The sequence below is a fragment of the Lagopus leucura genome, unplaced genomic scaffold, assembly GCF_019238085.1.
Source record: "Lagopus leucura isolate 7727_CA_CO unplaced genomic scaffold, USGS_WTPT01 Super-Scaffold_100008, whole genome shotgun sequence".
In the NCBI taxonomy this organism is placed as follows: Eukaryota; Metazoa; Chordata; class Aves; order Galliformes; family Phasianidae; genus Lagopus; species Lagopus leucura.
Genome location: NW_024962265.1, coordinates 27,033,009 through 27,105,097, shown reverse-complemented (window position 1 = coordinate 27,105,097; position 72,089 = coordinate 27,033,009). Strand labels below are relative to the sequence as shown.

Sequence of the window (72,089 nt, the reverse complement as noted above, 5' to 3'; positions counted from 1 at the left end):
GTCTGTGGCTACATTTAGTGAATAGTTATCTTGGACCACACATAAAATACATAATAAAGTTAATACATGTAATTAAGAAAGCTTATTTTTTAATGTATCTTTTATTAAAACATTAAAAAAAAAAAAACAAAAAAACAAATCAACAAAACATAATACTAATGGGATGTTTCTTTTTTTCAAACTGATGCATCAGGCTCAAGGGCAGTGGCCGTGATTCCTAGTGAGTTCTCAAGGTGTAGGTCAAATTTTTGATGAAATATTACTCTTTCTATACTTCACCCTTGGTAATAATTGTTCATAAATGTATATACTGCCAAAAAATGATGACATGAGCAAGACATGACTGTGAATTGAAGGATATTTTTCTCTGGTAAGAGAGACTCATGAAAGTCTGGTAGAGAGACATGACCAAATTTTTCTTTGAGTTGAATGTGATTGCAAATCTATACATTCCATGTGAAGATCTCTGGAAAATGTGTTTATGTTACGTTGAATGAAAATAGAATTCCAAATATACAAAAATTTTATGATTTTTTTTTAAATCTTGAAATGTATTCTCAAATTCCTGTATCAAAATGGAAAACATGGCTGCACATTTTTCACTGCCAGAGGACAGTGTTTTGCTAATGTATCAAAATGCATGAGATTATTTGCCATAACTTAAGTTTGCCATAATTTAAGTTTAATTTTAAATGCTATTGACTGAAACATATTACAGATATTGTGATTTTCACCTTGCAGATTCATGTTTAACTCATTTAAATGAATGACCAAATCCACCAAAAACACTATATCTGTAAACCAATTTAAATTTTACATTCTGGCACGAATTTTCTTCTTGATTTCCTAAAGGACTTGATTTCACTTTGTAAATCATAAAGTCTTTTTACCCTGTCTTAGCCACCCCCCTTCAGAAAAGGAAATGGTGTCCCCATACTTGGCATCCAAAGTTTTGAGGAAGTCCAGGAATTGGCAATAATTCATTTCAGTGATTTGGAGGGCAGGGGGCACATTTTGGGCTGTGCTGGGTGTCATGTGGCCTGCAGGATGCAGGTTGGACATGCCTGTAATAACCAGTGGATATCCAACAATTAAACTTCATGAGCGTATTCCAACCAGTGCTAACAGTGTTGCAGACTGAAACAAGTAACTGGTACTTGGAGCAAATCACAGTGGAATGTACTGAGGAGAAAAGCATGCTGATGTTGGCTTCTCTGCTATTGTTAATAGCTGTGCTGGTGAGAGCATTTAGATGAGGACTCTGTGGATGCTCTTCCTTTCTGGCTATATCTTGCCTCTCTCTTCCTCTCTATCACTGTCTTCCTCTTCCTCTCCCTCTCCTTTTTCCTATTCCTATTCCCCCTTTCTCTCTCTACCCCTCTCTTCCTCCCTTTCTTGTCCTTTTCTTCCAGCTCTGAGCCACTCTAATAAATCTCTGTGCATATGAAACTGTCTTGACATCATTTGTGCAACAGTGCCACTCAACAGTACAGTGCTCCAAAAACATGGATCTCCATGGTTTTAAAGCCTAGTTTGCTGTAAATTCTACTTTACAACAGTAGGAACTTGATTGAACATCTCTCCCTAACTCCAGCTATTTTTAACTGGGACATACCAGGAGAAAGTTTAACTGGGAGTGCTGCTCACTGCATGCACTGTTGAGTGCAGTTCATACCCTCCAAGTGATGTGACATGGCTGTATGGCTGTCAGACTTCACCTGCATCCAATGCTGCAGCTTTTGTCTCCAGGAATAGCTCATTTCACCTAAAAGTATTGCCCTACTAACCCAAGACTTTGACAAAGAGAACATGAACATATCTGATCTATTCCAATGATCTTAAGTCACTGTTGAAAGCAATTCAAACTAAATGTGCACATTTCAGCAAGTGTGCTGTGATGCAGATCCACGCTCTATCCCGGTGCTCTGCTGTAGGACTTTCAATCAGTAGAAAAGGGGCAGAACTGATAATATGGAGATATCCACTTCTCAGATAACTGTAATTTAATTGAAAGAGCTCTTGTGATCCCTCCCATAAATACCTACAAATTGTGGTATTTTCTATGTATTGGATGTTTGATCCAACTGAGTGTAGTATAAAGTCCACTAATACCAGGGCTTTTACACTGCACTGGAAGACTAACTGATTTGGGGAAGCAATTCAGAAAACCAAGCATTGATTTGGCAGCTGTTTCCAACATGCTAATAAAAGTTGGTAAGACACAAGGTGAAATGTGAAATATGTAAAATGCTGCAACTTCTGGGAACATTCTTTCCGCCTTCCAAAACTTGTTTAAACTGTCCAGTGAGAAACTCAGTGCTATTTGGAGTAGTATGTCTAAATAGTACTTCTTTTTCCCCTACAAGATCAGTCCCTTCAGATGACTTCTTTTTGGAAACTTATAGGATATGCACTGAGGGTATGTGCTTAGTTCTTTGACCAAGGCAGTTTTGGGCATTCACACAGGGCTGAACCTCAGACACAGCCATCAAGGGAATGTATAGGAAAGATCTCAGATTCCTGGTGGATAAAAAACGGAACATGAGCCAGCAATGTGTGCTTGCAGCTTGGAAGGCCAATGGTATCCCGGGCTCCACCAGAAGAGGGATGGCCAGCAAGAACAGGGTGATGATTGTCCCTTTTAACTCTGCCCTCATGAAGTATCCAAGTCCGGGGCCACCAGTACAGGAAAGATGCAGAGCTGTTGGAGAGGGTCTAGAGGAGGGCCACAAATATGTTCAGATGGCTGGACCACAGAAGACAGGGAGGACAGCTGAGGTAGCTGGGCTTGTCCAGCCTGGAGAAGAGGAGGTTGCAAGGAGACCTCATTGCAGCCTTCCACTACTTAAAAGGGGATTATGAAAAGGAGGGAAATCAGTTTTTATTCAGGTAGATAATGGTAGGACAAGGGGAAATGGTTTTAAGCTCAAGGTTGGGAGCTTCACAGAGGGAGCTGGAACAGGCTGTGCAGAGTGGCTGTGGATATTTCATCCCTAGAAGAGTTCAAGGACAAGTTGGATGGGACCCTGGGCCAGATCTGGAGGCTAGTGGCACTGCCTGTGGCAGGGGGGTGGGAACTTGGTAATATTTGGGGTCCCTTCCAACCCAAGCAATTCTGTAATTCTATGCTTCTGTGCTTCTGTGATCCTATGATCTTATGATAAAGAAATACGTAGATCAAGATGCCAATCATGAAGTGGGATAGTTAAGTACAATTTGAGGGGCACTGAAGAGGTCACTTCTTCAATTTTTTGGTGACTTTTCCATGAGAAGAACTGTCTTCTCTGAGCAGAAACCTCAGATAGTATTGAACCCTCTCTGTTGTTGATTCCATCCAGCCCCTAATTAAAATTAAAAAAAAGGCAATAAGTCACTTCAAATCGTTAGTCACCTGTGCAAATCCTCCAATACTTTTTTCTTTTGTGGTAATTTTTTGTTCTCTTTCAGATTTTCTAGTACTGCAAAATCTCTTTCTTTTTTCACTACCTTTTTAGGGTAGGACAGACTTTCTGCCTAGAGCGGGGTAGTGCCATTTTCTTGGTAGTTTGCTTTTTTCCCCTTAATATTTATTTTTAAAGCACCCAGTTTAACATTTTATGTGTTCTGAGGCAGTGATTGTCATTCTCATTTTGAAAATGTCGCATCATTTATTTGTGACATTTTCAAAATCAGATTATTATTTACTTTAGAGCAATAATTTTATTTAACATTGACCTAATTTTGGAGGCCTGCTTGGTCAGGGCATGTGAGCTGCATCTATCATGAAATAAATTCTAATTGACCAAATCTGAAAGGTTTGAGACTTACAGTTTTCTTGAAAGTCAGTAGCTTGACAAAGGAAGCAAATCCTTATGGTGGCCCAATGGGAAGGCAGTAGAATTTACACCTGTGATCACCCTTAAAATCTTAAAGGATCCAGGCTTCATTGATACCACTACGTGTATAATTCTGGCTTTATTTTCTAGTCTTTTCTGGTTCAGCAGCTAGACAAAATACTCACTATTTACTCAAAATACGTTAATCACAGTGACAGTGTTAGAAATGCCTCACCAGCACCCATCACTATCTTCCACATGCTGGGGCTTTGCACAGATCTTTTGAATTAGGCTCTTGGAGTGTTCCTCATCCTTGCTTCAGAGAAAAGCTGCTCTTGTACTCACACAGAACTGTAGGAATGCATCCACTATCTACTTCCATCTTGAGAGACTTGGCCTTCCAGCCCATGATAGTCCAGACATTGACTTTGTGAGGAATTCAGTGTATGCTCACTTGTGCTTAGGAGCAATTTGGGCAAGTGAGTACATAAGGCTGAATATGGCTTCCCAGTACAGCTGCTGAAATGACCTCCCTTGACACCCCATCATATTCATGTCAGATGTCTTATTAGTGCTTCTTTCCATCAGGAAGAAAAGAAGTCAGATACAGAATTCTGAATATATGGAAATTTATTAAAATATTTTCAGCATCTGCATTTATTTATTGGAAATAAACTTTTCTTTGTAGTCAGAAAAAGGCCAGGTACCTAATTTTGCTGCTGCTGACTGCTCTTTTTCAGTCTGTCTGGTTAGGCAACACCCATGAACTGTATTTTGTGAAAATAGTAATGAAATAGAAGTGCAGTAAAGAAGATTTAGGTCGGACATTGGGGAAATACTTTTAGTAGGGATATTTAGGCACGGTATTAGGTTGCCTGGGAAGGTCAAAGAATCTCCATCAGCAGAAACTTTCAAAATCTTTTTTGACAAATATCTTCCAGAAGTTATTTAGTTGTTCCTGCCTTAAAAAGGCTAATAAGTAAGATGACCTTTAAAGTCTGTTCCAGCTCTGCTTCTTACAGTTGCCAAGAAAGGAACAGAATACGTAAAATAAGAACACTTGTGCCCCATTGTAGGTTCTGTGGCAGTCTTAACAATGGGGCTGTGCAACAGGGAGTCAAACATTCATCTTTCTGAAGCTCCAAAGTGCTCTGCAATAATCACGTGTGCTTTAGAATACAGAGGAAGTATCATCATTAAATACAGAAGTTACATTTATTTTTAGATGTATAGAAGCGCATGTTTTTAGTAGCCTGGCAACAGACTCGTCATCCAACACTGTAGTGCATTTAGAGGCACACAGATGTGCGTGAATGAATACTTTAAAGATAGAAAATGTAAAAGTAAGCTGGATGCTCTCCTGCTTACTCATCATCAGCATCAGCATCAATTGCAATAAGTTTCTGTAGGATGTGTTCTCTTCACACCAGGGAGTCTTGCTAATTTCCAGCAGTGCACTTAGATGGGGCAGGATAATGTCGTCAGTGATGATACCACGAAGTAACTGAAAAACAGACATCTGGTAAATGCAATCCTGAAGTAAAACTCTCAAGGATTTATTTATCTCCTTAATTGAGTAGCTTAGTTTTCCCAAGCGGTCAGCACAAAGCAACCATCATTTTCTGCATTTCTGATAATCTGATTGTCGACTGCAAAAAAAAGAGAGGAAAAAGAAAAAAAGAAAGAAAAGTAATACCATCTTCTTTAGACACAGTGTTTTGTAATACTATAGAAATCCTCCAAACTCAAAAAATTACATTCTTTCTCTACATTAACCCCTAACTTAATAACTTTTCAAACATATGACTTATTTTCTGTGGTGGATGATATAAAAACTATACATCCCATCCTCATACCTGCTACAGATCTCTGATCAGAATCACCAATGTAGTCCTCTGCAGTAAAGCGTCCTTAGCAACAATATATCGTATAATGATCCCAAGTTGAGAAAACTCTGCATAATGCTGATTTTGAACATCTACTGAAGTTAGTGCTGGAACTGCTTTAATCCAGAGCAGAATTAATGCATTTTATGTCTGTCTTGCTCTTGTTTGGTATAGCTATCAGAGACAATTTAATTGCTGTCCTAAGTCCAATGGCATCAAAGAAGTTGATGCCAGAAATCTGGAAAGCCATTCCATGCATAACAGGTGGTTTAAAAGAACATATAAAATTGGAAAATTGTCCTTCATTTATTATACAGACTGACTAATCTTCGTAGTGAAAGGACAATTACTGGGACAACCATTTGCTGCTTCAATAGTAGTGCTTTTTGGAGGGAATTTGTGATTGTCTGTGTAAAGTTTCAGGGTGTTTTCATAGGGATGAGATGCATGCTTTTTATGGAGGTTGAGTTAATCATACTGGTTTAGGTACAGGCGTAGTCCAAATGGTATACAAAAAAATACAATCAAGGATGTATGTCTTTCAACGTAACTAAAGTTATACCAGGACAAAACTGCTCACACAAAAATAGTAAACCGTACTGCAGCTTGATTTTTCTTCCATCTACTTTTCTTCACAGTTTCTGCTGTATTTCTGTGTAAATGACATGACAGAAAAGCCATGTGACAATAAAGCTGTTACACTCCATATTTAATCTGTGTCAGGATTATTTATAAAAAATTGTTCATGAGTCCAAGAAGAAAATGCAGGATAGACTGACAACTCTTGCATGCCTTGAAGATAAGATATTGGCTTTCTTGTGGCTTTCCCACACAGGCCATTTGAGCAAAAGGAGAACAGCGGTTTGGCAGGTGCAGGTAACATGGAATTTTCAGTGATGCACATCAGTTTCATAAGGTGCGTGCTGTGGAAATGAGGAAGTGAACTGAAACAGTCTCACCTTTAATTCCTGAGCCATTTCAAACATGACACGTTTTATTTCTGAAGTGCATCTTTCTTTCATAATGCAGAACTAAACACAATCTCTGTCCATGCCATATATTTCACTAGAATAGAAATCCTTCTTGTCACCACTAGCATACATTTTGTTAGTTTATAGCATTGTTTACATGAAATCTAACCTGTATAAATCTTCTTTGCTGAAAAATCCCATTATAATCCTTGCAAAAATATTCAGCCCTTCTAGAAAGAATGCAGTGGTATCACTAGATGACACTTTTACGAAACTGGTGGCACGCAAAGATGTAAACTAGTATTTCCCATTGGGATTGTATGACTAGATTCATTAGGGACCGTCAGACTGCTCTTGAAGATAATGCATGCACTCAGCAGCAATCCTTCACAGATGACGTGTTTTCTTGTATTTCAGAAGACAGTGGCATCTGTACATACCATCCTGCAGGTGAGAATGAGAAGGCTCTGATCACTCTTTCACTGGCATAAAATAAGGTAAGAAGCAAGGCTGGACTTGGGCACAAACCCAAGCCAACTCTAGAAATGCAGTGGGGGACCTGTCCTATGCTGAAGTGCACCTGAGGAGCAATAATTTTTTTGAATTCATTTTTTTCTCCTGTTGCTCAGGATGAATAAAAAAGATGTGACTTCATTGACAGGTACCAGAAGAGCTGAACTGCGCAATGTACATCATTTTATTTTCACATTTTCTTCAACACTTTGTAAACTTTGGTGCCATTCTGACAACAACAGTCTCATAGTCAGATATTTTAGTGTCCATTAGATGGTAAATGCTCTTATCTAAAAAGGTTTTTGTCATCTAGACCAGATGGTATAATTCATTTCTGTAATGAATGCTTTTTCACATAGACAGTATAAAGCAAAGATATGACAAACACACAAAAGGGAGGCTCAAAAAGCTCATATATAACTAAATGGTTCCAGAATGATCAGATATGTCATTTCTGTACTTTAGGGAAGCAGAAATTACTGCAATATCATTGTCTGCTTGTCTTTTTATGGGTTTACAAATGCACAAGTGATAGAAAGCTGCATATAAAAAAAGGAGCACTTATTTTAGCAAGTGGAATTAGGAAGTAAGAGGAGGATCCACTGAGGAACCTCATGAACCTTAGTTTAAGTTAGGTGGCTGGAAGATTCATGGATCCTAGAGCATCAGTTTGAGGTGCTTGTTGTTACTAGTTACCAGTACTATTACCAATACTAGATTTGTTCAGGGAATGAATCGTGAATCATTTTGTTCAAAGCCACAGTAATTTCCCTTTGAGAAAAAAAAAAAGTAAAGAAGAAGGAATTATTATGAAATTAATGAGCAATTAACCCATTAATCTGTTCTAATCACTGTTGTAGGGCAAGAGGAATGAAGCAGCTAGAAGCTGATATGGAGTCTTTCAGATTTACTTTGGGCAAGAATGCCTCCACTCCTGCTGAAGAACTTTGTTCTTTGACATACATTTTGAATATTGTTCTCATTGGTTTCCTGCCTTATGCTTTTACTGAAATAACATGTTTAATGCAAATATTGATGACAGTATGGCTAAGCCCCAACTTAACCTATTCTAGGCCCAGACACTGTTGCTGTATACAGTGCCACAAGGAGTACTGTCAAACTACTGAAGTATAAAGGATTTGTTTCTTCTATCTGATTATATGAAGAACAGATAAACCCTTCATTTATTTCTCAGACATTTTTGCTGTCTCTTTTTTTACTTTATGAAAGCCTTGAAGCCTTCTTTAAATTTCTTCAGTGTACAATAAAGCTTCACTTTTACATAGGCTGTTACTATTCAAACCTTCTACTTGGGGAATGATTTTGGTTTTATTTCTGTAATGTCATATGCGTGACACTCCTCATCATGACAAAGATCGTGACAAAGGGCCAAAGTTCCAGAAGAAGTAAGCTTCATTTAATGCTTTAACTCACTGTAGTATCTTCTATAAGTCTTTGGAAGGTGCTGTAACTTTTTGAAGGTGTCATTTTCATTTAGCAATTTCCATTTAGTTGGCTTACGCAAGACTACTAATTTAGTAAGTCATCTTCCAAGTGAGACCAATTTTGTTTAGGATTAACGTACTTCTCATAGCTGCTGATGGCATTAAACAATCATTCATTTACTCAAGGCCAAGTTCTTAGCTTGGTAAATTTTAATTACTTCAAGAGAATGCAGTCAAGAGCAATTTTATTTAATTTAGTTTCATATTTGCTCAGACATATAAGAATTTCTTCTGTTGGTTTGACTGAAGATTTAATTGAGCAGACAGAGCACCTTAAAGGCTCTCAATTTATTGGAAAACTCCATCTACAAAATGAACTAAAACTTTTAACTCTTAAAGCAATAGCTTCCAGCCTGCACTTCAGTTTCTGTTCACCCCTGTTCAAAATCATAGTGGAAGGATTGCCTCTGATGATGTAAACAAATTAGTATGCATTTAGCCTACCTACTTTAAAGGAAAAAATGCTTCACAGATCTTGGGAAAGTTTCACTAAAAGATAAAAATGCCTGATGAAAGAATGAAATCAGACCTCCTGTCCAGTCAGCTTCCTCACTTCTTTCCTTCACCTATTCTCCATATCCTAACCACTGAGACCATTAAGCCTACTCTTGCTATTTTCACACACCCTAACCATGCCCTGACTGAAAATCTTCCAAGATTTTCTGGATAGGTAATGATGAATCAAACGTCAGCTTCAATGTTTCCTTCTGGCCCATAATGGGAGCCTGAGGAGGACACATGCTCTACTTGGGACTTGTAGCTGAGTACAACAGCGATGCACTGCTGAAGTGGGCTTCTTTAGTCTCCTCTTGCAAGTGATTTTTGTTGTAAGTTCCGCATGACAGGATCCAGCGGTCCTTCTAAAGTAATGAAGCAAGTTTTTAAGCCAAAATGTTGATGAACAAGTATATATTTGAGACTGCAGTTGTTGGGCTTTTTTTTTTTCTTTTTTTTTTTTTTTTTGATTTTTACTGCATGCTTGAGTTACCTTACCATGCTTTTTTGTAAAGCTCTGAGAGCTATAAATTCATGTAAGGCTCTCATGCAGTGATTTAAATACAGAAATGTGGTTCTTACGATGTTTTTTATCGTCAGACCTTCAGGAAAGTTGTAGAGACTTGAAGCAATATTTTTGCTGAGGTATTTATGGGAATGTATGCTAAATTTAGGGGGAAAAAAAAAGAATGTCAAAGGAAGGTTAGAAAATCTCACTTCATACACTGAAGTGCAGAGGCTGAAAACCCTGAAATGAATTTTTCAGGGTCAAATATTCTAGCATTCCTCATCTGCTTCCTCACCTCCTCCTCAAATTCTACCATTTCTAATTTGTTTATAAAGGAAACAGTATTCTCCTTGGGAGTATTCTCCCACATTTTTGGATAAGACTAAATAAATTTTTATTTTTCTGTGTTGGCAGTTTGAATAAAGATGAAGATTTCTTTCTGCCTTCCAAGTAAAATTTTAGTGACATCCATGTAAGTTACAGCTCTTCTTTTTTTTGAAGAGGTTTAAGTCATGCATGTCCAACCTGTGGCCCATGGATTCCATGTCTCCTGGTATAGCTCTCACTGTGGCCAGGCCTCTGCCCCACATCATCATGGTGGTGGCTCGGCCCTGATGAGTGGCCCAACCTGAATCCAGGTGTGCACCTATGACTCAGAACCATACAAACAGTGTGCTATTAACACATCTGGGCTGAAATCAGGGCATGCAGGGAGAGCAGTACAGCACTAACTCACATCATGGCAAATAAGTTTACGGATTTTGATACGCTGGCAAAATGCAGTCCTGTGATAACCAAAGAATATGCAGATGTGTTTTCCATTTTGATACAGGAATTTGAGAATAGGTTTTAAGATTTCAAAATATCAATGTTTAAGACTCCATTTTCAGTCAACTTAAACACATTACCTGAAAATTTTCAAATGGAGTATATGGAGATGCAATCACATATTCAACTTAAAGAAGAATTTGATCATGTCTCTCTACCAGACTTTCATAAGTCTCTTACCAGAGAAAAATATCCCTCATTTCACGTCTTTTCCCTCATTTCAGTCACATCTTGCTCATGTCATCACTTTTTGGCTATACGTACATTTGTGAACAATTATTATCAAGGAGGAAGAGTAATAGTTCATCAAAAATCTCTTATGAATGGCAGCCACTGCTCTTGAACCAGCTTGTTGCATTAGTTTCTCAAAAACAAGATAAAGAATCCCACTAGTTTTATGTTTTTGTGGATCGCTTTTGTTTGTCTTAACGAAAAATAAAAATTAAACTAATTTTTTTTACTTATATACATTAGCTATATAATACATTTTATATGAGTGCTGCTACAAAGGTCATGCCTCCCGTTTTACTCTGTTTGCCCGTTACATCAGAGGTGGATGTTGGTAGAGGCTATAGAGGATGAAACTTACCAGCAATATTCCGTTACATTTTGTTGTCGTGCAACAGATGGCAGCAGAGGGGCAGTCTGATACAATGGCATCTGACATAGAAGTGCATATGAAGCAAAGGTGTGTCATTGAATTTCTCTGTGCAGAAAAATGGCATCCACTGACACAGATTAACACTTACCGAGTGTTTCTGGGGACCAAACATTGGATGTGAGTGCAGAGAGGCAGAGAGTGGTGCATTTCAGCAGTGGCAACAGTGACAGTGAACCTCTACTGGTTCATGTTGTTACAAGTGTTACAAATGCAGGCAATTGTTCAGGGCTGGAAAAATGCACAGCTGATGGTGGTGACTGTTTAAAAATGGTGCTCTGTAACAGAGAGAATTTGCTCTATCAAATAATGTTACTGTGCTCTTTATATCATATATGTAGTTTATACAGAAATAAGTGAGGCATTACTTTTGGAGCAAACTTCGTAGATGCAGCCCTAGACAGCTCCTCTTTAGTCAATGTAGCCCAGGCAAGCCAAAAAGTTGGACACTCTTGTCTTAAAGCAAGAGGTTTTTGAAAGTAGCTTAATAATCACTATAGAAGATCCACAGACACCAACTAAAGTATCCTTTCCAAACCATAGGAGATCTTATTTAATTAAATGATAAGGGTAGCTTAATGAACTAATAAATTATTATTACTTTCTCTCTTATCTTTGTCAAAAAATTGCTCTCAGGATAAATACACATAACGGGGCCTGAACTTTCATAACAAGCAGTAACAGCTGGTAAGCTAATAGACTGAGTCAATGTTTTTGGTAAAGCTGTTCCTACATATGCATTAGGTATCTATAAATATTTATAACAGGAGTCCAAGTTTAACTAGCTGGGAGAAGTATCATGTAAAAATGAGGGGTGTTATTTCTAATCTATCATTTATATTTGGAAAAAAATATCCAGAGCAGCTTTAAAATAGTTGCCTGTGGCTGGAAAGGGATCCTTATCCAATTAAAACCAATTGATGAAATTTGGAGGATGATTTTGCTTTTTCTTTTGGGAGCTTCAAGAAACATGGCACTTCTGTGTCACCTATGGAGAAAGTGAATCATGCACTTTTAGAAAAAAAGTTATGTCTTTCTGCTTGCTTGCATCTGTATTCCTCCTTTCTAGAACACATTTCCCCACTTAGCAATGGCTAGATAATGTTCCTTTGTGCATTATCCATCAGTGATAACAAGGAAGGAGGTAGGTGATTTTGTTCTGTTATGCATGTGTTTGTTGAGTCACACCAGAAGGGCGAAGAAAAGACAATTTATATGGAAAAGTTATTCCTGTCTTCTTACGTAACTCTTGACCCAAATTTTACTAAAACCAATGGAAATGACTGCAGGATGTATATGCAAACATCTGTTGAATAGCTGAGAAAATTGGCCAGGAAGAGAATGGAGAAATCAATTCGCTTTCAGGAACAAGAGCTGGAGTATATTGAAAAGCACCACCACAAAAATATTAATTTTCTGTTATACATCTCTACAAAACTAGTAGGATATGGCAAAGAAATATGTGACACCAGAAGGAAGAAGGACGATAAAGCTTTTAAAAATCAGATTGTTTTAATACACTGTAATCAGAGCTATTCTGGGACAATAGTTTGTGTGTGTGTGTGTGAATTAATATTTTTTCTCCTTTTTAACTGTTTAGTATGAAATTTCTAGTTCATAGAAAGCTATTTACAATTATTGATTGGAGTTGTATGCCTAGATTGTGTCCAAATGAATTATGCCTGAGTAATAGCAATGGGAAAATATCTACAAATAGAGAATACGCTGCTAGATTGCACTTGCAAATGTTAATGCACATTAATTGAAGGAATAAGCAAGAAGATAAATTCCCAATGCTTGCAAGACATTTATACTTGATATTTTTCATTAGTTTATTTTAATATGTACTGAATGAGATTTGCTGTCAAGGAAGTTTGTTTTTATCAAAATTTCCTTTAAATTAGCATTTCTCAATATAAAACAATTTCCAGGGAAGCTTATAGTTCAAAGCACCTGAGCACAAGAGATAAAAAATAAAAGGCTGAAAATATGCAGCAGCACTACGGGGCTCCTCCTTGGTTATTTGGAAATCCTAATTATGTGAAAAATACATCCACTGGCTCCAGATAATAAGATCCTGATTTCAGGCTGCTGTCTGCCTGCTATGATGTTCCATGCATCTTCCCTTAAAGAAATCTGATCATGGCAAGTCCTCAAGGCAGGCTGTGGGTCTGAGTGGGCTGATGTGGTCTCCAGAGGTAAGGCAGTGGCTGTATTTAAAGCTCAGCCTCAGTTCAAGCATTCTTACTCCTGTTTTCGCTTGGCAAAAGGCATGACTTCCAGTACATGCCATGCCAGGGCCACAGACAGCCCAGCGGGTTGTATGGGATGACCTGCAGGAGCCTCCTCTCTGCCTCCCTTTCCAAACTCACACATCCAGGATGTTTCACCTCTGCTTGCCGCTGTGCTCTGAAAGCTGCACTAATCCAGAAACATTAAACTGCTGATCTGAATTTCATGAGGCATTTGTCCAAGGCTGAAGGCACTGTATGCTCTGTATGCATTAGGGTATTCACAAGGCTGGGGCTGCGCTATGGTGCATGCTCACGATCTGCTAAAATGTTTGTACAGATTTTGGCTCAGTTCTGGCCTCCATAATCCAGGGCTCTCCAAGCAGTCTTCAGGCTTGGTGTGATGAGCACAAGCTGGAGACCACTTCCAGACAGCCATCTACAAGAGCTACTCCAAAAGTAATGCCTCCTATGTTACTACGTTGGCCCACAACGTCAGAGGTGGATGTTGGTGGTATGGCAGCAAAGGCTGAACCTTCCTGATAATATTCCATTGCATTTTGTTGCTGTGTGACAGACAGCAGCGGAGGGGCAGCCTGACACAATAGTGTCTGACATGGAAGTGTGCATGAAGCAAAGGTGTGTCATTGAATTCCTCTGTGTGGAAAAAATTGCATCCGCTGACATTCATCAGCTTGTGAATGTTTCTGGAGACCACCCAGTGGATGTGAGCACAGTGAGACGGTGGATGATGCGTTCCAGCAGTGTGTGACAGTGACAGTGGGTCATCTCCACTGGCAGAGATATTCATGAGCACAGCATGTAGCTCTTGTTCATTGCTGCCAAAAATACACAGCTGATGGTGGTGACTGTGTTGAAAAAGAATGTTATGTAGCTGAGAATTTGTTCTGTAAAATAATGTTGCTGTGCTCTTTGTACCTATTGTAGTTTTTTTGGAAAAAATAGGATGCATTACTTTCAGCATGTCTGACATATTAATATCGTTATTATCAATATATAATATATAACAATATGCAAATATTAAATATTATATTATATAACTATATTTATATTTTATCTCAGTACTAATATGTACTATTCTAATACACTGTCTGGGGAGAGCCTGGGCTGTGCCATACTGCTGCTGTCAGGACCAGGCCATGGCTCCCTCTCTATTTCACTTATCCACAGGGATTTGATCAGAATGTAAAGAGCAGTGGCTTCTAAACATTAACCTCTAACAACATCTGTCACAAAACAGATTCTGTAACTAGAGATGGCTGCAGTCATTTCATGACAGAAATGTGAACTTTGCTGCTATTTTCCTGTTGCCACCAGCATGACTGGGAGTTACTAGACACCAGAAGATGGATTATTTTCTGTTGCAATGCTTTTTCAGATGGTTTATGTGTTGTTTTTATTTGCTTGTTTGCTTGCTTTTAATCACTAATATTATCACATATTCTTAAGAGTGCAAAGAATAGGCAGCATTTCCAACCACGTAACAGAAGTGTACAGTCACACCAGTAACCAGCGTGTGCAGTACTGCTGGGATAGCTCTGGGTCTGTCTCAGATTTGTAATCCAGAGGGAAAGCAAGGGCTGGCAACTGGTAAAACAATACTTGTTCTGTCAGCTGGCCTAAAACACGCTAAATCAGTTCTCTTTATCAGACCTATGCAGACCTCATTTGCTGAGAGAAATTAGCTGCAACTAATTTACAAGCGATGAGTAAGAAGCAACTTATCTAGAAGCTTACACCAGTTGCCTGGAAACAAATCTGTTCAAATGTGTTTATATATAAAACGCTTTTAAAATATTTGCAGCAATTTGCCTTGATGACAAATTGTCAAACAGAAAGCCAGGCTGCACAGCACAGTGCCTTCATCTCCTGAAGGACTCCAAGTGCCTTGTGTACGCCGCCACTGCCGAATGGGCACAAAGAGAAGCAGTCGGCTGTTGGGCACTGTGCTGAGAACTCGTGCAGACCCTGAATGCAGAGCTCAATTTGCCTGTGGGGCATCAGAGAGCTGAAAATGGAAAGAGCAGAATGTCGTTTGATCAGCTCACTATGCTTATGAGCTGCTATTACTTGGCAAGTCATATCGATGAAGAAAACAATTTAGAAAATAATTAAGACATTGAGATATACTGTTTTAATGAAGGGCACTTACGAGCTGAATGGTTAGCATTGATTGCAAGGATGTTAAAAACTTTTGAGTGGGAAATAAAATTTCACTGAGTGAAATGGATGAATGTATGATCTGGAGAGGTGTTTTGAACCAGCTTTTGTTCTCATTTTGTTGCATGTTTGCATTGCCAAAATCAGCTTCTGTGCAGATACTTACACATCAAACACTGGAATTCCTGAGGTGAATGCTGAGCTGCATCCACATGTCCAACAGCTGAGTTGTGTCCTAGAAAGCCAAGACTGTTGTGAGAAAAAAGGATCTGCTGTTTGCTCAGATTAGACTTACACTCTGATTTTGGTAGAATGTGTATTTTGTTATACTGTGACGTACCAGGTTATGAGCTAGAAGATTTGTTATATATAACAGAAAAAAATGAAAGCAAAATAGAAAATAACAGAGGAAAGTAGCACAGACACAGAGGAAAGTAGCACAGGGACAGCTGTGAAGCTTCTGCTGCATTTTCCCCCCTAATTTGTTCCCTATATTTTTGAACCTTGTTAAAGAAAGAACAGCAGAGTGTCCTTTAGGAGCCGTGGGACACAGGAGAGCTCTCTTCAGGCAATTTTTGGTATTTCTCAGGTTCCTTTTCCCTGGCAGCTTCTCACACAGAGAAGGGCAGGGTGGGTAGAGGAAGTGGCTCCCATGACCTGAAGTCTTCTGCACCTTGCTATGTGTAGAGATAATTTATGCCTGGAACAATGAGTTCTTTAATACATTTTTTTATAAGTTTCCAACAATCAAGACTTTCCCTACTAAAAACTTTTTCACAGACTTAAAACAAACAAGAAAAAAAAGCATAAGATAAAATAATTTCTACCCACTATATTACATTGCTTCTTTTCATCAATTTTGTCTTCTATTTCCGTGGTATACTTTCCCTAGTTTTAAAGGTCCAAATGGTCACAGTATCAAGAGAATCAGTATCAGCCACTTTGGCCACAGCTGTGCAAAAATAGAACTAACTAAAACGTAGCCTGAGCATATTTACTTCCAATCCTTTGAATTCTCACTTGAGTTTTTATACCTCAAATTCCTGTTGGTATTTGTGGATGTATGTATACTTTGTCCTGGAGAAAAACAGTGACATTTTTGGGTGTTTTTGAAACATTATCCAAGTGGTCTCCCTTCTGATAAATTGCAGTCATCTTTATATGACTGCTGAAAGCACTGCCACTTGGCTCAAGTACTTAGCCAGGCATTCAGGACCTTGCTAGAAAAGCTTTTCCTTGTAAGACAAGTTCTTGAAAGATTGAAGTGTCTCTTTGTCATAACCCTCTTTATCTGCAGAAACGTAGTCAACAGTGCGTTTCCTGCAACACAGAAGTGATGAGCAGCAGGAGGCAGTTTTCTCTTTCAGAAATCAAGGGCTTGTCCCTGCCAATCCTATTGCCTTTCCCTGGGGTGGCACCATGTGTCCTCCACTGGCTCTCTGCATCATTTTTTATGTTCCAAGAGTGAATGGATGCTCCACAACTCCTCTTTTTTTTTTTCCTCTGCAATTTTTCCCTTTGAAATATATTTACCTTCTTGACTCACTTTCTTTTTGACAGCTAAAGCTAGTTTGCTAATCGCTTGAATGGTAGCTGCTCCTATTTAGCTGCAGACCAAAGAGTAGCTTCCTATTTTAGTGTGAAGTGGCTGCTGAGCAACCCTTTCAAGGGTGGCAAATCAAAGGCAGCATTTGCTTAGTACCTACCACCACTTTATAAGATCAAGTAATTGTTCTCTGAATGTACAACCTTCCATCAAATACCTGTAAGGTACAATTTGGTATCCATAATTGAAACAAGTCATAGAATCATGGAATAGCTTGGGTTGGAGGTGATCTTAAAGATTATCTAGTTTTATTCTCCCCGATATGGGCAGGATTGCCAACTACTAAATCAGCCACTGGATCAGGCTGCCTGCAGCTATATCCAGACTGGCCTTCTGAATGGGGTGGACTATCCACAGCTTTTCTGGGCAGCCTGTTCCTGCACCTCATCACACTCTGAGTGATGTGTTTCTCAACATCTCCCTTCTTTTTAGTTTAAAACCGTTCCTCCTTATCCTTCACTATCTGTCCATGTAAAATGTCAGTTTCCCTCTTGATTATAAGCTCTTTTAAAATATTGGAAGGCCACAATGAGGTCTCCTCTGAGCCTTTTCTTCTCCAGAATGAACAAGTCCAATTCCCTCAGCCTGAATTTGTAGGAGAAGTGCTCCAGTCTTCTGATCATCTTTATGCTCTCCTCCGGACCAGCTCCCACAGCTCCACATCTTTCTTGTACTGGAGGCCCCAGGAGTGCACACAATACTCCAGATGATGTCTCATGAGGGCAGAGGAGAGAGTGACAATCACCCCCCTTTCCCTGATGGCCACTTCTCTTTTGATGCACCCCAGGATGCAATTGTCTTTATGGGCTGCAGGCTCGTGCTGGCTCATGTTAATTTTTCTCATCCACTATGACCCCTAAGTCCTTCTTGGCAAGGCTGCTGTCAATGAGTTCTGCTATGAACCTGTCTGGCTGTTTTTTAGGTAGAAGATGGCTATAGCATTCCTATGAGGATTAGTTCACTTTCATTATGTCTGTAACTCAAGTCTATTCTCAGTAAAAGATAAATCAGAAAAAGGAATAATCTAAAGCTGATTGTAGGGGCTGTCTTCTTCCCCAAGAATTATTAATTTGTTGAGTTTCTTAGCATTTTTGCAGGATTGGGAAGAAATACCGAGTTTTTGTCATGAGAACTTGAATTTTATAATAGAAATGGTTTTGATTAACTAACAGTCTTTAGTATCTTCCAGTCATGTGACAGAATGTATCATCAAAGTGAAGTAAAACACTACGTGGAATTTAGACGTGACTTTGGGAAACTTCAAATTACATTTTAGGTCACAGAGTTTGTTCCCAGTAAGCAAGATATAAAAGAGGGTACTCTATGTCAGCAAGAAAATCCTAATCCTAGTGCATGTCCTCTGGTTAAAATTACATAGGAAGTGCTGAAGCAGACTACACAGATATGAACCTATTAATGCTCTATTTCACGGTATCATTTTTTTTCCTTTGCCTCTAACTTGATTCAAGTTTCCAAAGATACCTGTTTTGTCAATTTCAAGAGACATAGACAATAAGATTGTGTCAATTCTGTGCACACCAACATGTTTTCCTATCTTCTAAAGCATACTAGATCTAGAGTGAATTTTGATTTCTATGGAAAATAAATGTATGCTTTATGGTTCCGGTTCCTTAGCAAAATGACTCTGGAATTATTGTTATTACATGACTCTGAGAAATAAGATTTTTTTTTTCTTATTAAAAAGCATGAAAGTCACAGTAACTGCTCAAAGTAGGAGTTTTATCTGCAAATATTTTTTCAGTAGTTGTATGTAGTATCACTAACAGTCCCACTGAAGTCATACTTAAAAGTCATTAATGAAGCATTAATATTTCGATGTATGTAAAGTTATTTCAAATGCATTACATTTGAATACCAATTAAAAGTTAACATAATAATTATCATAAATTAGTATCAGAGCATTGGTAAGTTTGGAGCAACTCAGGCCAAAGTTCCACTTAGTTTGGTATTCTGTCTCCAAGAATGGTTGAAAGTACAAGAACAGGGCAAATGTGTCTGACAATTCTTTCCTACTCTCCTGGATATAATTTGCTTACTTAGAGAGTCTAGATATAGAAACATGATCAGTGGGCATCTTTCCAATTCACTGTCAGGCTCCTCTTGACCTTGAGTAGACTATTTGCATCCACAGTGTCCTCTGGCTGAGCTTCATGAAACTCCCTGTTTTAAAATTATTCTTCCCACTGCACAAAGCTCTGCCTGCTGTTGGATACTTCAAATATTTGTGAGATATGAAAAAGAATGCCTGCTTTATAGAAAAAAAAAATTAATCTCCAATTTTCATCTTTAGTATGACGTATTTGTTATATGTGTAGTTAGTTGTTGTAGCACTGAAGGCATGGCATTTGTAAGATTGAAAACTACTGCATGCTGCAGATGTGATGAACAATCCAGCACATACCTCCATGACCAGAATAACACCTGAGCACCTCTTTCCTTTTAGAATGAGAAACAAGCAAGCCAGGTTAAACTCAAGAGCAAGGCTTGACCCAAGTGGAAGTAACCCATAATAGTTATTGAAGCACTTGTAGCAGGCCTCCATCAGTGTCTTTGCCCTTCCTCCTGCAGGTGACAAGAGCTGGATCCCTCTCTGGATTCCGCAGGTGGTGTGGACAGCTGTGACAGGCTCTTTATGGTTAAAAAAAAATACTGAGTGCTGAGATTAACAGACAAAAATTAAACAATCTCTTTCCAGGTGGATAGCACTGCAGATATACAAACTCTCATTTTAGAAACCAGAGAAACTGTTGTTATTTGTTGGCCGTGAGATTCAGACCCAAGAGAAAAAAACTTGGTAGCCTGCGGAGATGTACTGGGAAGTTGCAAAGAACCCAGCAGTCTTCTTGGCTCAACATCTTATTCTGAGGATGGCAGCTGCTGTGGTCTGATGAGCAGCTGGGAAACTGCCTAGGTGTAAGCCATGCTGATAAATAAAGTAACTCTTTCAATACCAAATCTACTTTTAGGTGTTAGAATGAAAATATAACATATTAACTGGCCCACTTTATTTTGTAGTCCTACGGTAAGTGTCTCACGTCAGACAAGAGTAAGACCCCATAAAGCTGAAACATGTCTGAATTTAACGGATATTTTTAAGACTTCTGAGAAAAATAAGTTAAGTAGTTCAAACTGTGGAATGAGATCAGAATGACCTCAGTCCAGTTAGTTAAAAGGGAATTTCACTCCCACTGATCTGAAAAACATTGCTGGTTGTCTGCAGTGTCCAAAACTGCATTAATTTTAGCCTTCCCAGATAAGCTGGGCAGTTGAACAACACGATTGATCCCCAGAGCAAAATTAACGTGATCCTAGCCACAGTGGTTAGCCAGGAGTATCTCGGTTGCCCATAGGAGCTGAGCATGCTGAAGAGAGGCCCCTCCAAGCTGTGACACACAAAGGATTTCATGAAGGGATAACACTGACTTCAAAGATAAGCGAGTTGCTATGAAAATTAAATCCCATTTGAGTATGACGACAGCTGGGGAAACCAAATAAGAAGATTAGTAAAAAAATGTAGTAGTCATAAGGTTTAGTAAGTCGGCAACTCCTGTTTGATCCTGGAAAGTATTTTTTTGATGCTGGAGAAAATAACATCCTCAGGGCATTTCCTAGGTGCCCTGCATTATGAAGTTGACTTACACTTAAATATTAATGGTAAAGAAAAGAAAAAATACACTTGAAAATAAGCGAAAGCTTCTTTTCAATTTAGGGGAAGAAGCGACTGCAAAGCAATTTGTTCTCAGTGTAAATTTAAGCCAAAATAGATCATACAATTTACATCCACTGAAACATCAATTCAGTGATCTTGCAGATTATCAAAAGCTGTAACCCCATTGCAGATCTCATGGTCTGATAGAGGTGGTCAGCTACTGCCTGCTCCCTCTGCATCCCTGTGCTACTGCGTCCTATCGATGAGCCTGGCACTGCTCACTTGGAAAACACGTTGTGCTGGTGGTAGTGGTGTCTGAGCAGATCTGCTCGAGTGAAAAGGCTCTTTGAGCAGAATATAAAATCTTCTTGCAGTCTACCAGACTTAGGAGGGGTAGCTCAGTATGTTAAACATCACAGCTTCACTATTATAACATCCATGCTGCTAAAATCATAGGTTTTCTTTAAAATCAACTACTCGGAGTTATTAATATTTGTGGATATAGGATCCAATGAAATAATTGGAAAGGCATCTGGGAAATAAGAGGGTTTATCTTTCTCTCTCTCTTTCTTTCCATCATTTAAGTTCTCTGGTATGTTTCAATTATTTCTGAGCAGTATTGTGCTAATTGGTTTCAGTTTCCCTGGGGAAAGGATCTGATGGTTTTTTTTTTTTCCTTCAAGAACATATTTTCACACTTTTAATAAGAATATGCTGAGACTGCCTCAAGCCAGAGGAGTCTGTCAAAACATACAATAGAGGCTGGAGAGTGGCAGTGGCAGGTTGGCTTTTCTTTTTATACTTCTAATTTTAATTTTTTTTTGAAACAAACTTCAAATCTGTTCATAAATATACATACACAGATATGTTTACAAATCATCTGTGGAGATTTTGGTGATTGACTTCCGAGGCTGAATTTGGAACAGATGAAGGCGGGGTTTTTAAGCATGTTGCAGCCCTGGAGGATGTTGTCAGAAGGAGGAGGTTATGGAGGTTGTCAGCCCTGCCTGCGGCAGCAGGGTTGGAGCTTGATGATCCTTGAGATCCCTTCCAACCCAAGCCATTCTATGATTCTATGAGAAGGAGAAATGGCACTGTTTATCCCACAGAACATCAGCTGATATTCAGGCCACTTTTACTCTCCCATTAATATTTCTCTTACAGGATCAGCAGTGCAACCTGAAAACAAAGTGGGGCTTAGTGTGGGAGGATTATGCTGTTTCACCACCGCTGATTCAAATGGGCAGTTTCTGATACTCTCTTAATCACACAGAGGTGTCCCTAATGCCACCATAGCCTCAGAGCCTGCATATTTTAAGCACTGGCAAACAAGAGGCTCTACTTTCCCCTTGTCATCTGTCCTTTGGTTCTGTTTTCATACTTTTTTTTTTTTTTTTTTTTTCCTAGCTAAATATAGCAAGGAGAAGATTTGCAAGAGAATCATAAAACAAACAAACAAAAAAACTATAAAGCAGTAAGTACATTTGTTATAGCAAAAATGAACTGCTATTGCTTAAGCATTTGTACTAATTCTGAGAGACTGTGTCAAAGAATAGAGGTAGTGTTTTTTTTCTTTGTGTTTTCCCCTAACTGGAGAAGTTACAAGACAGCATGTGGGCATCTTCCCATTGATACTGCTGTGCTTTGCATCATCGTGGTATTCTCTCCCAGCAAAGTCAGAGCTCTGTATGCCACATGCCATCCTAAAAACAAAATAACTTTTTTCAGCCTTAAAGTGCGATTGCCAGGACATGGCTAGAAGCTGTTGCTTTTTCTTCCATGTAATTTTCTTCTTCATTTATGGTGTGTCTTCACTAATAGCAAAATCAGCAGATATTCTGAAAAAGACAATTAAAAGTCTTCAGCCAAACAAAAACATTTCCTTGCTTTATGCACTTGTGAACACAAGCACGCCTGTGTGCCAATGCTGCGTTCAGGGGTGATAAACAGAAGGATGTGCCTTTTGTTTCTTGCAGTGCCTGCCCATAAAGCAAAGAATGTCTCCATGTGGGACTGCAGGGACTGGGCACTGGGCCTCTTCTCTCCCTGTGGCATAGCTGGGAGCTGCCCTGCTCAGAGCCCCGCAGGCTCAGGGCTCCAAATCCTGTGGGTGGATCTGCCTTAGGAGGAGATTGCATTATGTGCACTCCAGAGATGTGGTAGAATCAACATTTCTAGGATTCTTTGGTTCTGTGATTTGTGGCTAAGATACCAAAGTGGCATTTGGATGCTCTGAGGTCTTTTTCCATTGAAGGGAAGCTCTGTATGGCTCCAGCTCCACAAAATAGAAGTGGCAAAATAATCTTGCTGTTACCTGCTAGTTAATTCTTCTACTGCGTTCATCACTGGGGTATGTTTCCAGAGCCCCTCACCTCTGTGATACACATTCCCCTCATGGCAGTAATGCAAATTACTCCTAAAAGCCAGCGGGCTGTGGTGTTGTGGTTGTGATGGGTCATGGGAGATGGAATTTGGATAAAAGTTAGATATTTTATGTTGCCTTGGCCCTCACTCTCTCTTTAATCACTTTCAAGCTATTTTCATAGCATGTTTTATAGTCCCTTCAGGATCATGAGTTCATTCCTTTTTTTCTTTTGCATTTTTTGTATTAGATTTATGTTTTGTTTCAAGTTTAAAATAAATGTTTTCCATTACAATGCTTTCCAGCAGCTTTAAAAATATTGTTTCTCTTTGCATCAAACATTTAGAGCAGAATTGTGTTATATATATGAAATGAAATCATCTGAATATTTATTACTAATATTTACATTAGAAAGAAAATATTAATCATTTGGGAGTTCAATAAAAAAGATGAAAGACCACAAAAACGTTGAACCTGTGTTCTTGTGGAACTGCTCTAAGGAAGTGTTGGCTATAAATGAGTGATGTGGTTTGAAAATGGTGTGAAGCCGGCAGGTTGACTTCAACGGCATTCTTATTCTAATAGGCCCGTATTTTGCATGAGGTATTTCAGAAGTTACTGTTCTCATTTTTCAAATGAATAAAATGTTTTCACTGTGGACGGAAAGGTTTGCATTTCTTCCTGAGGGGCTACTTTCCTTCCAACAGATGTGACACCAAATTGAACAGAATGTATACATTTGTCCTCTGCTGGGGTTGCTCTGAAGCCCTTTGGGGCAAGCTCTGATGGCAGTTGAATGCAAAATCTTCATTATTTGCCGTGAGAAGAGGAATGAGCACCTTTAAGAGGAATCACAGAATCACAGAATAACAGAATGGCCAGGGTTGGAAGGGACCTCAAAGATCATGAATCTCCAACCCCCCTGCCACATGCAGGGCCACCAACCTCCACGTGTAATGCTAAACCAGGCTAAACCAGGAAGCACTGAATATGTTCACAGAATGTGAATTTTTCTGTTCTCTTATTTCAGATCTACATGAGGTCTTCAAGAAGAGTGCAGATGTGGCATTGGGTGACATGGTTAGTGGGCATGGTGGGGATGGACTGATACCTGAATAGATTATCTTAGGGCCTTTTCCAGTCTTAATGGTTCTATTATTCTGTACTGCTTCTACAATCTGTTGCTTTTCCTTTGGAGGGTAGGCTGCAGGGGGAGGCAGGTCTGGAATGCTAACAATGTGAAAAGCTATATGTTGAAAATTTGGCATTGGCTTCATCTTAGTCTTTGCAAAGGGGCTGAGGAAAGGACAGCATAAATTTGAAGTTCTTATTTTGCATTAAAATCCTTATTTTGCATTTGCAGTCATCGATTTCAGAAAGCCTCCAGTTTACCTCCCCACAGATTGTGGGGTCTAACACACAGTTGCCTTTCCAAGCTTTACTCATGGAATTTCTTTCATATGAGAAATATATGTTACTGAAAACAAACAAACATACAAACAGAAATGATCAGTGTAGTAAACAAAGAATAGTGAGGTTGATTTAAACTTGAAAAATCTGACTCTGCTTCGGCTTACTGTTTTCACTCAGACCCTTTGAAAATCACAGCTCTGGGAAGAAAAACAAAGTGAACAGTCACTTAATGCTGGCAATGTTTCTGCAGTTCTTAAATATTATTGGGTTCTGCTTCTTCTCTAGAGCACTGCAGAGTCCAGGGCTGTAGTGTATGTGCCAGTCTTAATGTTATTTTGGACATTCACAGCTAAAGGTATCTGAAAGGTAACTTGTTTCTGTGTCCAAAGCCATCAGTTCTGCTGATTAGAATGCAGTGAAGGGCATTTCCCAAAAGGCTGTTGATCCTCCCAAGTTCTGAGGTAACATGAAACAGAGATTGCCAATGCTTCACAGTATTAGAGACAGCTCTGCGAGAAAAGGCAGGACATGTCCTCCTGCCACGTGGTGCTACATTACTGCTTTGCCTTCCATTGTTAAAGTGGTTCAGAAAGGATAAAATGCAGGCTCAACATAGATGTTGAGAAATAGGAATACGTTGGTTTTTATGCTTAGAGAGTGATGTTAGTGCAGGATTTTATCTGGCAATGTCATTTCAAAACTTTTTTCTTTTTTTATTTAGGCAAAAACAGTACTTTGAGTCCTTTGTGGGTGTCCCTGTGAGAGAAGGAGAGGCAGGGCACTTTCACTCCATCACTTCACACTTGTTCTCCATTGCATCTACCATAAGTGCATGACACTCATTTCATCACTTCATTTGCAATGAAACTTACACTTTGCACTCATGTTTTTTAATTGCTCTTAAAGGTATTTATTTAAAACCTAAAGGAATTTTTTTATGGCTACCTTGGATATTATTTGGCAAGCTTAACATATTTCTTGACTGTTAGGCTGTTTTTGTTCCTGCAGTGTGAAACTAGAAAATTAATCAAAACTGCAGGTGTTTTCAGAACAGACAGTTCTTACAACAGCTTCCAAAATCCTTCCAGCTTTTATGTCCCCTGTGCTGGGAGGGAAACCAATGATTTCCACTGTTACGTTATTCCTACAGCTGTTAATGAAGAGAGGAAAGTATGTCAATTTTCAGTCTCTATTCATCAAATAAACAGATCAAATAAAACAAAAACATCTGTAGTTGCGTATTTTATTTTTTTATTTGCATTTTATTCTGCCATTCCTATGTATCTGTTGTCAACAGTGAGGGAGTTGCAGGTACAGCCCCCACAGTTGTGGATTTATTATCAGCAAAATCCTTTCAGACATGATGGGTAGACTCTTAAATGAAGTAGGTTATAAAGATGCCTTGTTCATTAGAAAGGAAAACATCCAACATATTTACACTAACTGATGGAAAATAATTCACTTTACCAGCCAAAGAGGAGTCAAAGGAAGCTGAGGATTTCAGCTTACTAAGCCTTGAGCATGTGCTTAACCTGATTTTACTGCGAGCTCAGGCTGTGACAAAGGGATGCAGCCTGAAAGCATTGCCTGCTCCAAGCTGCAGGCTCCCAGCCACTTGGCTGGGGATTTTGCGTAGGAAGCTGTGTTCCTGACGTCTTGAAATGAGATTAGTGCAAAAGGTGAACAAAAACAAGATCATGGCTCTGCCTTCTCATAGTAATTGTGCTTTGTAAGTGAAGGTCAGAAAAGGATGCCTGCAGTTCCCCAGTGTGGTCTCTCTGAATGAAGAGTTTGTCTAATTTGTGAGCCTGAAACTTTCTTGTACTGTTAGAAGCCAGGACAATGTTACTCATTAAAAACTGTGGGTAGTGTTGTAATTCTTTTCAGATGCTAAATGCAGAAAAAAGTATACCTGAAGCCTACTGTAGTCTCACAAAATGGATCCCTAAAGCAATAAGTTTGTGACTTCAATGTTAAAACTATAAAATACAATTTAATTTGGATTTATGACTGTGATCTCATTATGGTGAACTGTGTGCTTATAAGTTGTGAAATTAGTCAATTCAAGTGCAACTGTGGTTGAGCTCATGTTTCTGTGGTAACTCTTAGATAAGTGTCAGTTTCTAATATATTTTTTAATTAAAAATATAATTGGGATTTGTTACTGCTTCTAATTAATCCCCGTAAGTGAAACATACTTTTGTTCTCATTATCTGCCTGTTTTTCTCTGTGCAGCATTTTCTACCGCAGCAGTTCTCAGTAGATTGGCCTACCGGCCTCTCTATTTCTATATAAAGTAAACCAAAGGGATGGGGGAAGGAAGGATAGTTGCCAGCATCCATCTGTATTTTCCTTCTTCATAGAGTCTGTGCTGAAGGCTTGACACTGTTCAAAGCTTTGCCCCTAAAGCTAAACCTTGAGTATTTGTCCTTTTGCACCAGTGTGCGGGCAGAGCTCTGTTGGGGTGAGACCCAGCACACAGGGTCACAAAGCAGCATCCTGGTGTGGTCCTGAGCAGCAAACTGCACAGCACGTATTTGGTGCTGATAATTTCACAAGGCATCAGATATGCCCTCTGGCATCTGTTCTGCAGACATGGCTCTCACTCAACCCCTGGACTTTCAGAACACTAGAATCAAAGTAGGAATCATTTAATTTAATCTATTGTTGTTCTAGGTCAGTGAATTTCCCCTTTTCCAACCCAGTAGTGGAGATGGGCCACTGCTTTGCCAGTGAGATGTGCATGACTTTTTTTTTTGCAGGTACTGGCTGGGGTTCCAGGGAGGAGAACAAATGCCATGCTTCCCCTTACTGGGTGACAGTGGAGTGGCAGACATTTTCTGAGAGTTGGTGGTAAGTCTGTTGAGGCCCACCAGTGCAGTGCTGTCACAATGGCTGGTCACCAGGTGGTCAACAGGCAGGAAGGATATGCAGCTGGTGTTCTGTAAATGCCCTGCAGCCAAAGTCATTTCTACACAGTACAGGATTTCTTCTCACGTAAGACACTCAATAAAGGGTTTTGATGTACATTTAATAACATCTGCTGACTGGTATGATATCCAAAGGTTTTGATGCATTTCGTATGTTGTGAAACTACAGCTGTCATATTTTTATTATTTCCCATCTCCAAATGGTCACCATTCTGGTCATTGAGGGCTCCCGAGACCCATTCTTATGCAGCCTTATGGTCTATTGACTCAGAGTGAAGGTGAGACTAATGGTATCTATGATCTATAATGTGCTTACCTAAGCAGACGCTGCTGAAAAAGACCTTTTCATGGTGTTTGATGCTGCTTTGACTTGAGCCTACAGCAGGCACAAAGTCATTTTCCATCTCAAGGGGCTATACGATGTCTGATGACTTTCGATTCATGTTATTCATGAAGAAATGCAGAGCTTTTATGTCTGATATACACCTTGTGAGGACTCAGAACTATGCCTCAGATACACTCTGCCTGAACTAGCTGCCCGTTGAATCAGTTTTCTTACTGATCCAAATTTCCTACGTGGAAAGATTTCTTTCAAACTCACCAGGAAAAAAAAGAAAAAAAGAAAAAACGAAGATAGAAAAAAATCAACCTGGAACTACATACATAATGTATCTGAACAGAAGCCCTTCTAGAAACTTTTAAAGACCTTCCTCTAGTCACTGACACACAGGACATGAAGTCACAATTTGGAACAACTGCCTTGTCAAGATCCTTTAAACTAGGATTTACTTCTTCTAACTTACGGCTTTCTAACAACTATCTGATTTACTTCTCGAAACACAAGGTGGCTTTCATTTTAGCTAGCTCCAGTTATGAAATATTTTTGTCTAAAACATCCTATGGGCCATAATCAGTAGATAAATGTGCGTTTCTTCCATTCGTTCTTTTTTTTTTTTTAACAGAGAGATTAGATACTGCTTAATGGAGGAGCACCTCATGACAGAGATATCCAGAGTCAGGCGAGATGACTCCTTTCGAGAGGCTGTGGTGGAGGCCCATTACTCTGGTTTCGGTTTCTGGCTGCATTTGATCAGAGAACAATAGGCTGAACACTACGTTCTTTAAACCCAGAGTATCTGCAACTACCCTTGAGGCAAATTTATGCCTCTAAACATAGAGTATTCCTAGGCACAGCTTTCTTCACCATCTGTTTTTGCCATGGCTGACCTGTAGACCTGTTCCACTCATTCAGAAAATCACACAGCATCATGGCTTTTGTTGGCACTGTGTTAATGCTGCCTGGCAGTTTAACCACAGATAAACCACACAGATACTTCTGACCTGTACTGTAACACCATGTTGTCTTCTGTATTTTGAAACTAACAGAGGAATAAGCAGGAAAAAACTTTCTAGAGTATGCAGAACCATGTTTCCCCAATAGCAGTACTGTTCACAGCAGCTGAAATTGTGTGTTCTCAGCACAAAGTCTGTTCCACAAGATCTTCAGAGGGAATGGAGTCATGCATAAAACTACTGTGCATGCAGCTTCCCAGTTACAACAACATGGCCATAGTGCTTGTGTCGCAAAACAGACATTCTCGATGAAGGCTGTGATTAAACACTCACATAATTACCCTCATTAACATGCAAACAAGCAATGCTAAACTGTTTAAGGGAAGCAAACTTTAATCACTGACCCACTTCAACAAATGAGGAACGCAATCATGCTCCATGGTGACAATGAATAGATCTTTTACCACTCTCTTGAGCAGAAGGCTCTTGAATTTCATCTTTTTTTGCTCAGAATTCAAATGAGTTTCTTCTCTGAAGCTTTACTTCTGTAAAACTGAGGAAAACTAGTCATGCTGTTTTATTCAGATAATAACTTATTTTACTACAGATACATGTGAAGAATAAGGGGAAAAAAAATCCTTGCATAGTTAATCTGTTTGCATGGGTTTCTGGCAGTAGAATGAAAATGAAATGTTGAGGCGGATTTCTATAGCACAGACCAGTAGCACCACCTGCTGTTTATATAGAACACTGCTTTCTATATATGAGATCCATATAAATCAGAACAAATAATGTATACCAGAATAATCTATACAGCTTGACCTCTTAGAATGGAGGAGGCTTCTAAATTGGTTTTATGCTTTCAGAGATACTCTTCTAAATGACCTCTGCAGGAAGAGCATATATTAAAACAGTGCCAGACTTTCAGCAATATGTCCCATAATACTTAATTACTTACTGGAAAAAAAAATGTTTGCTTAGAATTCCGATTGTTAATGCTTTTTTTCTGGGAAAATATTCGGGGAGAAATTCATCTCTTCACAGCGGGAGTAAATGGCTTGGTAAATCTGACAATCATCACAACTCATTTCAGTAAAGGAGAAAATAGAGTGGTGATATTTTACATGATACAGTGTGAATAAAATTCTAAAAGTATCAGCGTGTGTTTGGTCATAAAGTCCCCTGTTAATTCAGCAAAGGAAAATATATTGTGTCCAAGTTTAAGTCTAATTTTAGTTCATAAAAGCATACAATCTCATTTTCTCTTTCCTTTCTCTCCTGCCTTGGTGCTAGTAGCCCATCCCACCCCCCAGGGCATTACTGAGTTTTCCCGGTAGCTTTGAGAAGTTCTTGGTGCGTGGGATCCTAAAAAAGAAACTTTTCCCAGGCAGGAACCCTAAATGCCAAAGCCCATTCTTTCCTTTTCATCTCCATGGAATGGCTCCAAGCATCTTTTGCAGAGTTCTGACGTGCAGATGCCACTTTCTCTCCAGCTTTCTGACAGATATGGTGCATGGCTTCTTGCTTTTGGAGTTCACACGGGGAAGTGGCCTGAGTCACTCAGCACAGCCTGCCCCTTGCACCTTCCCTTGAGATTGGATGTGAACTTCTAGTTCTGCCTGGGAAGACAGAGAATTGTCAAGCTGCTGTTCATAATGTCTTCTGGATTTCCTCTGAAAGCAGGTTGGGTCTTTCCCGGTATCTCTGGGTACTTTTTCCCACAGGAGCAGGCTCTGGATTTCTTTGCCATATTCTATTAGTAAAGTTTGAAACAACTGAGAGTAAAAGATCCGCTCAGAGTCTGGGAATAATGCATCTTGCTACATGAAATCCACTGCTGTCATTGACACAACTGAATAACTATGGCTGTAGGAATCCAAAAATTTCTGCCTGCATGAGTGCTCACCGAGCTATGTGATGGTGTTTGTCAGTGTTATACTACATCTCTGCAACATGGAAGGGCAGAGCCCAGCTGTGCCCACTGCTTTGCTAAGCATTGCAATTAAACAGCATTATCAAGTGAGAGGAAGCATCAAGTTGAACACAAGGCAGTTTGGATCAAAGCACAGCTAGGTAATCAGGCAATTGCAGAAGGAGGCAGGAGAAGGACAGAAGTGCAGTTTTTAAAAATGCCATATGTAGCTTCAAGTTTGCTGAAAAGACAGTATCTAGTGAGACAGCATCCAAGTTTTCTAAGATTGGAGCCAGAGTTCAGAGAAGGAGAGGATTTAATTGGGAAGGAAGAATAATTATAATCTCACCAAGGTAAAGGAGAGTAACTGAAGACATCTAATGAGAGGTCTAGACAGACTCCTAATGAATGCTCATGAAGCGTGGAAGAGTGCAGGCACTACTGATGCAAGAAATCCCAGATACTCATTAGCCTGCCAGAAAGAAAATAACCCCTGTAACTCTACTGCATTCAGATTGAGTTAAATAAAACTTCACAATCCATTTGTAAAGAAAATGAAAAACTAGGAAGAATGGGCATCGGTTGATTCCATATGGAGATACACTGCTCATCTGTTAGCTTAATAGGACTGGTGGAATTTAAATGAAGGTGTACGAGGAAGCCAAATGCCAAATTCCTGCAGTAGCCAGAAGAAAACAAATACAGCTTAAAAGTTCAAAAGAGATATTAAACAGTTGACATGCTAAAACTGGAAATGTCAAAGTAATTACATTAGTAAAAGCAAGTAGTCAAGATAAAAAACGTTGATGCAAATGTAAAGTTATCAAAAAGATAAGTAAGATGATTTTGATCAAAATAAGTTTGATACATTACAAAAGTTTTAATGATTCAATCTACTAATACAATACCAGTTAAGATCTCAAGGATTAATGTAGCTCCTTTGAGAGTACAAGAAGTTTAGTATAAAAATTTATACAGCTTTATGATTAGGAGACACTGAGAACAAGACATGCATGTAGCATTTAACTAGCGATGTGTGGCTGTTCAACATAGCACACGTGGCACATTTCTTTGTTTATAATGATTAGCTTGAGTTAGTAAGTGACAGCATACTGCTGAAGCCAAGCCCCTAACTATTTTTTCCAAACAAAGTCAGCTATAATACTAAATTTGTTTCAAAATATACAAAGTTCTTTGCCCAAAATAATTTGTCAGAATAAATTTGCAGCAGTGATTTCAGAACAGTCCTGATTCTGGTTTTCCTTCAAGCTGCACACTGTTTTGTGGTGGTTCAGGCTCTTCATCACCATAGGACTCGCCCTGAGAAATGCTGCATATAAAATGATCATTTTCAATCTCTGTCTTTATTTGTTTATTGTAAGTTAAATATGCAATGCTGGCTGCTGCTGCAGAAACCACAAACCTAGATGAGATGCACCATGATCTGACACAGAGAACAAGACAGAAAATTCAGGATTAAGAAAACTGGTAAATTTTAACCTAAATATGTAAAGTCTTGCTTGAAAACATAAGGTTAATAGAATGTTATGGTATTTAACATCTATTCTAATGTTAAATAACTTTCAAAAAAAGACCATTGAAAAATACAGCAAATAATATCCTGCTTTTTAAAAGAGCAGCAGTTACTTTGGGTAGCATTTAGGGTAACAGGTCATTAAGGCTTACATCTAGCTTTTCTCACCTGAACCTATCTGGCATAAAAAGTTGTATGCAGAGGGCCATTTATGTCCTCCCAGGTCCCATTGATTCAAACCACCCTACAAAGAAATTTGTAGGCTTGGTGAGTGCTTCCAAAAATACAGAACCTTTCTGCTATCCCCAATAAACTCCCTAAAAAAAGGAAAATATATTTTATTTTCCCCTAACTTTAAAGATATCTATGCCAAAAAAATAGCATTCTTAGTATTAATACTGGGAATTTTTGTGAAATTTGACTAGTTTTGTCAAGATTTGTAAATCATGCTGCTTGATCCTCACTTACTTAACAAAATTCTCCAGATGCAGAATGCAACTGACAGGGAACACAGCCAATTGACTGCAGAGGAACACATTAGATCCAATCCTACACTGAATTGATGTTGGGTGAGGACATCTGAATATAGGAAAGTACCTAGAAGTTCCTGAAGAACTCTAATCATTGCACATCAAAATTCTAAGTCTTAAGGGTTGGCATGCTGACAGAATAAGCAGTAAGTATTTTAAAAAATTCATTTCCCTCAAAATAGATTATCAGTACATTTCCAACACATTCATGTCCTGTGCACTAGGAACAGTTCATAGTATCAATAAAGCGGACCAAATTTTTAATCTCATAATTAATTTTTCAAAGAATAACTTACAGAAAAACAGTGCACTCCTACTTTTACAGCAATTTGCTCTGCAAAATGTTGCTTTCTTCAGTGTATTATTAAGGATCTATAAATTTATACATTAGGTTGCATGACCATCAAAGCTGAGTAGATAGCATCACTGAATATTTACAACTTTCCTCTTTAATCATAAAACAGTCACTATTTAAGATAATTCCTTCCATTTGAGTAGAATATTCCAACATTCCAAAAAGAGGAGAACGATCTGTTCATTCTAATAATGCTATCTTAGGAAAACAACAACAACAACAACAACAACAACAAAAAAACAACTAAACAAAACTAAATGAAATGAAAGGACACAGCATTTATTGAAGAAAAATTTAATAGGGTCAAAGTATACAAAAGCTATCAATGAACACTAGACAGAAAAAGACTAAAGAATAATGGTGGCTCCACTGGACAATGTGTAATACATACCTCTTTACTCATGTGAAAGAGAATCAGGACAATTTTTTCTTTTTTAAACAACTGCTTCATAATTGTCCATTCTACACAGTTATGAAAATCCATTCTAATGCTACTGTCCCAAATGCAAAACCTGCATGTCTCAGGAAAGCCTCACCCGGAAAAGCTTGACTCATTTTTACTGATTCACCTCATACACTTCAACAAGACAGGCTTTGTTTTTCTTTTAAAACTCACTTGCAAGTCACATTTTATGGGCAACTGTCTACCAGCTAAGATTTGCAGAGGTTGATGTAACATTTTAAAGAACATTTGCTGTTCACACAGTTTGCATTAAATACTTAAAATATCATGACTGAAACAAAAGTTAATTTGTACAAAAGGACAGTCAGAGAAGCTAAAAAGATACTTAAGAGCAACCATTCAAAGCCTTCACTGTATCATAGTCACTTCAAGTGTTGTGAAGCAGTTTTCTACGATCTTGAGCTTTTCTTCAGACAGCAGGTTTTCTTGCTTCAATTGTCCAATAAGAGCTTCCAAGGACCTGAGTCTCCCCAAAGTTTTTACCTCCTGCATTTCAAGTAGAGTTATCTTAGAGTGGAGCTTTGAAATTTTTTGCCAGAGATGCTCTCTGTCTACATCTTGTTTGCAGTATGAGTGCTCAGTTTGTAATATTTCAATTCCATTATATGCATTCATATGCAGAGAATTATCTGTTTCTGCTTCTTCTGTGTCAAGAAATTCTTGTTTAAGAGGCAAGAAAGATCTGTTTATTATTTCAGGTTCTTTTGGACTCTCAGCTGGTACAATGATAGCAATGACAGATTCCTCGCTTCCATTGAGTTGTTCAAAAGTTTGTGTGACTGTACTGACCAAAACTGCATTTTCAGTTGTTGGTTGCACTTCAACAGAACAGCCTACAACATGAGAGTTTGGATTTTCAAGTGAATAGTCAGTAACTGAACCCAAAGTATTTTTCAGTTTCACAGATGAATTCAAGTAGTCAGGGTCTGAAAACTGCAAGACTGTAGCTGTACAATTTACTGGAACTTCTACAGAAGCATGAACATCAGTAGCTTCCACATTCTGGTCTGCTGCTGCCATTAAAACAGGCTCAGGTTGAAGTATACACTGCTGAGATGAATTACCAAGAATGATACTGTCTGTTTCAAAGTCTTCTCTGTTTTCAAGTTGTAGTTTCTGTACTTGTAAAGATTTACTCAATACAGTTGAGCAAATCACTTCTTTTTTATCTGGGTCTTCTGCAGTTACAGAACTTTTCTTTGGTGTACAAAGTTCAAGTGATAAGGGAACTTTCTTAGACTCAACATTTTTAGTGGTTTCTTCCAGGACTTCTCTCTTTATCTCTTGTGGGCTGTTTTGAGAAGAGTCTTTTTCCTGAAGGAGAAAAAAAAAAAAAAAAAAAAAAATCACAAAAAATTATGCCATGTAACTAGAAAAACTGATTACCATTCCTTATTACAACTGAAACACTGTATTCAATACACACATATTAAAGATCCATAAAGGTGCAACAAAGTCGTTTCAGCAACTATTTTTTAGTCAGGCAGTCTACCTCAGGGAGAACTTATCAATAGCAGAAGAAAAGATAAAAACTCACAGAACAGTAAGCTATATCACCACATGATTAGATTTAAGATCAGTATCCAAACAAGCTTTTTAAGGGCAGTCACTGAAACAAAAATATTCAGTATATTTTTTCACAGCTCTGTCACAGGACAGATGGAACAGCCTTTGTAGCATATCTTCAGTAGCCTACAAGAGCTTGAGAGGCTATTAACAGGAATAAGAAACATGGAGTTTGAAAATAAAATATTCTGTAGTCAGTAAATATGTATAGTTTGTTAATAGAAGGCTTTAAAAGAACATTCGATTATAAGGAATAATTGCACAGTAAATATAATAGTCTCATAGGAAATTATTTTCTTCCTAAAGGAAATATTTCTTCAATTTCCAGTTATAAAACAATACTGAACCTCTAGTCAAAGCAGCTGTTTTTCCTTTACAGTATGGAATTACATGCTAGTTTTGTGTCAGTTTCATTAACAAAATATTTTGATGGAGAGACTTTTATTTAAAACAAACTATGATTATATTAAAGATAACTAGAACATATTATTGCATAAACAGTTGCTTAGATTTCTGCTATTGTAAAAAAGATAGGAAAACATTACCTCGTCATCCGGGGAAGAGAAAATTGTTGGTACAGCTGTGTGTTTTAAGTATCTTATACCCCATCGCACATCAAGGGAATCAGGGGTAAAATGATCACTGCACAGAAGCTGGTGCTTACTCGGAGTCCACGCATCGCGCTTCATGTTCCGCAACCATTTCTCAAGTCTCTCTTTATCATGAAGTGGAAATCTTTTTTAAAACAGTTGGGGGGGGAAGCAAAAACATGTTATTTTTTAGAAGTTTCTTTATGGCAAAAAGAAACCAAAGAGCATCTTATTATTTCTTACAAGACTGTCCATCCTTATCTGAATTCCGTTCAGAGAATTCAACTCCTTTCTTTTTCATTTTAATCCAGCTCCTCCCTCCCTCAGAAAATATTGTCACTTACATGTTAATCCACTATTCAACCAAATGATTTCTGGTGGATATCAGCTCAAGAGTCCAGCAGAATTTCTATTGTTTTCTTCTGGCCAAGGACTACAGACCTTTAGGCTAGCGTGTTCAAAACTCTCAAGTCTGTAATGCTTGCTCAAAAAGTTCTCCTGATGCCAGGAAATACTCATTTCATTAAGAAAATGTAAGATCTAGTCCTTACTCTAATAATACTATTTGTGGAGCTTTTATTTTTTTTAATCTTACTGTACAAGTTAAGCATAAAAAACTTTAGGTTTTTTTGTTTTGTTTTGTTTAACAAAGTACTGCTTAGTGTACATCATACTTACGACTGCTGAATCACTTAGAAGTGTGAATATTTCCACTGCAGGATTTAACTTTCGTTAAAGACATAAATACACACCAAAACAAAATATTCTCCATGATTTTTCAGAACTTCAGCTTTCTCACAGTGTTCAGAGTATCCAATGTTGTGTAATCCATAACTAGCTTTGCAACCATCTAACCTACTTGAAAATGGAGACTATACAGTGTTATTGAAATATGTATATAAAAAAATTGATTTTGAAAGTATATGCAAGCAGTCAAATTATGTGGGAAAGAGAACTAAATTAAAACAAAGTGAGCAAAGATGTGTAGTTTACTCAATGAATAACAATACACAAAAGTTAAAGAGAAACTAAATGCTTGTTATGATGTATGAAAAGCCAGGTTATTATGGTAATGGCAGTACAAACATCCAGAACACTATGAGCTCTTGTACCAATCCCCAGCCGTGGGCAGGATTGCTAGACACTAGACCAGGTGCCCAATGTTCCACCCAACCTGGCCTTGAACACCTCCAGAGATGGGGTATCCACAACCTCTCCAGGCAACCTGTTTCAGCATCTCACCATCCTCTGAATGAAAAATTTTCCCCTGACATCTAATCAAAATCACTCCTCTTCTAGTTCAAAGCCATTCCTCCTTGTACTTCCACTATCTACCAATGTAAAAAGTTGATTCCCTCTGTTTATAATTTCCCTTTAAATACTGGAAGACCACAAGGTCTCCCCAGAGCCTTCTCTTCTCCAGGCTGAACAAGACCAGCTCCCTCAGTCTGACTTCGTAGGAGTGGTGCTCCAGCCCTATGATAATCTTTGTGCCCTTCTCTGGATCCACTCCAAGAGCTCCACATCTTGTGCTGGGGCCCCAAGCCTGGACACAGTATTCCACATGGGGTTTCACAAGGGCAGAGTATAGAGGGACAATAACCTCCCTCTCCCTGCTCTTCTGATGCAGCCCAGGATTCAGTTGGCCTTCTAAGCTGTGAGTACAAACTGCTGGCAGATGTTAGATTTTTCATCTTTCCACAATCCCTAAGTCTTTCACAGCAGAGCTGTCATGAATAATAACAGTAAAAAACAAAATCAAAAAAAGAAAAACCTATGCTTTTGAATAAATTATATCATAAGTGACAAATTCATTGGGTCATCAAATCTGACCTGACCGTAACCATAGGACGTAAAGAGAATCAGATACTGGCAGTGTGAAGGACAACATCCACATGTTAACAAGTGCCTGTAGCTTCATTAAAACAGTTTTACTATCTAAATAGATGATTCGTCCTTTTAATTAGCAACCAATTCTTTTAGTAGTATTTATTACCATACATAAATACACCACAGTAACATTAACCCAAATTCAGTGTGCAAAAAAAATTGTTCATAAGTAAGGTGCTCACACAAAGCTGAAGAGAGAACATAGAGCGGCAAGAGGTTACGTGCCACACAAATTCTATGAAAGGTCAACTCTTGGCAAACCCTTGAACTTCTGAGCCTGTAGGTTTCCTCAATAGTCACACATGGCAATAACTCCCCTCTGCAGATCCACAAATGTCCTAAAACTCCAAACTTAGCTGATTTTGAGAGAAAGATATCTGAGATTTACGGGATAAATGTGCAGTTCTTCTTACCCCATCTCTTACCCCATCTTTCATATTTGTTGCCATTTAAAATTCCAAGTTACCAAGAACAGAGAGCAAACTGATGATCCGTTTGGCTCAGAGTATATGCAGGAATGCACAGAACAGTGCTAGCAAAACCTACATAACCTCTCAAGGACAGGTGAGAGGCTTGGTCTTTTCAAATTCTGTCTGCTTAGATTGTGTGCACCCAGTAGCAACACTACATACATTATACAGCATGTTTCATGAGTTTAGCCCAGGATGATTCTGCATAGTCCAAACAAGTTTCTCAGAAAGAGGATGATGTCTTTCAGCTGAAGGTGACGTCACCAAGCACAGCCTCTCAAGAAGGCCTTGAGAGTGTTTCATTCCTTTGCCAGAACCGTAGGAACATAGCACCCACTGCCTTCTGTACCATCAGGCAGCTTCAGATCGAGAAACAAACAAACAAAAAACCCACAGTGAGAGATGAGGTCTGACAGCAAAATTTGTTATTTTAGCCAAAGAGTAACTTTACCAGAACTTGCTCTTGCTCTCAATGCCCCCTTGCCCCATCATCAGAACCTGTTCTCTGTTGTGAATGAGTCTCAGCACCTCTTCTGCAGGACTGTGTTACTCATAACACAGCACAATTCAATGGCTGCATAAAACAGCTGTGTATTTGAAATCATCTTTGTATTGATGGCATACATTTGAATACAAATATGTACCATAACTCAAACTTGTTCTGATTATCCATGTGGCACTCACATTCCCTAAAGCAATATAAATAATTTATTTCCACTCATTTTCATGATCATTTCATGGTGATAACATGTACTGCTGTATCACGTGCTATATACATTCAAGGTTACCTAGTTTCCTTCAATTGAAACTAAAGCCCTTTTCAAAGCTGTCTTCCTGTGGGTATTCCTACATGGCCCTCCTCATCCTGGAATAACAATGACTGCAACAAACTTACAAGTCAGAATCATAGAATCCTTACAGTTGGAAGGGAGCTTTAAAGATCAACTAGTCCAGCTCCCCTGCAATGAACAGGGACACCACAGCTAGATCAGGTTGCCCAGGGCCTGATCCAGCCTTGCCTTGAAAGTCTCCAGGGATGGGGCATCTTCCATATCTCTGGGCAATCTGTTCCAGTGCCTCACCACCCTCACCGTAGAAGACTTTTTCCTTATATCTAACTTAAATTTACCTTCCTTAATCTTGAAACCATTTCTCCTTGCTCTATCACAGCAGACCCTGAATTAGTTTAAAGTAGCCCTGCTGAAAGAGATTGGGGGTCTTTGTTGACAGTAAGTTGAACATGAATCAACAGTGTGCTTAGGTTTCTTCAGCCTAGAGAAGAGCAGGCTGAGGGGAAGCCTAATGACAACCTACAGTTTCCTCAGGAAGGGAGCAGAGGGGCAGGGGCTGATCTCTGCTCTCTGTGACAGGGCTCAATGGAACAGCATGGTGCTGCATCAGAGGAGGCTCAATTTGGGGATTAGGAAAAAGTTCTTCACCACAGGGCACTGGGCATGGAACAGGCTGTGCCCAGGGCAGTAATCATGACACTGGGCTGCCAGAGTTCACAAAGTGTCTGGACAGCACTGTTAGATATATACTCTGATTTTTGGGTGGTCCTGTGAGGAGCCAACAGTCAGACTCAATCATTCCTATGGGTCTCTTCCAACTTGGGATATTCTAAAACTTAGAGAGTCATATCAAAACAAGCTTTTCCAGTTGACTGTGAAATCGATTCCTCAATCTATATTTTTTAAATGCTAGAAAATTCCCCGTACAAACAGCTGCTCACTGCGTTTTCCTTCAGCAGAAACGCACCAACATTTTGCTACACCCCTCCCCCCTTCCCCCCCCCCAGGGCTGACACCGGTGCGCTGAGCTCTGGGACCGACACCAGTACGGAGTTGTTTTGATAAGCAGGCTGGTGAGCCTGCAGGCAGCCCAGCGGCCTCCATCCGCCCACCAAGGCTCCTGACTGCAGCGCAGACCAGACAGCGATTGTAGCGGTGACGCTTCCCGCGAAGGACGGGACTCGCACGCAGCCAGGCTCGGGGCTGCACCCAGCCCACGCCTCCGGCATCGCGGCTCCCGTCGAAGCATCCCCAGAGCGAGGAGAGCCGAACCGCGCGGCGGCGGCGCAGATGGCACTTCGACACCTTCCCCTCATCCTTTCAGCCCCGGTCTGTAAGCACGAGCGTCGCCTCCCGCGGCCCCGCTCGGTTTCTCGCTCTCCCGAGGGTCGGGCCTCACCCAGCGATGCCCACCCGCAGTTCGCCACCTCCGGGGGCGGCTCGGCAATCCCCGTCCCCCTACGCGCTTACTCACGGGTAGAAGCTGAGTTTGCGTTGGTCCCTGGCGCTCTGCCCGCCGCGGTTCTTGCAGCAGGACGCGGCACAATACCGAGGCATGGCGTCGCGGCCGGACGAGGCCCGGAACCGTCCGGGCGGCGGCGGCGGCGGCGGCGGCGGTCACGGGGACGACGGCCACCGCTCCCGCCCCTCGTGCCGGGGAACGCCCCGCCCGGCAAGAGCCCCGCGTCACGTGGCGCCGGCGGACCAATGGCGGAGCGCTTCGTGTAGGAACGGCCGATGGGGCGCGGAGGGATGCACTGCGCGCGCGCTGGCGGCTGTTGGGCGGGAGTGGCGCGAGACGCTGCGGGACAGCGGCCTCAGTGCGGGCGGCGCTGAGGTGAGGCGAGGTGAGGTGAGGGGCGACGGGGCTGCAGCTGGAGGGCTGGGAGGAGGCGAAGTGGGTGGCGATGCGCGGAGGGAGCGGAAGGGTTACGAGGCGCTGAGGGGGCGGTGCGGGGTCGCCGGGCCTCCTGCGGTGGGTTTGTTCGCTCCTCTGGGCTGCGGCTCCTCGGTAGGGCCGCCCGCTGTAGCCCGGCTTGGGGCAGCGTCCCGCCGCACTCTGTTACCGTCAACTCAGGGTCTGCCTGCGGGCGGGGGGGAGAGAGGCTGGGAGAATCCGATTGCAGGGGGCTGTAGGAGGGCGGTGCTGGCCGCGGGGCGGGCTGAATCATCGCGTTACTCCTAATGGCAGCCACGGGGAAACTTGGGGAACTTTGTTGCCGGTAACAAATCGCTTGCGAAGGTAGTAACGCGAAATGAAACTCGCACTGTACGTAGTCAGAGCAGTGATGTGTGGGGTTTATGAGCGTGTGAGACTTGACGAGCGTTGAAATAAATGGGGAGCTGGCGTTGCGAGCTGGAAGGGGCTGCTCTATTTTCTGCGTGTGACAAACGCTGCCTGCCATGCCTCGATGAAACCCGCACTACTGATAAAGTGATAACCAATTGATCACTGTCATGTCTTCAGTGCTTCTGATAGACGTTACTGTGCTTTTTGCACCGAGCTGAATAGCAGTTGAGATCTGTAATTATTTATCTAATAGAGTGAAGTGCTTAATCCGTGTTCATAAAACCTCCCATTTTGTTGCTAGATGTACCCAAATAAAATCTGGCTCCTAATAGTGTTCTGCACCGTAGCTGTGGGGGGCTGTTCTGTTGAATAAGCTTAATGCCAGGCAGCTTGTAGAACTTATTTGAGAATTCATAATTACTGGAGAAAGCCTAGAAAGTGAAACATTTCCCTTTGCTGGGGAAGCTGAGGGAGAAGAAACATGCGGAGTAAGTATTTAAAGGAGACTTCATTATGAAAGCAGTTGTGAAAATAGTGGGAAGTCAAACCTGGCCTTTAGTTTTGTCTTAATTTGCAATAGCACCACTGAGATGCTGACTGCATATCAAACAGCTGTTCTCTGGGGGAAAAAAATCCAATGTCTTTGATTAATTCAAAATATGTTATCTAAATACAGGACTTAGGATAAAACGCTGTTTACGTTTGAGTTCCATTTATATTTGATTTTCATTTGTTGTATCGCTTCATTTGAGCCTCTCTTTCTTCTTTCTGGCTTAAAAGATTTGAGAGGTTTCCAGGAGCGTCTTCTTGAACGCAAAGAAATTTTTGATTGACTTCACAAATTAATGGGGAAAATGCCCATACAAATTAAGTAGAACTAGGAGCAATGGAGCATAGAATGGCATTGCCAAAATCCTAAAGTAAAACTGTAGTGAAAGAGAAACCTAAGTATAATTCTTATAAAGAGTAATATAAATGGAGAGCCTTGTGCAGAGCAAAAAACTAGTGAGTGACTTGGTGTTCTTGGACTGGAAATCATGGGTTCTGAGAGAGTTTGTCCTTAGTGAAGAAGGTAGACAACTCTTCAGCTCCATTTAGTGTTTAATAGTAGAAGCAGGGAGGTCAGCCACCTCCCTGCCATTCCAGGAGAATGGAGCAGCATGTCTTTGTTTCCTCATATTCCTCACATTGTGCATACATAATTGGTCTCTGCATACATAATTGGTCTCTGCATACATAATTGGTCTCTGGCACATTAAGAAGACAAATGTGCAAAGCAGAAGGAAAGCACAGAAGGTGGGGAGGGATGGATGTGTGTGTAGGTCTTGATGTCCAGGTGGGAAAGTTTCAGATGAGTGAACTGGTGGGAAAGAATATGTGGAAAAATGTGGGAAGCTTCTTGTGCTGAAAATCTGTCTGGTGTCATGCAAGAAGAGTAAGGCAAAGAACTGCCCATTTGGTGTCTAGATATACTGATGAAAATACAATTTGTTTCGACTGCTACTCCATAACACTTGATATCATGCAGGCTGCTAGCCAAATAAATGCTTAAGAGGGCATGGGTACGTTAATCTTCCATGAGCTTTTTGCTCTGACCTCACTACATTCATTTTAGCCCCTTGACCTATCTCTTGGAAACGTGTTTTTTTTTTTTTTAATGTTTTTTTGTGCTTCTATATGAATTTAGTTTAGAGGGACTTCCTATTTAAAGGCTCAGTTGTCTCATTTACCTGATACGCATTGTTTAAAAGACTTTGAAGAACAAATGTTTGAGTTGTGTACCAGCTAAAGTTAAAGCATGCTAGCTTTTGTGATGCTCAGACTGTAAGATTCGCTTATTAAACTTTCAGCAAATGACAGCATATTTTGCCTTGTGTAGAGAACTGCTTTTTGAGTTCAGTTAATGCATTGAGAATTGGGTGTGTAAACCTATTTATGCAGTGATATTTATCAGATGAATTCCTTTTATCAGAGATTTGATAGGTGTTTTTATTTCAAGCACATTCTATTAAGAAAGCAAATTAAGTCCAGCTTATTGTAAGCAGTGGAAGAAGTTTTTTATCTATTTGTCTGAACTCTGTACTCTAGATGAGTGTTCTGCTTTTATTGTGTTCGACGTAGGCCAGTTAAATGACCTGAAGTTGAGCATTAGTGTCTAACAATCTTGGTTTAAAGTTGATTTTTAGTCCTGCTGTGTTTTCAGATCTTACTGTTGCTCAAGCTCATCAGTGAATTGTTCTGCCAGTATATTCAGTATATTTTGAAAATTGCACTGTAATTCAGAGCCACTGCGTTTATGATCCTAGAACTCAAGATTTAAAGTTAGTCCAGGTATGTCAGCATAAACTGTTTGTTGTTGCAGTGAAAGGCATTGTGAATTTAATTCATAGTCCAGTTTCTAGCTGCTGAGGGAATGCATAGGTAATGTTTTAAAAACAAAAACAACAACAACCAAACAAGCAAAAAAACCCAGCAAAACATAGCAGTAATCTGTGATAGATGTGGAATATGAATTTGCAGGATTTCCATTCGTGTATTTTTTGATTATAAAGCTAAAGGATGGAGCTTTTTAATGTGTGTGGAAAAAACTTGTTTACATATCTGTCAGAGTGACTCATGAAAAATACACGTCATACTCTTTCAGCTTATAGTTGTACCTTTAAGTTGCTGTGGAACCTGAAATAACTTGTTTGGGTATGTTTATTTTTTCTTTCTAGAAACCACAGAAATGGCAACTATGCAATCTATCTTCACATTTGCTCTCTGCATTTTGATGATAACTGAGCTAATACTGGCTACAGAGAGCTATTACGATATCTTAGGAGTCCCGAAAAATGCATCTGACCGCCAGATCAAGAAGGCGTTTCACAAACTGGCGATGAAATACCACCCAGATAAAAATAAGAGTCCTGGTGCGGAAGCAAAATTTAGAGAAATTGCTGAAGGTAACGTATACTAATACCTTAATCTTAAAATAACTGGACACATGGCTTGTATATTGACTTTTTACGTGGGGAGATGGTGATAGGACAGAGGGAGAGTGGTTTTAAACTGTAAGAGAGGGAGATCTAGGTTAGATGGTATGGCAGTTTTTTGTTTTTTACTGAGAGAGTGGTAAGGCACTGGAGCAGGTTGCCCAGAAAACTATGGATGCCCCATCCCTGGAGGTGTTCAAGGCCAGGATGGATGGGGCTCTAAGCAGTCTGATCTGGTAGCAGCCCTACACATGACGAGGGGGTGGAACTGGGTGATCCTTGAGTTCCTTCTGACATAAGCTGTCCTGTTATTCTGTTCAATAATTATATCTATGAACAAATACATTAACTTAAGTATACTGCTTTAGTGTATAAGATAAGAAAAATGTATATATTTTTACTTTTTGTGGTGGCAAATGTCACGTGTCAGTATTTGACTCGTGTCTGTTTTTGTATGTAGGCAGGCCTCTTAAGCAGTTTATGCATTTCTGCCTACTGAACTTCTAGGCTGAAGTCTCTTTTCACAAAAGTATGTGGGAGTAGGACAACTTTAGCCCTAGGAGTATACTTCAGTGACTGTACCTTTGATCTGCCTGATAAGATCCAGCTCAGGATTACTAGGGCTTCAAGAAGAAACAAAAAAAAAAAAACCTTCAGAAAAGCTCTTTGGTGGCTTGTGGTGGAAATACAAGAGACATTAGGCGCAGGAGTTTCGTTGTGGCTACAAGGTGAAGCTTTCTTTGCCTAGGGGGTGGGCAGCGCTTGGAACAGGTTGCCCAGACAGTCTGTGCACATTCCATCCTTGCAGACTTTTCAGGAATGAGAAGATAAAGCTCTGAGGAACTAGGTTGATCTCATAACTGACTTAATTGAGCAGAGCAGTAAACAAGAGGTCGCTTCCAACCTGAACTATCCTAAGAATGCACCTTTCATGAGTGTTCTGTGATGAAAATACATTGGTGGAAGTGAAGAACATGACAAGGTTTGCTGAAGAATAAGATGTTCTCACTTATGCTCCCCGTAGGTTTTTATCACATCCATCCATCTTGTGTGTTTCTCTCAACTGTGAGCTTTATCTTGTTGTTTACAGAACAGTTACTTTGAGAGAGGGGTAATAATGTAGTTAAAAGAAAGGGTGGTCTTTTTAGAAACAGCAGCTGTTACAGTGCTAAAGGAGGAAGTGGGAGTTCTAAGTATGTGTTGAGCTGTATAGAAAAATTGGGAAACCCTTGACAGGTAAGAAAGTGGTAGTGCTCGAAATGCATATTCTAATTACAAGGAGTATTTTATATGTCAGTTTCTGCCTTGAAACAGCTGTAGCTGTAGTTTTGGACCAAGGAACAGATGGAAATCTAATTCCATTTTGGTTATACTCAATCAAAAAATGTAGTTCTATTGTTAAGCTTCTGAAATGTTGAGAGTTTAGACAAATAGGTAATTCATTTCCTTTGTTTTACTTTTGCCCTTAATGTTTAGCTTATCACTTAATTCTGAGTCCTGCATAGCTAGTGCTTCCTGTCTGCCTGCAAGTAGCTTTGCAGACACTGCACTGTTTCTGTGATAAGAATGCAGCAGGCAATTTACTTGTTCAGGGAGAGCTTCTAGCACATCCTCTTACCTTCAGTCTTTTGCATTGCCATTGCTGCTGTTTTCTTTCAAATATAAGCAATAATTTTTATTGCTAGCTAAACAGTGTTTTGTGAATTAAAAATTTTGAGGCTGTAATCTGCCTTCATAGTATAACTATTACTATAAGTAAATAGCTGTAATTAATTTGAAACAACTGATTTTGGATTGTAGGAAGTTAAATATTAATCTTGATTGGACTTGAGCATTCAATTAAAGTCTAGCTTGGAGGATATCTCATTGCAGGAGGGGGGAAAGGCCGTTCTGTGTGTTTGGTTGTAGTCTTCATGTGCATGCAATTGACATTTTAAAACGTTTTTTTCTTTTGAATTGGAAATAGCATATGAAACATTATCAGATGAGAATAAACGAAGAGAATATGATCAATTTGGCCGTCACGGAGGACAAGGAAGTAATGGAAGCCCATTTCATCAGTCATCATTTAACTTCAACTTTGATGATCTGTTCAAAGACTATGACCTGTTCAGTCAATACTCACGGTCGAAAAAGCACTTTGAAAATCACTTCCGAAGTCATCGGGAAGCTCACAATCGGCAAAGACGTTCTTTCCAGGAGTTCTCCTTTGGAGGTGGACTGTTTGATGATGTGTTTGAAAATATGGAAAAGATGTTTTCTTTTAGTGACTTTGAAAATGCACACCGACACGCAGTGCGAACTGACAACAGGTTCCATGGATCCAGCAAGCACTGCAGGACTGTCACTCAGAGACGAGGAAACATGGTTACTACATACACAGACTGTTCTGGACAATAATGTTTCCTTTCTTTTCATCTCTTCTTCTTTCGATGCCTCCATAATTCTCTTTGGTTATGTGCTAATATGGAAAGAGATCTTTGAACTGTGTATTCTTAAAAACACTTAACTGCTATAAAGAATTTATAGATGGAACTAATTCTCAGAATAGAAACAACATGCAATTAAGAGCTAAACGCCTCAGTAACTACTTAAAAGAGGAGAGAAATAATCTTGCAACAGAGGAAATTTTGTATTTCAATTTAGTAAGCGCTCAGTAAATTCATCATATGATATATTTTTTTTAATTTTAGAAATATAATATAATTCTTGTATGCCAATTCAGGAATGTTTGAGTTACTGGTGCATGAATTTCTAGCAGTGGTGATACTTTATTCTGAAGTGCTGCTTTTTTTATTATGCCTTTCAGATTTTCGGTAGTGGTTTTTACTGAATGTGGACTTAGTCCACAAGTTCAACAATTTGCACAAAATAGCAGCGGAAATAAAACTGTGTCTTTGCAACTTTGTCCAGCATTGCAAATCAAACAAAATAGAAACAAAGCATGTATATTCCAACTTAAAAATAAATGAAAAAGGAAATATACTAAGATTGTTCATCACCTAGGAGAGTGATGTAGGTTGAGGATATGAATAACCCTTCACTCGCTTAAGGGCTATTGATGTATGCAAGTTTGTGTATGCACATAGTATGTTTCTTACTCCACCTCTCCAAAACACAAATATCTCTTAAGATTCAGAAGAGCATATTGAATACAATCCTGCTTTATGCTTCTCATAATTATCATGTGTGCACTGTAGTTGCCATAGTTCCATTTGTTGAACTTAAGTTCTCCTTTGTGCTTTGGCAAACTTAAACATATAAGCTTACTTTCAGATTCCTAGTGTTTCTGGAACAGTCTAAATAAGAAATAGGTTGTGTTTGGATATATTTATTACCTGTCAGCAGAGATTATTCAGCTTTGTGATTTGAAAGGTAAACTCTTGGCATAAAGGAATAGTAAAACTGGAAGTTACAGTTCCCATATTCACCTAATAACTTTGTGATGCTGGTGTCTGATAACAGGCAGGGCTAATAGGTAACAACTTCAGTGCTATGGAAATCTGTAACCAGTATAAACTCCTTTAAACAAACAAACAAACAAAAAAAAAAAACCAAAAACACAACTCTTAATATACATTAACTGAAGTTAATATGTATCAACCCAAAAGTTCTTTAGTAAGGTTATCACACACACGTTGCTATCTGTTGAAAATTATGAGGAGAATTTACCTTTCAAATGGATTGCATGAGCAAAATAAGTTTTTGAACAGGAGTGTTATAAATAGGCTTTGAATTCTTAAGATCTTTAAAGAAAAGTTTAACTCTTTGCTTCTTGAACTGATACTGAAAGTGAACTGATACTGAAAGCTGACTATTTGCTAAGTAATGTTAACCTTTCCCGCAAGGGTGCGTATTATCACTTGTTCTGTTTTCACTCACTAAATACTTGGAATGGATTATTGCATTATATTAAGTGCTTTTCCATTTTTTTTATTTATTAATGGACTAATACCTCATACATGGTCTTTATAAAAAGCCAGTAATTTGTGCAACATTGTTGGAATGTGCAATATTATAGTTGGAAAAATGATGGGGCGTATGTGAATGTCTGTTATTTCCACTCTTTTTCTGTGCAAATAGATGTTTTAGTTTCCTCTGTGTAATTAATATGATTGAACTGAAAATTGTAATTCATGCAGATTTCTGACTCCATCAGTCCTACGCGAGTCAGTTTGTCTGATTTGTACTACACGGACATCCGACTGAACAAATTACTAACTTAGAGACCTGAATTACTTTCTCACAGATACCTGCGTTTTTGTTTGTTCTTTTTGGTCACATGAATAAAAGACAGACAAGTTCTCTTAATTATGTGTCATGGGAAAACAAGTAAATACATACTGTAATTCCTAGAGCTTCTAAAATTGACCTTTTTGCTTGCTTTGATCATCAAAGGTAACATCCAAAGGAGAACCTTACAGGTAGGACAGAAGCTCCCAGCGTTTATCTATCTCTATAGCTTTCTGCAGTGGATATGTTTTAAGTAGACTCTAACTTAAGAGATTCAGGCAGGCTTTCCTCAGGCAGCTGTCTTCAGTTTGTGGCTATCAGAACACAAGCTTGCAAAACATGTTGTGCATCTCACTCACTTGGAGCTCTTGCACATTCTTTTCCTATTTATAGTGTTTGCTTCATGGTAGGCTTGTTAACAGAAGTCCTCATATAACCTTGAGAAGTTTGAAATGATTGATTCTTGTCATCTTTGATATCTTGTGAGAAGACCCAGCTAAAGCTATTTTTTTAATGTAAGAGTGAAAAGTACAAATCATAATCCTTAAGAAGGCATTTATGCATATGCAACTCTGAATAGTTGAGTTCTTTAAACTTTCAGGATAACTAGTATTTTTTTTTCCCTTTTTTCCCATTATACTTTTGAAACACAGTATCTAGTGGAGACAAAAAGTACTGTAAACTTGATTAGGGTGCCGTTACATTAAATGTGTGAAAATTGCTTCTGTGTGAAAGCCTTTTTTTTTTTTTTTTTCCTCCCCCCCTCCCCTTCCTCTTACAGTCAATTAAAGCTGGATTAAAATGCATTATGTGGGGCATGTGTTGTATAGAACATCTTGACTGCTACATTTTCATTAAGAAATTGATGGGATGACTGGGAAAAGCAGCTGGAATTGAAGGAAATAGACAATTATAGACAATTCTCTCTGGTCTGTTTTTTTGTTTTTTTTTTTTAAGAGGTGTTTGGAGTTGGTTGGTGTTCAGGGATTATGTCTGTAAACCAAGCACACAGAAGAGCCTGTGCAAGAGGATCCTAATTTCTTTTGGGATGCCATAGATATATCAGTTGAAAACCTCTGCCTTCAACTGTGGGATCTTTCCCTGTTGTCTGTGCTGTCTACTCAGCTGAGCTATGTGAGATTAGTATGACAGGCATGGGTTGGTGCTGAAAAGCATAAATTCTGAAGGAGCACTGAAAATGCCGTCATGTTGATTCAGAAGCTGTCTGCATAACTGCTTGAAAGTTGTTGTGTTCTGGGCCTAATACTTAGAAGGTGGAGTTGAAAGTCTTACAAAGCAATGTGTCTCACTGGGCCGTATCTTGTTAGATCTGGCTTTCCTGGAATATAAACAAGTCTTCCATCTTGATATAGAACCAAATTGTTAGGACTGAATGTATTTTAAGACAAGAAAGTTTGTGTTGTTTTTATGCTAAAGGGTGGTTGATTGTGTTTAGCTCACATTGAAATTGTCTCTTCCTGGTATTTGAAGCAAAAGCTTCATGTAGAATGCTGTTCCACATGTGGAGCTCATTTCAGAAAAAGTGCTGTTCAGAGCTCCATGTGACTTTGTTTGCTGATGTGGTTGAGCCTGACTGGCCTGCCCTTTAGTAGTGATTCACACGGTCATGCTGTTAGCTTATGTAGTGTGGGTGCCTGTGTGAGTTTTTTTGCCTTAGAGACCAAACAGGGGCCAGGTATTTCTTGTGATGGCTACTTAACTTTGATATCAATTGTCAGCCATTTGTAGTGTGTCTGCATCAATTCTAAGCTAAGGCTATAACTCATCCTCGATTCCAGTTCAGTTTAAACAACTGCTTTTAAGTGATAAATTCTAAAGCTTTGGCACTGTGGAAAACAACTTCTTATATGGCGTGTGTTACCTTTTAAAATGCTGGCTTTTGAGTCAGCAGCTTTGAAGTAAAGGTTAGAAACAAATAAATGTTGCTGCGTTTATAGTTTCTAGTGTAATTGCACACCAAAGGATGCTGTTGAGGGGCTCAGATCACTAGGGTTGACTACAGAGTTCTGCTGACTTGGGATCCCTAACTGAAGGTTGTGGACCATCTTCTCCAACCAGTGTTTCTCAGACAATTGACCACAGAATGACTGCACACGCAGGATCAACATACATATTCATTGGTTTTTAAGGGATCTGCTGACAGTCTGAGGTGTGACTCTGCGTTGTGTCTTTGCGTTGGCAAGAACTGTTGCACTTCTCTAAGGTGTGATGAGAAAATGAGAAAACTGGTAAAACAGTGCTGAGTTCTGCGTAGAGGGCCTCTGTCAATAGTACATTTCATGAGTGTGGTATTTTTGGGACCATACTGCCCTCAGTGCTCAGCTGAGGAACTCTGCATTGTGTTACTTCTGAAAGTCAGAAGCAGAGACAGTTACAAGCTGAACTCAGAGGAACTGGAAGAAATATTCGTGATGATTATTCTGGTGTTACTGTTCACCCAGCTTTTTATGGATTGCTGCACTCACTGCATAAGCATGGCAACCTTTACCCTGGTACTTCTCCAGGAAGTAGTCGGGCTGAAAATGCATGTTTCTGTTTCAGTTGCTGGTGATGACCAGCAATAGGTACAAGAAAAACATATGAATAAGGACTTTCCTTTCTCCATACATGGCTGTCTGAATAGTGACTGTGGTGCCTCCTGTTGTGCATGCTGTTGAACTGATTCAAGGAGACTAATGTTCACTGGGGGATTGGGGGAATTGTCTTGACCCAGGGGAAGACTTACAACTGCATAAGACTCTAGTGACATGCAGTGGTGATGCAGCTTATCCTCCAAAATTTGAATTTCCTGCGATGCAAAATGGAATACTGTTAGAATAATTTTTACTGTGTAGGGGATGGCATATGGAGGTGAGACTTTGTGTCATTTCAGGGATACTCTGGATGTATTGCAGAGCATAGATGAGCTGCAGGATGTTACTCTCAGCCTGATCTAGTGTATGGAGGTACTTTTTTCAGTGCAGATCATCTACCATTCACACAGAGAATGTAACAACGTTGCTATTTTCTGAAGCTGTTAGTTTCACATCAAGAGGGACCTGTACAAGCTGGAGAAGTGGGCCCATGTGAACCTAATGAGGTTCAACAAGGCCAACTGTGAGGTGTTGCACTTGGGCTGGGCAATCCCAGGTATTTATATAAAATGGGGGAAGGACTCCTTGAGAGCAGCCCTGCTCTTGGGCGATCCTGGTGAACGAGAAGCTGGACATGAGCCAGCAGTGTGCACTTGCAGCCTGGATGGCCAACTGTTCTGGGCTGCATTAAAGAAGGGGTGGCCAGCGCAGGGAGGGAGGTGATTGTTCCCCTCTGCTCGGCTCTTGTGAGGCCCCATCTGCAGTGCTGCGTCCAGGCCTGGGGCTGCCAGAACAGCAAGGATGCGGAGCTCTTAGAGCGGGTCCACAGGAGGGCACTGAGATGATCACAGGGCTGGAGCACCTCTGCTATGAGGAAAGATTGAGGGAACTGGGCTTGTTTAGGTTGCAGAAGGCTCCAGGAAGACCTCATTGTGGCCTTCCAGTACTTGAAGGGAGCATATGAACAGGAGTGGGAATGGCTGTTTACAAGGGTGGATAGTGACAGGACAAGGGGAAGTGGTTCTAAACTAAGACAGGAGAGATTTAGGTTAGATATCAGGAAGGAGTTTTTCACACAGAGGGTGGTGATGCACTGGAACAGGTTGCCCAAGGAGGCTGTGGATGCCCCATCCCTGGAGGCATTCAAGGCCAGGCTGGATGTGGCTCTGGGCAGCCTGGTCTGGTGGTTGGCGACCTGCACATAGCAGGGGGGTTGAAAATAGATGATCTTAGAATGGTCTGGGTTGAAAAGGATCAAACTTTAGGCATTACTAGCAATTACTTATTACTAGCAATTACTTAGCAAAATTTTATCTAGATATAAGGAGAGAAAATACATTTTAGGTTGTTACTTGTTGATAATACTGCTATAATCTGTTCTTCATTTCCCTCTGGCACAGAGGTGAGTATGCTAACTGGGAAATAAGAAAGATGAAGTGAGTCTTGTCTGAAGGGTCCCGCTTGACTTCACACCATTTTGCTTCAACACCTGGCGCACACAAGTGTTTTACCTTTGAATATGCAGGTAATGATTTGAAGAAGTCCACAGGGCAGGAGTAACATACATTTTTCTTCTGTCATGCAACAATAGGCACTTCAGAAAACTCAATTAAATTATAAAGTGGATCCAAAATGCTTGTCCTGGGGCAGTATTCTCCTTACTCCACCTGTCTAATGAATGAGAACCCTTTGTAATGCCATGATCTTAATGCCGAGCATGCAGATTTCCAGCAGAGAGGGAAGATTCTCTATCCCTTAATTTCTTAATGAATCCAAACAGTGCCTTTGATTCAGTCATTCTGCTCTAGTATGTACGTTTGAAGTAACTTTAAAATAGACTGGGCCTTTGGCCTTTTAGGCAGTTAATGCAGCTGCCTGGGGGCTGATGGTTCTGCCATCTCTTGGTAGCTCAGATTTGGAGACAAAAGGAGAGGCAGTGTGGAGAGAGGAATGCTAATTGTGTTGCCAGGATCCGTTCAGCAAGCTGATGTTAGCACTTCCGTATAAAGAAATAAAGTAATTGCCTATGTAGGTGGAGCATATATAGAACTTGCTTCAGCTAGGAACTGAACGCAAATGTTGTGGTTTGTTGGTAGAAATGTTATTAAAATCAAGCAACACATTCTCTCTTCCTCATATAACCCCTCCCCACCCGATTTTCTTTTTCTTTCAGTGTCTTGGGCTTTGCTCTAGTACTACTTCTTTTCCTATTTGGCAATTGCTATAGTTACTATAGCAATTTCTATTTGCATTTTAGTCTGTACGACATATGAAAAATACATTGCAATCCGAAGAAATTTTATCAAGTGGTACAAACCATTTCAGTGCAACCTGATTTCCTTTTCCCCATCTTTCCCCATATCCTGCTGAGTTAGTAAAATAAACAGTATGGAGTTTCATACTGGTTTTCTGCTTTTATTCTGTCTGTGGTAGGACAAATGATACCCAGTTTTGCAGGAAGCCAGACAGGTGCTGACAGATGATCCCCCACATGAAATCTGCTGGTTTAAATTTAACCTATCCACATAAAAATAAATAAGTGACCTGGCAGAGCAAATTTACATTAAATCAACACTTTACATGATAACCTTGAAGTAAATAAAAACAAAAAGGAAATGTTGGTGAGTGCAGACTAATTTGAGAAGGGTATCTTTCCTCTTATTAATCCCTTTTGTGTTGAGGGAATAGGAAGTTACACCATTTGATAAATGAACAGGATTCTGTATGAGATAATGGAAGGAAGTGACTGTGACGTTCAGACCTCCATAGATACTTCTGTGCTATTTAAAACAATGATTAATTTCAACTTATGGGCACCTAACGAAAGCAACATATGGCACATCATTAAATTATCCCTGTCATCTGAATTTTAACTATTTCTAAGTGTTGTCTTGTGCCTTCTCAGTTTCAAGTCATGGAGATTAGCTTATGTGTCCTTTGCTGGCAATGCAAGTTGTTACCATGAGTTATCCCTGCTTAGACACATTCACTTATTAGATGCTCATAATTCAGTCGTGCATTTGAGCCCTGACCTGAGTAACCCGTGGTTTTGTAAATAATCTGAGACAGAGCTGCAAGGATTTCTTGGCTCCTGACTTCTCCTTATCATGAGTTAATTCTGGCTCTACTCAGTGTTTGCTTCAGTCAGCTGCTGTCTGAATCAGAGTTAAATTAACAGGCTGCATCAGATAATGACTTGTGGCTGCATTACAAAACATGTCCTGTGTGTGCAGTGCTTCTGTTGAAACATCTTTCTTCTGTTGTGATGAAGGTAAATGTGATGGTTTCAGGCTGATGAGCGGATAATTCTGCCACATTGTTCTCTCTGTCCCACTGTTTAAAAAAAAACTGTGAGAAAACACAATGGGGAAAAAAAGCCTGGGGTTGAGATGAGCACAGGGTGATCACTCAACAATTACTGTGATGGGCAAAAGTGACTCAGCATAGGAAGTTTAAAGTTGCCTATTACTATTATCATTGCCTATTACTAACATTTTAGAGCAGTGAGAAGTAAAAGCCAACTACAAACAACATCCCCCATCCACCCTCAGAGACATGTTTATTTTCACATCTTTAGATTTGCTGCTAATTCAGTTGGTCTGTGTTTTGAAAATGATTTGAGTGGGAAAACTGCAAATGTAACGGTACTCTTGAAAAAGGGTAGGCCCTGCCATAAAGAATGGCAAAGTGTGAAGAATGGGCAATTTGTCACGGAACATCACAGGTGCCCAGTGAGCAGTCTTGATGTGCCAAGGAGAGTGCTTCTGAAAAAGGGCATGTGACTGCATCATTGTGTTTACATGCTGCAGAAATCATGTGGATACACATTATTTATGCCTGTAGGTATCATTTCCAGTATGTGTCTGACTGTCACTTCACACTGACTTAAATACTATGAAATAACAGCTGTCACACCTCATGAGAACCACAGTCTATTCTAACAATCCCATAAATTTGTTTACTTGCGATCCGTGAAGGCTGAGGGCAACACAGATACTACATCTCACAGCAGTGCTTCCCTGTGAAACAAGCAACAAGCCATTTTTTACTGCATTTTTTGTAAGCCAAACAGTATATTTCAAGGCAAATAAATAAGAATAGATTCAGAAAGTATGTTATTTACCCATCACATTCCAGAAAGCATGAATACACTCAAAGGTTTTACTCCGTTTCAAATCTCAAAAAACAGCCAGCAGCCATATTCCCAACACAGTGTCTAGGAGATTTTTCTGCCTTGGAAAGCTTCTTGCTCTTCAAATTCACTGAAATCCACTGATGTACCAGTCCTTATGTGCAGATTGTGTTTATTCTTGCTGGAAACATTCTAATGACCAATTTTAAGACAAAAAAAAACCCCAAACGCTTCAAAATTCTGATTGAACTGAAAACATTAAAAAGAGCAGCTGTATTAGGAATCTCTTCATAGCTATTTCTTATATAAATAAATTAGCAATATTAGTTAATATTTTAACTCTGTGAAAAATTAACCTCTTGTGAATAGAGCAATTCCTAGGGAATAAAACCTGACATATTTTCTCAGTTAATCTATTGATCTCTATGAAGCAGTAGTACACAGAAACCAATAGTAAAATTTTGAAAGAGTAAAGTGCAAAATTTACCACTTGAGGCATGTGTAATTGTGGACAAATTTTATGAAAACTCTTTTTTTTCTTTCTTTTTTTTTCCACCTGGTGAGGATTCTCATTGATGTTTGCTGAATGTTTACGGGGACCAAACAGTGGATTTGAGCACAGTGAAGTGAGGGGTGGTGCATTTCAGCAGTGGTGACAGCGACAGTGGGTCACCTCTGGATGGTACAGGTTCTGACAAGCATGGCATGCAGGCTCTTGTTCATTGCTTGTGAAAATGCAGAGCTAATTGTGGTGCCTATGTTGAAAAATAGTGTTCTGTACCTGAGAATTTTCTCTATCAAATAGTTTTATTGTGTTCTTTGTATCAGTGATTGTTTCCATGGAAATAATTAGGAGGCATAACTTTCAGAGCAACCTATGTGTATAAGGGCAATTCCTCTTCAATTGGTGTGGCTCAGGCAAGCCAAAATGTTGAACACCCATGAGTTACAAGGACCAGCCAGTTTCAAGGAAATGAAGAAAGTTAGCAGTTCTTCATGGAAGATATTAGACACACAGAACTTGCAAGAAAAAAGAAATAACACGGAGAGAATATGAGACAAATTCAAGGTGAAACTGGGCAAATCTTGGAAGAAATTTCTGTCAGGAATTAATAAATAGATAAGCCTCTTTAACTCAGGAATTCCCTGAACAGACAATATTTGGATCTGCTGGAGCAGAAGAGAAAAACAAAATACGCTCTCACCTTGTGCTAACATTTCTAGGCATTTCCATGTTGGAATGGTTGTAGACAGAGGAAGGATCTTGGAAGATCCTAGGTTTGAGCTAGTACAACCATTCTGATCTTCTAAGACTTTAAAGCCCATATTATGATGAAGTTAATTAATGGTACTTTCATTTTCTGAAAAGAACTATGTATTTGTTAGCGTGGTTTCTAGTAAGAATAGACTTGCAGATGCATTCGTGCTCTGCTTGATAAGATGTTCTTTATGCAGGTACAATAATCTCTAATAGTCATTTCTTATAACCTCCTTGAGCAAATTCAGGTTTCAGTTCTGTCTTCTGTCACTCCTAATACTTTCAGTACTGCAGTTTTTGAGAGGAAATCATGACTCTGCACACCTAACGTTATTTTTCATTGGAATGAATAACTTCAGTTTAATTTTCTTTTTCACTCATGTTCATCATCTCTTATGATTTGGATTTCTAGGCCTGCTCTTCTGAGGGATAGATTATACAATAAATGACTACCATAAATAGTACAGTCTGAATTACACAGGTTTAAGACTGATATATCTAAAGGAATAATATAAAAAATTGAGTCTTATTTACATTCCTCATCTTTTCTTACAGTTTGCTGTGAAACTGTACAGGCAACACTGTAGAAAATCAGGAACAGACATGTACTGTGTGTCTATTTGACACCCAGTCCTGGCTTGTGGAGTTGAAAAGTGCCATTGAGCAGGTTTGGTCAATTAACTATTGCTGACCTAAAGTTACTTCAGCTAATTTGCAGAGACCAGTGGTTAAGATGAAGTGCAGCTTCCTCAGTTACTTGACATATCAGTAAGATTATGTCTAAAGTCTTCATCTTATGAATTCTCTTAGAATATGTATTTCACTCTCTCTGAGTCGCCAAGCAAATGGATAAGAAAGCTTCTCAGAAAAGATATGTGCCCAGGTTTGTTAGTTTATAAAGCCTACGGATTGTTCAAGAACATCTGAGATGATAGTCCTTTCTTTTGTACTCGCTCATACACACACATGCATATGCACTTACAGTACCTTGTGCTGCTGCATGGTGAGTTACTGAAAAAAGTTTTGGTTATGAGGGTAAAAAAGATAATTTATTAGTCACTGATTAAATAGAATTAATGATCAAATATAGATGGTAGCTAAGCACTCTATTATGGTTAACTCAAAACTACTTATGAGATTCCTAGTCATTAAGCTGGATTGATGTATAGAAAATATCACTTAAACTTGATATATATGGATGTTGCCTGCATATAACAGTGATTTTTTCTTGCTGGAAACATCAAATGCCAGATAAGGGATCCCTCAACCTCAAGGAGCAAACCTGAGATGAGTCCCTGCTCAAGGAGAGATCACTATGCAGCTCTCCGCTGTGCCCAACGGGCTGTGTTGGCTACAAATATTCATAGTGAAAAGTTATGGACTTGTAGTCAAACTTCTTCCTTTTACTGTCTCGCAATACAGGCTGTTAACCTGACCCTTTCTTAGTAGTTTCTCAATGACACTGGCTCTGCATAGGAATTCATGTCTTTAGACAAGCAGCTTAGTTCCTGACAAGGTATGACTGTACAATTTTACAATGTTTGTGTCCAATTAAGCCTGCCTATCAGCAGTGCCTGAGCCAGAGTGCTGCTAGCATGAAATAAAAGAGGAATACAACCATCACACATGGCTGTCAGGTCTTCTAGTTACTAGCTCTAGTTAGAACTGCACTCTGAGATTATACCTCTAGGATGCAGAGCCCATAAGTGCAGGCATAGCCATGTGTAACTGACATAACGGGGAGTGCTGTTCAGAGGGCTCTGTCATCCTTGCACTACCCCTCTCAGCCCCACATAAATCTGAGCATGTCCAGAATTGCTTTTTGTTTTGAGAGAAAAAAAGATCAGTGGTGAACTGAGTTCCCAAGAAAGAGATACGTCTTAATTTGGGAATGCTGAAATAGAGGAGGAGAAATTCCAGCTACCAATAATGCAGTAATGATATGTCAGAAAAATTTCAAATAAGTAATATTTTTTTCCTCAAGCACCAGTTTTTGTTTTTTTTTTTTTTTGTCACAGGCTGTAATTATAAGAATTCAGTTGGTTGGCTTGGCATAGGAAGGAAGTCAGTTTATCAGCTCCTGTAGCTAATGATATACTGTAAGGGCTCCAAGTATTCGTACTTAGCACAGAACAGCACTGTGATGTCAGAGCAGACATGGAAAGTGGGGAACAAGGTAACAAGGTTTGCTTTAGTGTTACAGCCAGCTGTGAGGAGGGGGGATGGACTCTCTGGAAGCTCGTTCAGGGTTGCTGTTGCCTGCTGTTTATTGTCTTTTTAAGTCAGTCGTTAATGCAGACTTATAAGCGAGTTTGGGCAGTTCAGAGCCTTTTCTCAAAGGCATTGCAAATTGGCCAGTTACTTCTGTGTAAAGTATGGAGAACTCTCAGATCACTGTAGGCTGCTGGTGGGGCCAGAAATTTGTGAGTTCCTGGGAGCAAGTTTGGGAACTGGTAAATCAGCTGAGTATCGCAGTCAACCTCTGTCTTATCTGCAGGAGTGCACAGTATACATTTATGGATACTGGAATAGGCTAGAAAAGTAGGTAGGTGATTGCAGGTACCTCCATATGGCAAATGGAATGCATCTGTTAAAAAAGATTTTAAAAAATGGAGAAAGGGAAAAGTAAATGAGATGAGAGGGGATTAGATCCTGAGATCACCCTCCATGCTGGGTACAAACCGTTCAGGAAGGAATTTGTGGTTTACCTGCACTTGCTGGTAGATCCAACATTAATTAATAACTGGACTGCCTCTTTGCCATTATACTTTTCTTCCTTGGATGATAAGGATGGCAGGGGTAAGAGCTTCTGCTTAAGTGCAACTTTGTTCCAATAGCACTGCTGATGAATTTCCAGAGCTTCTTTCCAGCAGAGGAGACTGCTCTCAGTCTCCTGTTGCAGGTGTGTAGATGTCCTTCAGACTCTCCTCTCTTCTTTAGAGCCAGCAAAACAAGCAAACTGTAGCCTGAATGCATTTCTTGAAAGTGAAGCCTGAAGATGGTAGGTGTATGTGAATATAGAGCTGGCCAGGAAGAGATACAAAAATGTCCTGGGGATTTGGAGAATTTTTTTTTAGGTTATATCTTTCTGAAGAATTGGATTATTTAAAATAAATATACCTGAAATAATAGAAAAAGGAAGGTTGCTTAATTCTTTGTTTTTCTGTAAACTAATACATTCCCTGACAAAGGTAGATTTCCTTGTACATAAATTTATAGCTTTCTTTAGTACTTCAACAACTAAAAGAGAAATATTCTCGGTGCTCTGGCACTAAGCCAAAGTGCTTAATGAGAGCTTTAAACTAGACTAGGAACATATTTTCACACATAACTTTACTTGCTCCTAGTGCCTTGCCAGCCGTGTTCAGTGCAGTAGGGCCATTTGAATGAATGAGGTTGTTTGCTAAGGTTATAAAGGAGGTGGTCCGAACAATCCTGAACTTTCTGGCTAGACTCATTTCAAAACTTTCTGGAATCAAGGGTACTGCCTGACAGATGATGGAAATAGCAACTGAGCATTCAGAGGCAAGCCCTTTGGTCAAATGTCTCAGGCTGAGCTATGTTGCTGGCTCTTTTGATCAACTTCAGAGCTATGATACCTTCAAAAGAGAAGAGACCATGCATGGATTTAAAATGCTGAAATGTGATGTTGGATAAATTGATTTATCCCCAATCCCTTTCTTCAGCTATGCGCATACACAGCAGGTAGAATGTGCCTGTACAGGCTTCAGTAGCATCCTCAGAATAGGAAGATCTCCACCCTGAGCTCTGCCAGCACTGCTGTGAGGGTTACCCAAGGAGATGGGTTACAAATAGAGTTGCATTGTCTCTTTGCTCTTGGTTTCTGGAGATCAGCCAGACATTGGCATACTTCAAAGCAATTAGGGAAAGCAAAACAAAACAAAAAGCAGGTCAGTGTAACATTGCTGAGAGTCTGGCACAGGCCATATATTGTCTGAATTAACCTTTCACACTGTTTTTTGATAAAGATCCTGTTGTCTTACACAGACAGCATCATTTTTTCTCTTCTCTGTGAGGAGAATCTGGGACCAAATATTTGCTGAGGCCGTGCCAAAAATGAAGAGAAGGGAAAACGAGAATGTATTCCTGGAGGGCAAGGTAAGAGTCAAGCTGAGGCATCTTGGCTCTGAAAGACAAAGCACCAGCTGCAGTAGTGAGGAATAAACTTGGCGTTTCTCAGGTACTGACAGCCGACTCTGCCTGCATTTTGTTCTTTTCTATCCATGGCATCTAAAATCAACATGGCATAAGAAAGGCAGTGAAGCTGGAGCTTAACTAATTACCGTGTCTCTGCTGGCGAAGTTGTGTTAGCTTGTCTAACCCAGCCCACTCCATAGTGGAGTTCTCTGTCTGAAAAATGTGAATTGACAGAAGCACTCTGTCTAACATTAGCAAGAGGAGGTTATTGATGTAGCTGCATGAAACTGGAGGAGGAACAAGACAGGGAGGTGGGCGAGTCCCTACTTTCTTGTATCCAGACACTGTTATGTTGTCAGAAGAGCATCAGCTTTCAAAGGGAATTTTGAGAACAGAAGGAGGATAAGAATTAAAACACACAGCTTTTAGCGTGGAGATTTTTTATAAAAACAAATACCACATTTTTTAATAGATTGAATGCATTTTTAGATCTCATATATTATGTTTCAATGTAGTTATCCAGTTAATAGTTGCACATTTTAAGATGAGCACTTAATGTATTTCTTGCTTAAAAATAAGTCTGACAAATTGAAATTCCAGAAAAGCTGCATTTTTTATGTTTCACCACTGGATGGAGGTAGCACTCCAAAACTTATAAGTAACTACTAATGGGACTAATGAAATCCCTCTCGATAAAGAGATTGAATAGATTAGCAGACACTGCAGCAACAAACAGTGGAACATCAGCTGGATTTATGGCAAAAAATGTATTGAAGGCACATCCTTTAGATTTGTGCTTGACCTATTTTTACAGTGAGAAAAGATTTCGTTCTCAAAAAAATTAATTCCACTTCTCTCTCTACGCACACAAAGCTGTGTTAACATAGACCAGCAAAAAAAGAAGGGAAGATAAAGTGAAGCTTTGTAGGGCACTCCTTATTTCTGCCAGGTCAAAGCATGTTTTTAGGTGACGTTCATTGGCAGTGGGATCCTGTGTGTCTGGCCTCCAGAGCCTGATTTTGGTGGTAGCAGCTGAGGTTGCTCCAGCAATTCTTGCCCTCAGTGGGGAGCTTCCCATGGGCAGGGCTATGGGGAGGTTGCAGGAGCAGTTCCCATCAATCTGCCTGTGCTGTAGGAAGAAATCACTGCAGTTCATGGATGGAGCCATAGACAGGGAAGAACATACTCTATTGAGGTTCAATCTTTTCCTCAGATATTTTAGGGTATTTTTACATGCTTTTTTCCTCCCTGAATGTTCTTCTGCGGAGAAGGAAGGAGGAAAGGCCTGCAGTGATTTTTAGCTCAGTTTCTTAAGTAATCCCACTGTGCTTCTCTGTTGCCAGCAATAACTTTTGAATTTCTTGGATAAATTAGTGGTGAATGAAATGAATTCAGACAGCTGGATAGAATGGAGAATCTTGAAATGTCTGACTGAAGGAAAGGCTGGAGCTCATATACTAGAGAACCCGCTCTGTAAAGATCTCTGATAAATGCCCCTGCCCTGGGAGAAACTTTAATCAGAGTTTGCAATCAACCATGAGGGAAAAAAACCCACAGGCAGATGGATTCATTAGTTCAACTAGAACATTTCTTTAAAAGCAACAAACAGAAAATCTGACCTGCTCCACTGTCATCTCTCCTCTGTCTCCAGGTCACAGAGTCCACACAGAATTTAAAAGCTGGGAGTTCCACATAGAAAAGCAGCCATGAAGAAAATAATATACACTAGAGCTGATTTCTTTATGGATCTGCTTGTTATATTCAGGAAATGTATTTTCAGACAGCTGCGACATTGTATAGTAGTTAATGGAGTGGAGCTCTTTGGGGAGAAGGAATAGAGAAGGAATGTTGAAAGCAGTGTGTGACAGCTGCTGATGTACACCTGACGCTTTTGTTCTCCAAATGCAATTTCTGTATGTACCATGATTTACAGGAAAATCCTCTTATTTTCTCTTAAATCGAGGTTTTAAGTGTAATTGGCCTGCAGCCAAGTACTGTGTAGACCTTCAAGGCTAGATCCTTACAGGAGTGAAAATCACTATGTAACTTCAACATTTAGGATCTCTAGGGAATGAAGATGGAGTCTGATGCAGAGGTAGGAAAGCTGGTCAGTTTGATGAGCAGAGACAGTGTTAAAGCATGAGGGGGGACTGACCTTCTGCAGGTAGGATTTGATGGCAATCAGACAGATGTTTGCAAGCATGAGCCTTGTTATTTACTTATCTGACTGCTTAGCTGTTGGATATGTTCCTACCTCATCTGTTATTCATCTGGTATGTTGCTGTTTACAGAAAAAGGTGAATACAGAAAGTCTCAAAAACAAAACTTTCCTTCACTGTGCTGCAGGAATGCTCTGACTTGCAGCAGGCTTAGGATAAAGAGAACTAGTCTTATTTCTCCTGCCCCCAGTTTTTTACTCTTTGTGAGGAAAGCTCTGATGTGAGGGCTGGTCAGGAAGAGGGTCATGCCGTTATGTGGCTAGTCAATGTGAAATTACAGACTGGAGCTTTGGTCAGAGGTGATAGACTTTAATTCAGAGGAAAAGCCCTCTGAAGAAAGAAATATGTCAAAAGCCAAAATCTGCTCTAGGTGCTTGGTATGGGAGCAGGAAGATTTACTGGATGGAATTAAAAACCTAGATTTAGACATGACAAATGGAAGGCTGGAACTTTGGCAGTATAGGCTTATAGTGGCAAAAAGCACTGATGTGCAGTAGATACACTGGAAAAATGATGTTCAGGATTGGTAGAAGTCAAGACCGGGGCTCTGAACAGTGGCTGCTCAGGCTCAGCAATCAGTGATAGTGAGACATGACCCACAAGTGTAGGAGCCTGCTCATGGTTAGCCATGACAATTGGCAGGAACTTGAACACTTTTGACCTGCCTCATTTTCCCAATCCCTCTTCTACACTCCGATGTTGGCTTTGTGGTTGTTTTCTGTGTGTGTGTGTGAACTGACCAACCAATATATCAGTATCCACTTTCATTCCCTGTGGCACAGTGATGTGGTAATTTGCAGCTCTACAGCTACCATGTAGAGTACCACCAAGTGATGACTGTAGCTGCTTTTGTTAGATGGGCTTCCAGGTAACTGCAGAACAGTGTCTTGCACTCTATCATTGCTCTCCAGCTGCCAAAGACAGAACTGAATATCTTCACAGTTCTCTGCTTCTGTGCAGATAAGTATAACAATCAGCAGTGATCACCAGATGGTGGAGTTCAAGATCTTGTGTGGAAGAAGCAAAGCAATAGCTAGAATTACTGCTCTGAACTTCAGGAGAGCTGACTTTGACTTCTTCAAACACCTACTTGGAGGAATCTCATGGGCTAGAGCATTAGACATTAAGGGGCACATGAGAGCTGGTTGGCACTTAAGCACCACTTCTTCCAAGATCAAAATCGGTGCATTGCTGAGAGTAAGAAACTGGGGAAAGGTGGCAAGAGGCCTGCATGGATGAGCAAGGAACACATGGATAAACTGAAAGGAAAGAAGAAGGTCCATGAAATGTGGAAAAATGGCCTGTCCACCTGGAAAGAATATAGAAATGTGGTCAGGGCTTGTAGGAATGTAACAAGGAAGGCTAAATCCCTCTTGGAATTAAACCTTGCAAAGGAAGTAAAGGATAACAGGAAAGGTTTTTTTGAGTATACTAACAGTAAAAGGAAGACTAGGGAAAATGTAGTGGGTACCTTGGTAACAGGGGACACTGAGAAGGCAGATCCTGACCTCTCCTTTGCTTTGGTCTTTAATGCTAAGACTAGTCCTCAGGAATCCCAGACCCGGCAGGTAAGAGAAAGAATCTGGGTAAAGGAAGACTTTCCATTGGTTGAGATGGATCTAATCATAGAGAGTCTAGTCAAAATCAATGCACACAAATCCATGGGCCCCAATGGCATGCACCCATGTGTACTGACAGAACTGGCAGAGGTGATTGCTGAACCACTCCCTAGCATCTAAGAAAGATCCTGGCAAATGGGAGAGGTGCCTGAAGACTGGAGAAGGGTAGCCAATGTCACTCCAGTCTGCAAAAAGTGCAAGAAGGAGGATCCGAGAAATTACAAGCCAGTCAGCCTCACCTCTGTCCCTGGGAAGTCAATGAAACAACTTGTTCCGGATGCTATCTCCAAGCAACTGGAAGAGAAGAAGGTTATCAGGAGTAGTCAGTATGGATTCACCAAGGGGAAATCATGCTTGACCAACCCACTAGCCTTCTGTGATTTTATCACTGTCTGGGTAGATGGGGAGAGAGCAGTGGATGTTGTCTACCTTGACTTCAGCAAGGTGTTTGGCACCGTTTGCCACAACATTCCTGTTATGAAACTTAGAAGAAGTGGGGTGAATGAATGGATGGTGAAATGAATCGAAAACTGGCTGACTAGCAGAGCTCAGAGGGTGGTCATCATTGGGGCAGAGTTTGATAGAGGGCATGTAACTAGCAATGTTAGTGCTGGGTCTGATCTTGTTCAACATCTTCATCAACAACCTGGATGTAGGGATAGAATCCACCCTCATCATGTTTGCTCATGATACAAAGATGGGAAGACTAGCTGGCATGCTGAAGGCTGTGCTACCATTCAACATGATCTGGACAGACTGGAGAGTTCAGAAGGGGGGAACCTGATGAAGTTTAACAAGAGCAAGTGTAGAGTCTTGCACCTAGGGAGAAACAACTGCATGCAACAGTACAAATTAGGGGATAATCTGTTGGAGAGGAGCTCTGTGGAGAAGGACCTGAAAGTCCTGGTGGACAACAGGTTGCTCTTGTAGCAGTGTGCCCTTGTAGCCAAAAAGGCCAGTGATATCCTGGGATACATTTTAAAAAAGTATGGCCACCAGGCGGAGGGAGGTAATTCTCCCCCTCAACTCTGCCCTGGTGAGGCCATATTTAGACTACTGTGTCCAGTTCTGGGCTCCCCAGCTCAAAAAAGACAGAGATCCTCTAGAAGAAGTCCAGCAGAGGGCCAGAAAAATGATAAAGTGCCTGGAACATCTTCCGCATAAGGAAAGGTTGAGTAGCCTGGGTCTGTTCAGCCTGGGGAAAAGAAGACTGAGAGGGGATATGATAAATGTTTATACATATCTAGAGTGAGGTGGGAGGCAAATGAACGATGCCAAGCTCTCCTCAGTTGCGTGTAGCAATAGGACAGGGAGTAATGGCCTAAAACTTGCACATAGGATGTTTTATAATAACATGCAGAACTTTTTTTTTGCACTAAGTGTGGCAGAGCACTGGAACAGGTTACCCAGAGAGGTGGTGGAGTCTCCTTCTATGGAGATATTCAAAACCTGTTTGGATGCCTACCTGTGTGACCTATTTTAGCGAACCTGCTTTAGCAGAAGTGTTGGACTCTTGATGGTGATGGTCTCTTGAGGTCCCTTCCAACCCCTGTGACTCTGTGATTACAAACCTTCACGCTGGCAATCAGCTTTGGAAGTGGTTAGAGTCAAGTAATACTTTGCACTAACCAACTTGAGTAGAGGAGAGCATCTACTTATATACAATTATGATTTATTTTCTGGTTTGTCCTTGATTTGTGGTACAGGTGCTGCAGATATGTTTATGAAAGTTTGCAACTTCATAGGGAAGATCAGGGGCTGTGTCTATTAAACAGTGGTACTTTGCCGTTCACTGTCCTTTCTCCTAATGTGGAAATGCTAGTGAATTCCTGAGGAGGAGAACTGATAAAGACGCATATTATGGCAAACAGGAAAACCTTGCATTTCAGTGCTGGAAAGCCAAATCACAGACTTTCTTAGCATCTATGATGCACGTGCACGTACAGACAGAATTTCAAGAATTTGCAGTCAGTTCTGCAGTATACATACATCTGCCAGAGCAGTCGTACCAAGATGAATCCAGATATTTACTCCCAGTGAATGTTTCAATTTGTATCCTCTGTTTGGGCTAGATACTTAAACACTGTTTTATTCTCAGTAGTAGAAAGGGAGAGGGAGATGCTGTAATATCTAATAATGCTGAAAGCATTGTAGGGTAGGTCTTTCTGATGGCACCTGCAGTTTTTTTCTTGCTTAAAGGCCTTCCTGTTTTTCCTTGCACTGGATCTTCAGTCCATTCATTAGACAATGTTATTCTCTAAAACTCTTTTCTGTATGATGGATGATGGAAACAGTTCTCATTCCGCTTAGCAGCCTTTGTGACATGATAGATGCTGGAGAAGGTTCTTGAGAAGCTCCATGAGGAAGTAATATCCCACAGAATCTTGTTTTACTACACAAGGGGTGAGTATATACTTTTATTACAATTTGTATCAGGAGTATAGCTTTGGTGCACTTGTCAGATTTACCCTCCTGATTGAGTTTTAGAGCTGAAGTAACAAATTTTGGGTAGACCATGAACCACCAAAATGAAATATGAGCTCAATGTCCTTGAATTGGGCCTGGATCTAGGGGTTATCAAACTACTAAAGTGTTTTTCCTAAACCCACTTTCAATCAGATTTGGAAGATGTGCAAGAAAAAATCATCACAATTTTATTAGAATTTTTCTTGAAAAGTTTGTCTTAAGACAAGCTGATGTCAAATCATGAACATGAAATTTGTATCTTTTTTTAAGGAAACAGGTTACTGTGTAGAAGACCTGTAACCCAAAGCAGCAAGTATTATGGCTTTTTTTTTAGTTTGTTTTGTTTTGTTTTTGTGCTTGCCTTCTTTAAAATGAAAGATCTAAATTAAAATGGAAAGATTTTGAAATTTACATAGAAAAGTAGAGAATAGCATACATTAAAAATGCATAAAGATTATTGTGAAGTGTTCCAGTCTGGCTCAGAGCAAATTTTCATGCTTTTTATGAATCTATTTATGATATATAAGTTGTTAAAGGTGCTTGTACTCGTATGTAAAATGCTAATCACGTAGGTGGTTTCATCTATTGAATGTAGAGCTATACAAAGTACAAACACTGGCTTTCTACAGATGCAGTATTTGCTTGCTTTGTGTTGTTGCATGTCATTATTGCAGGAAACTCATTTTCTCATCCATTTGGCCTGGAACACACATTTGTGTACACACACCTTTTTTTTTTTTTCTTCATGTTCTGCTTCGGGTTGCATTCCTTCACCAGTGCCTAAATGTAGGGCCTGATAGCTCAGTGCTCCCAGAGGGTGGACATGCAGCTGCTTGACCAGCAGGCCCCTCACTTCTGAGAAGAGCACTGGAAATTCTTGGTCCATTCATGGCACGGCCAAATGCCAGAACTCTGATCTGTTTGTGACACTGCTTTGGCCTGAGACCCTGTGGACCACCAGAGCATTCATAATGATTGATACAGGTAGCCCTGTGATAATGCTTAACAAAATTTCTGCTCAGAAAGGGTGGTAACTCATGGGGTGAGGTGAGAGAAGTGTATGCTCAGCATAAGTACTCAGCTCTGAGACTGCCAGGAGAGAGATTAGGATGAGTACAGGCTGCCTGAAAGACACCATTCTTTGTGCAGGCTTTCTGCTAATGTCTGGTAGTAGCAGCTGCTCCTAGGGTAAATGTGAAGGATTCTTTAGGAATGTAACAGCTTTTTAATGGTATTTTATGATTAGTGCAGTTAAACACCCCAGACAGATCTATAGAGAAATCATTGTTTCCACCCGTCATTGAAAATTACAGCAGTATCATTGCAAAGGAGAAGCTCCTTCTGCATTAGCAGCTCATACTTCTGATGTAGGACACTAACAAGTCCTTCTGCCTCTGCCTATGTGTTCAAAGAGCCCAAACATGCTAGGATGATCTTTCTGGAGGCAGTGACACCCTATCTTTTCCTGACAGAGCCCACTTACTGTGAAACCTACACAAAAATGAGTCATTGGTTAAAAACTCTTTGTAAGTAATCCTCAGCTGCCATACACAAAGTAAAAGCTCTCCATTCTGCTAATGTTGCAATTAACCAGAGCCAGATAGATGATCAGAGGAGAGCTACAGACAGGGAATACAATAGCAGGAAAAAACTTCCTAATGTGCTTTACTAATGATAGAAGTAGAACAGAATATTGTCTTAGGGGAGGCTACTGCTTCTTCCTCTCCCTTCTTTCTTTTGCACCACGTTTTCCATAGATTATCTTCTGAAATTAATTCCTATATAATGGCAGTAGCCTTTAATTCAGTGATTTTTTCTTACAGAGTAGGAATTAAGATTCCAATCTGCAGGTCTTAGGGCTAATTTTGGAAAACATATGTACCTCATTGAGGGCTTGCTGTACAAATGGTACCAATAAATTTGTATGGTCTCTCTGGATCCAATTTAAAAAACAAATAAATCAAATTTGCAAAAATTTGCTAGTCTCCCTGTGGGTGCTACTGGGATCCCATTGTATAATATATAGCATAAAAAATAATGGATTTATACGTGTGAGTGTCTGAGGTATATGCAAATAGAAATATATTATCTATATGTATATATATATTCTCTCATGCATATAAAGCAGCTTCCTCTCAAGGGCTATTACACTTTAATGTGTCACAGACACACAGAATGTAATCATTAGGCACGGAAAGAAACAATTAGAGAGAGTTCATTCCCTTTGCAACAGGAGGTTATAATCCTCTGTGGATAATGTGAATGCTATTAAACTGATACCTTAGAACTTACCAGAATGGTTTCCCAAGTGAAGATGCTGACAGGATTATTTGGTTTTATCACTTTTGTGCAGGACCGAGTAATGCAGAGTAGGAGGGTTGTCTGAAGAGGAAGTCAAAGTTCAGTACGGTTTACTTCTGTTCTTTGCACTAATTATGTTTATTTTATTTCTGCTTTATCTTCCTTCCTTTGCTATATTCACTTATTTATCTCTAAGAATAGAGCAAGCACTCTCTTTTTAAACCTTGGAAGAGTGCCTACTGCCATGGAGATAACTTTAGAGCCCTTATTTTAAGGTTAAGCTATGTCTTGCCCAGAATTTGAGAGTGGGGCAAGGTGACCAGTGTGGTGTTGCCTCCATTTCGGTTTCTGCTCACTACTCCTTGCCCTTTCACTGGCCACTGCTGTGAGTCATCTGGACTCCTTACCTCCTTCATCAGGTATTTATATGCACAGATACGGTCTCCCCGAGACTTCTCTGGGCTTTACATCCCTACCTCTCTCAGCACCTCCCTCTATGCTAGATGTTCTTAACCTTCTATCAGTTTAAGGCCTTTTTCTGAACTTAATCCCATATGTTCACATCTCTTTTTCACTGGGGAGACCAGAGCTAGACCAAGCACTCCAGGTGCTGAGCAGAAGGGGTGAATAACCTTCCTCATGCTGGCAGTACTTCTTGTAATGCTGTCCTGGATGCAGTTGACCTTTTTGTACAAAACGTACATTGCCAGCTGATATTCCTCGTGCCTGCCAGGATCCCCTGCCAAACTCAGTGCCCCCCTCATCCCTCCTGCTCCCAGCCCTCATTGGTACATGTGGATGTTTCCTCCACGGTGCTGGACTTAGTATTTGTTTACATTAGCTGAACTTCCTGAGATTCCTATTCATCCACTTCAAAGGGAAACATTCACCGTTCACCTTCATTTCAAACAGCAAAAATGACAAACAAGAAAAAAAAGAAACACCAAAAAAAGAGCAAAATTGTTGTTCCTACTGAAGGAGGATTAAAAAGTAAACACAGTAAGGCAACCCACCTCTTTAGCTATAATAGGATTTACCACATGTACTTTCCTTCCCGGTGTTAGACTTTGTTGATGTAAATCCCTTTATGCTTAATAGCTATACAGATTAGAGAGCCTTCTAAAAGGGACTGATCAGTATGAAGTAGCAAAATTTGAATACCTGATGTGTATCTGAATCTGAAAACTGAATAAATAACATGCATTCCTTAAAAATATTTTTCTGTGGTTAGCATGGATCTCAGTGCCCCTTGATAACAAAAAAATATATTTTTTTCAATGGAAGAAAAGTGGAGAAAGGTTGCTGCTTATAATATTTCAAGACCTGGAAAAGAAGGCAGAATAAATAATCCCCGTGGAGAATCAACTAATAAGATTATTTCATTGTGCGAAAATCTGGGTTATTGTAATTTGCACAATGTTTTAAGACATGGAGATAGAAGAGAGAGTAACACTGATAGTTTGCATCACAGAAGACTTCTTACGGTATAAGGTTGGAATCAGTGTGGAAGACACACAAGTCAAAATAATACGAATGTGTATTTTCATATAATAAAAATTGGTAGTGGAATCTACATGCTAGTACTTTACTGCTGACCTACACTTCTCATAGTAGCCCCCTACAGCCCTAGTGGCATCAGTAACTCTTCAGGTGGCACTTCACAAACATTAAACCTGCCCTTCATCTTTTTGTTAATCTTTCTCAGTTTGACATAACTCCTTTTTGGTACTTGTCTTGAGGTTGTAAATCTTTTTGTTTTTGGTGTAGTGATCCAACTTCACCGGAAAGGAATGATAGCAGAATTTAGCTTAAGGTATTCAGTTCACTTACTGTCTTTTGCCATGTTTCATTTGAAACTACTACTTATAGAATTTTTCTCGATATAGTAGTAGTTTATTTCAAGGGAAAATCCTACAGCTTAAAATTCAAAATAAAATGTGCAGAGAGGATAACTTTGTCAGGAAACACTGTGTCGTCAAAAATTAAATAAAAAGAATCAAAAGAGAGTTACATCAGTGCAATATATCTATGCAACATTATCTAGTATTCAGGCACTAGTGGACACCAAAGAGATTACTGCTTAAAGAATGCATTCTGACTTAAAATGTTTGTCTGAATGCCTGGAAATTGGATGCAAAGAGGGCAATAGCAACCTAGAAAGAGCAATTGAATGGTGTAAATCAATATAGCACCATGGAAATCAATAAGAAATTCAACAAACTGAGCATCAGCCTTCCCTTAGCCTCTCAATACGATATTGTTTCCTGTTCAAGAATGTGGATTTAACACTGAATGACTACTGCATTTAAAGTAGACAAGCATTAAAGCAGATATGTAGCCACTTATTTTGAATCAACAAAATTCTCAGGTAGTTCTATATGAGTCTGTGTTTTGTTTTTTACAGAAAATACTAAAAAGCCCATCTTTTAAAAGTATGTCACCTTTAATTTAAAATATAATTTTTATTAAGTTGCAATGCTGTTTTCTCATTCAGGGGTATTTGAGGGGGCTAGAAATAGCCCATGAGTTTGCAGTGTAGACATCAGTACTCAGGCAAGGGCAATGCAAAAATATAATAAAATTAGAGAAGTTAAATACTGAAAAATTGAACAGAAGGCTTTATTGATGTACGTGTTCAGCATCGTGTCTCTAGGAAGAGCAGGCATGGAAATCACAGCACATAATTAAAATTATTACTTAATTGGAATGATAGAAGCTCTAGAGAATAACTCACATGGCTGTAATGTTGATATACAAGGGTATAGCTGGCTCAGGAAAATTGGTCTGATAAAAGAAGGAAAAATTATTACTTTGTGATTAAGAGTATGTGGAGAAAAAGGAGACAGAAACATAAACACGCACTAATGGAAGTCGCTGC

The 72,089-nt window shown here is 39.7% G+C and overlaps 2 protein-coding genes across 8 annotated transcripts; one reads left to right on the top strand and one right to left on the bottom strand.

Annotated features, from left to right (window-relative positions):
* Nucleotides 1-33,454: 33,454 nt before the first annotated feature.
* Nucleotides 33,455-40,560, bottom strand: THAP5 (THAP domain containing 5). Of its 2 annotated transcripts, none has more exons than XM_042872919.1 (3): nt 40,441-40,560; nt 35,771-35,960; nt 33,455-34,973 (listed from the first exon to the last, which is right to left on the bottom strand). In XM_042872919.1, exons 1-3 carry the CDS (start codon nt 40,521-40,523, stop codon nt 34,008-34,010), a joined length of 1,239 nt encoding a protein of 412 aa, XP_042728853.1. In that variant the 5' UTR covers nt 40,524-40,560; the 3' UTR covers nt 33,455-34,007. The 2 variants fall into 2 exon arrangements, with proteins under 2 accessions (XP_042728853.1, XP_042728854.1); XM_042872920.1 differs by having other exon boundaries at nt 40,437-40,471.
* A 176-nt stretch (nt 40,561-40,736) lies between these two features.
* DNAJB9 (DnaJ heat shock protein family (Hsp40) member B9) lies at nt 40,737-48,542 on the top strand. Of its 6 annotated transcripts, none has more exons than XM_042872889.1 (3): nt 40,737-40,803; nt 43,974-44,201; nt 46,198-48,542. In XM_042872889.1, the coding sequence occupies exons 2-3, from the start codon at nt 43,985-43,987 to the stop codon at nt 46,629-46,631; spliced, it is 651 nt and encodes a 216-aa protein (XP_042728823.1). In that variant the 5' UTR covers nt 40,737-40,803; nt 43,974-43,984; the 3' UTR covers nt 46,632-48,542. The 6 variants fall into 6 exon arrangements, with proteins under 6 accessions (XP_042728823.1, XP_042728822.1, XP_042728825.1 ...); XM_042872888.1 differs by having other exon boundaries at nt 40,741-40,813; XM_042872891.1 differs by having other exon boundaries at nt 40,750-40,808.
* The last annotated feature ends 23,547 nt before the right edge of the window (nt 48,543-72,089 follow it).

What these genes read in the sequence shown, in the direction of transcription:
- DNAJB9 (XM_042872889.1), top strand. Translation starts at nt 43,985, where the DNA reads ATGGCAACTATGCAATCTATCTTCACATTTGCTCTCTGCATTTTGATG. An exon ending in ATTTAGAGAAATTGCTGAAG is followed by an intron (nt 44,202 to 46,197) that starts GTAACGTATACT and finishes AATTGGAAATAG; the next exon opens with CATATGAAACATTATCAGAT.
- THAP5 (XM_042872919.1), bottom strand. Translation starts at nt 40,523, where the DNA reads ATGCCTCGGTATTGTGCCGCGTCCTGCTGCAAGAACCGCGGCGGGCAG. An exon ending in CGCAAACTCAGCTTCTACCC is followed by an intron (nt 35,961 to 40,440) that starts GTGAGTAAGCGC and finishes GTTTTAAAAAAG; the next exon opens with ATTTCCACTTCATGATAAAG. An exon ending in TCTCTTCCCCGGATGACGAG is followed by an intron (nt 34,974 to 35,770) that starts GTAATGTTTTCC and finishes TTTCTCCTTCAG; the next exon opens with GAAAAAGACTCTTCTCAAAA.